Source organism: Anoplopoma fimbria, chromosome 9 (assembly GCF_027596085.1).
Source record: "Anoplopoma fimbria isolate UVic2021 breed Golden Eagle Sablefish chromosome 9, Afim_UVic_2022, whole genome shotgun sequence".
In the NCBI taxonomy this organism is placed as follows: domain Eukaryota; kingdom Metazoa; phylum Chordata; class Actinopteri; order Perciformes; family Anoplopomatidae; genus Anoplopoma; species Anoplopoma fimbria.
In genome coordinates, this window is record NC_072457.1 from 14,720,552 (window position 1) to 14,790,994 (window position 70,443).

At 40.2% G+C, this 70,443-nt stretch overlaps 6 protein-coding genes across 16 annotated transcripts in view; 3 read left to right on the forward strand and 3 right to left on the reverse strand.

Annotated features, from left to right (window-relative positions):
* The first annotated feature begins 1,869 nt into the window (after positions 1 to 1,869).
* Positions 1,870 to 9,695, forward strand: slc43a3a (solute carrier family 43 member 3a). Of its 2 annotated transcripts, none has more exons than XM_054604891.1 (13): positions 1,870 to 1,921; positions 3,204 to 3,571; positions 3,807 to 3,936; positions 5,316 to 5,362; positions 6,557 to 6,633; positions 6,770 to 6,862; positions 7,044 to 7,183; positions 7,266 to 7,414; positions 7,967 to 8,110; positions 8,269 to 8,376; positions 8,469 to 8,655; positions 9,066 to 9,189; positions 9,354 to 9,695. In XM_054604891.1, the coding sequence occupies exons 2-13, from the start codon at positions 3,379 to 3,381 to the stop codon at positions 9,501 to 9,503; spliced, it is 1,542 nt and encodes a 513-aa protein (XP_054460866.1). In that variant the 5' UTR covers positions 1,870 to 1,921; positions 3,204 to 3,378; the 3' UTR covers positions 9,504 to 9,695. The 2 variants fall into 2 exon arrangements, with proteins under 2 accessions (XP_054460866.1, XP_054460867.1); XM_054604892.1 differs by having other exon boundaries at positions 7,970 to 8,110.
* Positions 9,696 to 9,871: 176 nt separating this feature from the next.
* LOC129095465 (uncharacterized) lies at positions 9,872 to 22,951 on the reverse strand. 4 transcript variants are annotated; one of them, XM_054603913.1, is made up of 8 exons: positions 22,863 to 22,951; positions 21,571 to 21,850; positions 16,037 to 16,350; positions 15,792 to 15,856; positions 15,467 to 15,624; positions 14,823 to 15,338; positions 12,473 to 13,968; positions 9,872 to 11,797 (listed from the first exon to the last, which is right to left on the reverse strand). In XM_054603913.1, exons 1-8 carry the CDS (start codon positions 22,899 to 22,901, stop codon positions 11,132 to 11,134), a joined length of 3,534 nt encoding a protein of 1,177 aa, XP_054459888.1. In that variant the 5' UTR covers positions 22,902 to 22,951; the 3' UTR covers positions 9,872 to 11,131. The 4 variants fall into 4 exon arrangements, with proteins under 4 accessions (XP_054459888.1, XP_054459889.1, XP_054459890.1 ...); XM_054603914.1 differs by having other exon boundaries at positions 21,571 to 21,860; positions 22,863 to 22,934; XM_054603915.1 differs by having other exon boundaries at positions 21,571 to 21,846; positions 22,863 to 22,928.
* noctb (nocturnin b) lies at positions 20,855 to 35,158 on the forward strand. 3 transcript variants are annotated; one of them, XM_054603919.1, is made up of 6 exons: positions 20,855 to 20,942; positions 26,905 to 27,097; positions 33,167 to 33,294; positions 33,412 to 33,574; positions 33,889 to 34,220; positions 34,307 to 35,158. In XM_054603919.1, the coding sequence occupies exons 3-6, from the start codon at positions 33,175 to 33,177 to the stop codon at positions 34,826 to 34,828; spliced, it is 1,137 nt and encodes a 378-aa protein (XP_054459894.1). In that variant the 5' UTR covers positions 20,855 to 20,942; positions 26,905 to 27,097; positions 33,167 to 33,174; the 3' UTR covers positions 34,829 to 35,158. The 3 variants fall into 3 exon arrangements, with proteins under 3 accessions (XP_054459894.1, XP_054459893.1, XP_054459892.1); XM_054603918.1 differs by lacking the exon at positions 20,855 to 20,942 and adding an exon at positions 22,855 to 22,944; XM_054603917.1 differs by lacking the exons at positions 20,855 to 20,942; positions 26,905 to 27,097 and adding an exon at positions 30,761 to 30,921.
* Positions 23,305 to 25,547, forward strand: ccdc175 (coiled-coil domain containing 175). Its single transcript, XM_054603916.1, has one exon. It carries the CDS (start codon positions 23,305 to 23,307, stop codon positions 25,519 to 25,521), a length of 2,217 nt encoding a protein of 738 aa, XP_054459891.1. The 3' UTR covers positions 25,522 to 25,547.
* Positions 35,159 to 41,369: 6,211 nt separating the features above from the next.
* On the reverse strand, positions 41,370 to 58,616 carry LOC129095523 (ETS-related transcription factor Elf-2-like). Of its 4 annotated transcripts, none has more exons than XM_054604000.1 (10): positions 58,251 to 58,616; positions 51,732 to 51,902; positions 51,336 to 51,594; positions 46,060 to 46,173; positions 45,637 to 45,819; positions 45,074 to 45,160; positions 44,743 to 44,935; positions 44,226 to 44,630; positions 43,919 to 44,084; positions 41,370 to 43,459 (listed from the first exon to the last, which is right to left on the reverse strand). In XM_054604000.1, exons 2-10 carry the CDS (start codon positions 51,807 to 51,809, stop codon positions 42,848 to 42,850), a joined length of 2,097 nt encoding a protein of 698 aa, XP_054459975.1. In that variant the 5' UTR covers positions 51,810 to 51,902; positions 58,251 to 58,616; the 3' UTR covers positions 41,370 to 42,847. The 4 variants fall into 4 exon arrangements, with proteins under 4 accessions (XP_054459975.1, XP_054459974.1, XP_054459977.1 ...); XM_054603999.1 differs by having other exon boundaries at positions 44,743 to 44,938; positions 58,251 to 58,615; XM_054604002.1 differs by lacking the exons at positions 51,336 to 51,594; positions 51,732 to 51,902; positions 58,251 to 58,616 and adding an exon at positions 48,462 to 48,543.
* A 5,331-nt stretch (positions 58,617 to 63,947) lies between these two features.
* LOC129096184 (fibrous sheath CABYR-binding protein-like) overlaps positions 63,948 to 70,443 on the reverse strand; it is a 6,804-nt gene continuing 308 nt past the window's right edge. The window contains exons 2-4 of one of the 2 annotated variants that reach the window (XM_054604877.1): positions 68,101 to 68,198; positions 66,454 to 66,526; positions 63,948 to 65,327 (exon numbers count right to left, since the gene is read on the reverse strand). In XM_054604877.1, the coding sequence (XP_054460852.1) occupies positions 64,795 to 65,327; positions 66,454 to 66,526; positions 68,101 to 68,198 (704 nt within the window). In that variant the 3' untranslated portion in view covers positions 63,948 to 64,794. Of the gene's footprint in view, positions 65,328 to 66,453; positions 66,527 to 68,100; positions 68,202 to 70,443 lie in introns of both variants that reach the window. The other variant, XM_054604876.1, reaches the window with a different exon arrangement.

A 70,443-nucleotide genomic window follows, 5' to 3' on the forward strand; every position in this document is an offset into this window, starting at 1 on the left:
GTAGGCTAAACCAGTGTCACATGGCCTACTGGTGTCTGCCAAGTATTGCATTTTTTACTCAGTCACCAGTAATAATGCACTCTTACATGTCCTGATACAGATAATAATGCACTTGGCAGAGAAATTATTACATTGCATTTGTGTAAGGCAGGTGCCAGGTTCTGCTTAATTTATTAAGATTAACCCCTTAAACAAGGATGACTTATCAAAATTGAAATAGCCTAGCACTTCTTTAAAACGTCACTAGTCAGTAACAACATATGAGTTATAGCTGAGGGTCTAAAAGGCATACTAGCATTAGTCTTTATGTACTTTTGCTCACTTCAAACACATTATTTGACATTTCTTTCTCTGCTATTTTTATTGTTTACCACAGTTTTTCCTCCTCTAAACTAAGCTGTTATTTCCTACCAACATTTCAGTGAGTCACTTCACCAATGCATTTGCCTTCACCCAGCTGTGCGGAGTGCTGTGTGCTCCCATGACAGCCTCATAATGGACAGACACAAGCGAAGGCCTCTGGTTCCCGATTAGTTACATTTACCTTCAAACTACTGTCACCGTTCTGTGAGGCTAGTAAGTAGGCTGAAGTGTGTTTTAATGATCCATCGATAAGGAGTCCAAGTTCAAAATGTAGCGCAGTTTTATTTTCTGTATATGTCTGTGCGTGTGGTTTATGCTCAGTGATCAGTGTTTTAAGTGTGTGATCATATGACCTTTTCTGACACCTAACTAAGGAAAATCCTTAAATGCTTTTGATCAGGGGTATTTCATGGAATCTAAACTCCATATCATCCCTGTTTACAGTTGTTTCAAAAAAAAGAAAAAATGACAAACTATATATGTTTTTATATTAGACTGCATTGACCTTGAGTCGTCTTTGTTTTGGTAGTTCCTACAAAGTTTTCATAGTTTTTCATAACCTATAAAATTAAAAAGATTCTAAAAAGTGATTAAGATATTTGTATATATAATACATCTAACTATTACTGCTTAGAGTTTACACTGTAATCCTGTAAATTTCCCCGCTGCGGGACTAATAAAGGATTATCTTATTTTATCGTATCTGGAAAAAACACAACATTAGGTGAAGAATGCATTGTTAAATGTTTAGGACTTGAGACTTGAACGTCAATTTGCAAAACAAGTTGGTTGAGATCACTTTCATCACAATAGACATCACGTCTACTTTAATAATTGGTTTGTAAACCATCTATAAACAATTATTTTGATGGTTATCACAAAACTGCGACTCATGATGTTAATAGATGTTTTACAACCAATTTCTTTAGAGTTTGAGAAATCATTTGATAATCATTAACAACATAAACTAGAATTTAGTTTGGCTGTAAAGTGTGCAACACTAAACTGTCAACAAATAGTTTACTAAAATTTTGCCAAATTGTTATCATCTCTTATCAGCTTTGAACTCATTATTTCCTATCATTATTGATAAAATAACATTACTAATAATAACATTACTGATAAAATTACTACTACTTTTACTAATAATACTAATAATTAACTAATAACTTAACCACAGTTTAATTAACTGTCACTTAACTGTTTTTTTTAATGATGGTTATTAGAAAAAGAGTTACCAGATTATCCTATAGTCCTCGGCAACAACAACAACAACAACAACAACAACAACAACAACTGCTAATGAGAATTACTGCCTTTACAATAGAGACCCATATGTTTCAAACCTAGTGTCCACCTGTTGCGATCACAACGTTCCCTCAGACAAACAGACGGACAGACAAACAGACAGACAGACAAACAGACAGACAGACAAACAGACAGACAAACAGAGATCTCCACATCAGATACTGCGGCTCGGTGCGAAGTGCATCACTAACCCGCAGAGTCCCTGCACAAACGGACTGTAACGTTTGTTGGCTGCGTGTTTTGGACTGGGGTGAGTTTATGTCTCTACATGATGAAATGATGTGTTTTAAATTCGTGCTCCCCACTGAGGAATTTGTTTTTGAAAACAGATTTAATTGATGCATATTTATATATATATATATTTTTTGTAAACGTTTAGTTTACATTTAAATGATTCAAGGTTAAAAACTAAAAGTTCTACAGCCTTTGTCACGATAAAAGTAAACAGAATCTGTGTTTATGACAAAATGAATCGCTTTACTTTAAACGCCTGTGCGTGAATGTTGAATATTTACAGGTTTTATGCATTATTTATATATGTTATGATGTTTCTTAATTCAGGGTATAGCCAACTAACCCTGGTTAATAACAGAGCTAAAGTGGGATGGTCAATGTTAAATGTACTTTTTGTGCGTCACGATATCAGCGGTCCACTCTTGTTGTGTTTAAATGCTAAACAATCCTCTAACAGTGCCATTTCAAGGGTCTCATATCAGGCGGTTTTGTGTCCACATTGCACCATGTGTGTCATGGATTAAGTTAACTAATCTGGATTATAGTCAGCCCCGCCTAGCGACAACTGCCGCTCTGTCCTCATGTTGAAAGGTGAGTTGGAGACACAAAAGAAAGATAGGCTGAGGGACATCTGATTTTACAGTGCAGGCCAAGGTTAAGTTTAAAGAGGGAATTTACCTTATCATTTGTACAATATCAACAAATAGTGTTTGGAGAAGTATTGGAGTCCTTCGTTCAAGTAGCAAAATGTATAAGTAAAAGCAAAACACTTAATGCAGCCCTTAAATAACATTGTCATTCCCCACAATGTACAATTTAATTTTGTCATATGACATCATGGTAGGCCTATAGAAAATACTTAAGTTACTACATGGGACTTTTAACTGGTTATGAAAATGTACTACAGATGCCTCTGAATGATCTACATATGCAAACAAGACCATCAGCTAAATTACAGTTATTCTTAACGCCTGTCATTGGGTAGGATTCCCAGAGAAATCAAACAAAATAATTTACAGCATGTAGGTTCACCAGAAACTCCTTCTGCGAAAAAAAAACCCATATCTGGCTTTGCCTCAGCCTTCCACCTGCATTCGAAAACTCTGGCCAAAATCAACACAAAATGACAGTTTCTCGTTGTAGCTTTAAATGTAGGTACAGTAGAATAAACCCAGACTACAGGATACAAAGGAGAAACAGTTGTGAAGTTTAAAGGAAAGAAGAAATAAATTATACCGTAAGTAGTTATGTAAATACTGGTAACCAACAGTTTGTTTTGTTTGTGTTCTGTATCTTAGAAACTTTAAACCAGCAGAGAACTTCACTGCCCTGGACGTGCTGAAGGTACTCTAAAAGTCTGCTTTAATCGGAGGAACAGCAAGCAAAAGAAAAAAAGGAGAAGACAACTTTCTCTGAGTACTAAATTCACACTGGAAGTAAACCTGTTGGCGACCTGGAGAAAGGGAGTGAAGCATGCAGAGGTACGACTCGCTTGGTACCCGGCTGCGCTACAGGCTGACTCTGGCCTCGGGGGTGCTGGAGTGTCTGGGCTTTGCCGGCGTGGTGTTTGGTTACGCTTCTCTGGTGTTTGTTCTGAAGGAGGAAGGCTACTTCAGTCATCTGTGCGTCAGTGTCCCAGTTACCAACCGCACCCTAACAAGTTTAGGTGAGCAAATATTTTGTTTGTTTACAAAATAAAGGCACACACATATTTAACCTGGAGCAATAAAGTGTGTCAAATTAAGATACCGGAATAGATTTTTGGCCACTTAGGGGGCAGAAAAACTCCAAAACACAATGACCTTAGTGATTATGGCTTAAACATAACTTTGGTGTCCACCTTTAATTTGCTCAATATAACATTATACCCCAAGTTGTTACTCTGTTTCTCTTTTTCACAGACTGTAGTAGACAGGATGAGCAGTTCTCTCTGGTCTTCACAATCGCCTCGTTCCTCAACAACTTCCTCAACCTGGTCAATGGCTACCTGTTTGATCGATTTGGCACCATGGTAACAAGGCTGCTGGGAATGTGAGTCTTATTTTTCTCTCTTTAGCCACAAAGAAAAAGAGAAAATGTCTAGGCTGCAGTTGAAAACTCAAACAATATCAGTTTTTGTAATGGCACAATCTCTTAACCCATTGGCTATCGGTCTCATAATGGTATATCCCTTCTGAAGACAACGGACAATAAGTCTCGGGTACCAATGAAACCAGCGGACATCCGGGCCAAGACTGCTTCTCTGTGTATCGATGACACTTTACACTCCGATTAGCAAACTGAGATGAGAGACTAGAATTGGAGTTGAGATATAATGTGTACGACCAGATTGTTTCACATGTAGCTAGTTCACAAGCTAATTTTAAGCTCATGGAAAGCTAGGTCGTCGTCATAAGAGGTGTTCACAGATTCAGACATTTCGGCCAAAGCATTCCACCTCTCTTGCTCTCCACACGGACTATTTACCAGCATGAAAACAAATCTTGCTCAAACATGATTATGGTCAACAAAGGGACTAAAAATGTAAACCAATTCTTTTCAATTCAATTCAATTCAATTTTATTTTTATAGCCCTATATCACAAATCACTAACTCGCCCCAGAGGGCTTTACAATCGGTACAGCATATGACATCCTTTGTCCTTGGACCCATCAAAAAAAGGAGGGACCCCAGATAGAGCAACAGAGGAGGGATCCCTCTCCCAGGATGGCCATAAGTGCAATAGATATCATGTGTACAGAGTGAACAACATAATAAAAATAAAACATAGTCTACCCATTTGCCAGAAATTATGATAATTCAAAAATGATTACTACTATTTGTGACAGCAGAATGATTTATAATAGAATGAAAATAAGAGCAGTAATAGTAGCAGTAGCAGAGCGCTTCTGATACGAAAATCCCTGTGAAAATAGTTGGACCTCAGATTGCCAAAAAAAGCCTCAGACGTTCAGTATGCACAACAGTTTGAAATAAGTCAGTATCCTCACTTCATTATAGTTACAACTAATCTGTTGGAAAGAACCCTTTGACCCCAGACTTTCTGTCCAATGAATGGTACATTTAACTAAAAACGTGTCTTTATCTAGTTAACTATTAATGGTAAAACTAATAATACACCACAGTAAAAGTCTTGCATTCAAATGTTTACTTCAAAGAAAGGCATTATCAGCTCAATATACTTAAATGTACTTAACATCTGTTCAAGGCATGTTTTGAAGATGCACTGCACTGGTTTAAGGAAGCTAAATGTAATATGAGTTCATCATTTTGTATACTTTCAGTATTTACAACCATATTTATGTGTGAAGTTTAAAAATAGCTGTCAGCTCTCTAGTGTGTCTAAGTGTGTGTATGCGTTAGAGACTCTGATGTCGCTGCACTAAATTCAGTCATATTTCTCTCTCCAGATCTTTGTACACCAGTGGAACCCTTCTTCTGGCCTTCTCCAGTGCAGGTAGATGCACACACATTAGCATTCACATACTTCAAATAATCAAGTGGGAAGTGTTTCCAAAGAGCCGGCTGATGTGTTTTTATTTTTATTTTTATTATTACTGGTCCAGTTCCTCGGCTTTGTATTCTTTTATATAGAGTGCTGCAGGAATGAGTCCTAAAACCCAGAAATGAGTTAACATTTTTGCATTAATGGTTCCTGTTTCTCAAAGTCAATGTTTTTTTTAATGGATTTTTGGTTAGATGCTGAAATAAGGCTTACTTTCTGCATTCCAAAATGCTGAAGCTAGAATTATCACTGGTTAAAGAAAAACAAGATCATGTAACTCCGATTCTTGCCTCACTGCATTGGCTTCTTCACTTTCTCATTGAATTTAAGATTTTATTGTTGACCTTCGAGACATTTAATAACCAGACCCCTAGTTATATGACAGACCTACCAACACCATCTTAGATCAGCTGACAGTTGTCTTTCCAGTTCAAAAAGGTGGATCCAAATGCAAGACACTAGAAAGCCGGGTAAATAAATAAAAAGTGAGCTTTAATAATAAAAAGCTTGTAGCAAAAATGTAACTTTCAGAAAACAAAGTCCGAGCAGACTGAGGTACAAAGGACAAACTGCAAAAAACAAACTGATGACAAACCTGACACCACGAACACCAGTAACTTATGCTGACCACCTGACAACTGAAATAGGGAAAGCACATAGACTAAATACACAATGAGAGCAGGGTGATAAGACACAAGTGGAACATATCAGGACGAGGCAGATACAAAGGCGGAAAGATAAGACAAGAAAATACCCAGGAGGAGAGGACTTTCAAACTAAAACAGGAAACAAACTTTTACAAAAAAAACCTTGGAACATGACGGCTACAGCACAGTCCATCCTTTAATCAATCAGTCATCTTTAGATTGCTGCTTATTTTATCTAACTGTCTGAACCAGTTAATTTAGTTAGTTAGTTAATTATTAATACCATAGGAACAAGTTTAGCTTTCTTGCCTGTGGTTCAGCTGTTCATTAGTGCTTAAATACCAAACTTGTCAGCTGTTCTGGCTACTCTGTGACTGGAATCTAGCACTAATTAAGTAAAGGGGTGGTGTATGAGTTTACACACATCTCATTAGCCCATAATCAAGGGATTCATTATTTCCTAACTTGTCAGTAAAGTTTGTCTTCCCCTGTCATGCAGCATTTTCAGAGCTGCTTTTCCCTGCCTTGTCCTGCATCGCTGTGGGAGGAATTCTGCTCCTTATGACCAACATGCAGGTGAATTCTGACTTAATATATCATAAAAACACACTCTTTGTCCAAAATAAATGATATACCAAACACCTTTGGACAGCCAAGTAACTCATAACTGTAATTTTTGTATCGCTGAACTGTGTCTCTGTGTTTTTGGAAGGTGGGAAACTTGTTCGCTGCTCATCGCTCCACCATCATCACCCTCTACAATGGTGCCTTTGACTCCTCTTCTAGTGTGTTTCTAATCATCAAGGTAAAAGTGGAGCCATTATGATCATTGAACCACACCATTTGAGGTCATGGTGCTCTGTGTTTCTTTAACTCACAACATGTTCTTTTTTTATTCGAGCAGAAAGCAACACATACCATAACTTCTATGGAATTGCTTTTACATTTTCTTGAATTTTAGCCAGATTTTTCTCTCTGCTGTCCAGGTTCTGCATGAACAGGGAATCTCTCTTCGCTCCTCCCTCCTTGTTTTGTCCTTCTGCAGCATCATACATCTGGCGAGGACCTTCCTGCTGATGCCGAGAGACGTCATCCCCTACCCTCTACCACAACGCTACACCTACGGGTGAGAACATTACGTTACTGTATTAGGTCATGCACATCATCTTCACAGATGAGACGTGACATTCACTTTCCCTGATTTACAGATTGAATTGTGGAAAAGCCAACACTTACAACGTGGAGCAGTTTGAGAAGATGAGGGATGGTGCCATGACAGTTTCACAGGAGTCGAGTGGGAGTGAAGACATGCAACCAGCGCTTGAGGACGGGACAGATGCCCAAGACTCAGGAAAAGGTACTAAGTCTCTTTGTTGCCATCACCTCCAGATTCACATTGTCATGTGTGGATAACATGGTTGATCAATAAAGTTGCACACACATCATTACATATTTGAAGTGGAACTTAAAAAATTACACAACAATTGTTTTGCAACAAATTAATTGACATTATGGCCCCATTTAACCATTATTTCTGAATAAATTAATCTCTTAGTCTATTTTCTAAAAAGTCTCTCAAAATTTCGCAGAACCCACAGTGATGCCTTCAATTAGTTTGTTTCTTCTGGCCGGGAGTCCAAAAACTAAAGAGTTTTAATTTACTGTCACATGACAAAGAAAGTGAGTAAATCTTCACATTTGAGATGCTAAAAAGCAGAGAATATCTGGTCTTTCACGTGGCATGGAGTTGAAGGAGTTGATGGCTGATTTTGAATTTAAAGGTATACTATTCCTTTAACCAAGGAAAAAAATAAAATCGCAAGCAGATATATGCAAATGTATTCAATTTCAAAGAACTTTTCTGTGTGTGGACTTGCTTAAATTTTTCTGTAAACTTCCACATGTTTAGCAGCGAGTTTCCGGAGCTGTGTGCTGTCATGGTTCTTCCTGTGGCACCTGTTGTGGTTGTCCATAATGCAGCTGAGGCACTACCTCTTCATTGGCACACTCAACCCCATGCTCAACCGGCTGGCCAACAATGACCCCGACCTGGGTAACTCATTATAAGGACATATATATGAAATATAATAGAAAAGTCACTGGCTTGTGATTGTCTTAGACATGAATCAACTGACTAATTTAACTCCCTATTCCCTGTTGTTTCTTTGCTCCTCTCTGTGGCTGTTTCCTCCACACCATTTCCTCCCTCAGTGAGTCAGTACACCAATGCTTTTGCTATGATCCAGCTGTGTGGAGTACTGTGTGCTCCCTTGAACGGACTCATCATGGACAGACACAAGAGAAAGCCTTTAGCTCCAGGTAAATAAATGTGTGGTGTTATAACTGCATGTGTGTGTGTGTGTGTGTGTGTGTGTATGTCACTCTTTTCTAACCAATTTTTGCTCCTGTAGGAGAAACCGAGCAGGAGGCTGACCTGCACTCCTCCTCTCTGTCTCTCTTCCTGACCTCCCTGCAGTGCCTGCTGTTCTCTGGGTGCGCCTCCATCCCTCTCCTCCCTCTGCAGTACCTCACCTTTGTTCTACAAGTCCTCAATCGCTCCTTCCTATACGGCGGAAACGCAGCGTTCATTAGCATTGCGTGAGTAGTGATCACACACAAACCCCACACACACACACACACACACACACACACACACACACACACACACACACACACACACACACACACACACACACACACACACACACACACACACACACACACACACACACACAGGCCAACATAAATAAAATGTGCTGTGATTGGACGGTGGTTTGTGAATCATTTCTTCTGCATCATCTAATTGATAAACTCATTAATGCATCACTAATTATAATCTGGTAATATGATAGATAATTATGAAATGGGTCGTTCTGCATAATGAATCCTTTTACTTTTGGTCCTATTAGTATATTTTAATGCTAATAATGAGTTTCTTTTGGTTTAGCGTGACGAATGGAAGCTAAATTGTAGACATACCTGTGGAATCGTTTCTCTCCTTCACTCAGTTTTCCAGCCTGTCACTTCGGGAAGCTGTACGGCCTGGTGATGTCCATGTCTGCTTTGATCTCTCTGCTGCAGTATCCCTGCTTCACCCTGGTCAAAGGAGCTCTGGGTGGAGACCCCTTCTTTGTAAGTGCTCAAGAAAGTTAGAAAAAAACACTTGGTGAATATCAAATCTTCTTGGGGAACACATTTAGGTAGAGGACCCACTGCTATGGTCAGTACTGTACGTCAACATGTAACACTAAATAAACAAACTGACTTCTGACAATCGGATAACTTATCTGTTACAGGTGGACATTGCTCTGATTGTCCTCAGTCTCCTGGTGTTTATCCATCCTGCCTACATCTTTATACACTGCAGGACAGTAGCCCGCCACAGAGAGGACAACGACCAGACGGATGTTGATAATGGCTCCAAAACGGCTGAAGTCAAGTTATAAAGTGTATAAGGTTTACTTTTCAGGATTTCTTAGAGGAAACACAATATTTTTTACTTGCCTGTCTGTTCCTATTCAGATGGTTTAACTTGAACTACAACATTTTGTATAACCTTTTTTTATCCAAGTGCACTGAAATGTTTTTAATGCTTGCTAGAACAGATACATGTATACGTTTTTTAAATGTTCTGCATAATCCAATTGTATTAATCATTTAATAATAAAAGTGTGTTACTATATAACTTTTTTATTGACTGGGCAATAATGACATTTTTTAGCTTTATTATGCCGTTTACTGCACATATGGCCACATATTTGTATTAACCACAGTACACAAAGTACAGTACAAATAATACTACTAAACTGTGCGCTGTGTTTTTTATTCTTTTATTCATGATTCATATGATAATATATTGTATTTTTTAAGTATGGGACACAGTGAGACACCTAAAACAAAAAAGGTTTTCTGCACGTAGATGAAATATCCAAAGACTTCAAGAACATCACAGTCTACAGCAGTACAGACATTGTGTTTACAGTGTATTGCTGATAAATATATCATACTATGTTTAAGCTAAGTTTTTTCACCGTCCTCTTGGGCACCGCTAAGCACAGGATGCAGTGACGTTGCCCTTAAAACAAAAAGATAGCTTAGGGGGAGGAGAATGATTACTAATAAAAGGATGGTGATTAAGAAGGGGTTACACTCAAATACATTATTTCCGATAAAAAAGCTCATGTAGAATGTAACATTCATGCTGTAGCCATGTTTCACTCTCAATTCATGTTATTCTGAATAACTTTTGATTAAAGGTTTCACAGTAATCAGTGTTGAGTACTGTTGTGAGGTTCCCATTGCCTGGTTTAAGTTTATGTTTTAGGACTTTTTTAGGTTCATTTCCCACTTTAAAACATTCGTTAGAAAATAAATCAAACATAATAATGATCCTGTCTTTCATGAAGTAATTAAAATAGTGACATTACTTATTACATTTTCAGCAGGGTAATTAGTAATCTGTAACCTATTACTTTTCAGAAGTAACCTTCCCAACACTGCCCAAAGTCCACATTTGGTGAGTCAGACTACATTAAACATAAAACAGATTACATTCCGAATTACAGCAGTAACACAAAGTAACCAATGTCTCTCTAAAATTGTAAAAGTGTAAAAGAAACTCATGTTTGAAACAAGAAGCATTAAGTAAGCTTATATTCATTCTTTGGAGTCTTCTTTCATAATATACTGATTCATAAAACAAAAAACAAGCCTAAAGCAATGACACATGGTAGCAGTTTTGCACAATGCTACCTTGGAGGTCTTATTTTATGTTTTGACAAACAATCTACACACTCCAAATCACAGCTTTATGTTAGAAATTAGCATTTGGTCATAATTGTTTCCAAAAGAGGTAAGGCACTAGGCACTACAAGGTACTTCATACATTATATAAAAAAAGTTAAGAAGGCGATCAGAAGATCAGTCAAAAAATGTCTTTCTTTCTTCTCTTTAGTTAAATGTTAAAACCTTTGCTGGACAAAGAGGATAAATGTTATACACGTAGTCGAGAGGGTTAAATTCAAAGCTTATTAAAAAAAAGGAATGAATGTGGTTTGTGTGTTAAAGGGACCTTTTATATCCCACCGTTTTTGTCGTCATTCCTAACTGCTTTTTGCCCGCTCTCAGTGGTGGGCATGTGGTTGTAGTGCAGAAACAAGATAGAGTCCAAACTTTCTGGGGGAATGTTGGCTCTCTTCCTGTACGCGGCTACCGCTCCTTCCTGCACAAAGTCCTGTGCAGCGCTTCCTGCCATTGCCGGGGCGGCCAGGTAGGCCCGTGCCACTGTGGCCAACAGTGGAAACTGCACTGCCTTGGTCCTCCACCACTGCAGGGGCTCCACTCCCAGCGAAGCCCCCATTCCGGCTCTGAAGACAGATATCTCCATGTCCACAGACTCCTCCACGGAGCTCTGCCTGCTCTTGGGGGCAGAGCAGAAGAGGTCTCCCAGGAGGAACTCCATACCAGAGAGTCCTCCCTGAGGGCCTGGATCTGCCAACTCGCTTTCATCAGCCTCCCCTGCATCACTCTCTTCATCTGCATCATCTAGCTCTCTGAAGTTTATTGGGCGGGATACTCTTAGTCGCTTGCTCCTACGTAGGAAGTCACTCTCTGACTCTGGTGACCCAGGTGAGGGGCTTCTCTTGCGCTGGCTTTGCTTCTGACATTGACTTCTCCTCCCGTCCTCCTTCACAATCCTGACGGCCTCTTTCTTCAGCCATTCAAAAGTGGCTTTCTGTTCCTGAAACCCAAGCGCAACAAAAGACTTAATCAGCAGCATCCTTCGATATACACATTATTATAACGGAGATTGGGGATTACTGAGGGGATAAATCATGTTACATATAAGGATTTCGAACAACACATCAAGTAGGAACCTTTAAAAGTGAAAGTGATAAGTATTTCCAGCCAAAGACGTTCAAGCACATAAGCACCACAAATGGACATAAAACATCAGTATGTATGAATCATTAATATGTATTTTTTAAAAAAATGGAAATCACAAAAGAAACTGACAAATACATCGTGGGGCAGCAAGCCCAATAACACATTGGCTTTAATGAAATGAGCAGTATCAAACTTGCATTTGTGACTATGCTTTAAAGTTTTTAAAGTATTGAAAACTGTAAAGGACCAAAAGCTGGAATCAAATACCTGCACAGATTCATAGTTGCACTTACTTCTTAGATCAGATTGTTCTTGACTAAAATCAAAATCTGCCGATTTTAGACTGTACATTTCATAGGAAAAGTTATTTTATGACTGCTTGTGTTGAGACATCCAACAGTATCCAACATCCAACAGTAGCCAACTTACTTTAAATTATGTTAAACAAACTGTATATATTTATAGCCACAGTAACTTAGAAGGCCGGGGTTAAGAAAAAAAGTCAATGCATTATAACTTTACGGCTCACCTTGTTCTCCATGAAGCCCAGCCCATGGAACTGGGGGTCGAGGGAACATGCGACACACAGAACTCTGTTGACGACAGGGTTTTCGTAACAGCTCGCTAAGTTCCGCCTCATCATCCTCTTCACTTCCTTCAAGATGGATGACGAATCACCCATCCGCAGCACGAGGTGGCGGGAGAGCAGGCCTGTGAGAATGGGTTTGACTAGGGACAGACGGGGAAACGGCTCCTTGGCAAGAGTTCGACAGGCCACGTCCAGAGGCTTGAGGACTAAACACAGCTCCTCCACAACTTTCCATTCAGATCGCAAAGTCGTGAAGCTTGTTGAGGATGTGTTGGAGGTGGAGTTAGCGTGGCAGCTGCCTGATGAACTGGACTCTGAACAAGTGTCTTCTTTAGACAAGCCATCACTTTTAATCTCTTTTAGCATTTCACAGAAAAGGCTTTTATGTTTGATGAGTATGCTCAGTAGAGGGTACAGCTTATTCCACGTCGGCCAGCTGTGAGCCCACAACGTCAGCTCTGCCTGCTCTTGTTTCTTCAGGGTCTGCAACAGACTCTGGGCGTGGTGCTGATACAAGCCTTTGTTTTGAGCAGGTGGCAGGAACAGGGTTGCGAGAACACCCTGGAATTGGCCGAGGGTCTTGGAGATGACAGAGTGTGACATCACTTCTTCAATGCAGCCTTGCACAGCGCTGAAGAAACATGGCACAAATGGTAGTCCATCACTAGAATGGCCATGCTCCAAGCCATGTGGTTCCTCAGATGAGACGGCGTCCTCCTTCTCAAGAAACGTTGTTGAGTTAGGATGAGGAACGCTTCCTGCAGCCTCTCCACCTTTGCCACTCTTAATTGGCCCCGGCCTCATCTTGTTCTTTACCTCACCTCCCAGCAAAATCAGATTAGGCATTGAGAGTCCCCAGTCCTGGGCCATCACTTTTACTTGAGCCTCCAATGCTTGAAGGCTGTAGTGTTTCGCACCACCCTCTGACAGTCTTTGGGTTGCCAGTTCCAGGTTCTGAAAACTAAAATTGCAGTCAATGTAATGTGCCCAGAGGGTGAGGTACCTTTCAGTGTTGCCCTGCCAGTTGTGAAACCAAACATCCACACTCAAAGTGACAAAGTGAGGTACTTCCTTCTGATGGCTGGGAGGTCGCCCACGTCTCCTGGACTCAAACTCCATGGGAGCAGTGTAGTCAGATATATCCTCGTTACTGCTGCTTGCTATTTCCTTCCTCAGCAGCTGAGCCAGGCTTGACTTGCCTTGGGTGTGATGTTCTTTCAGGAGGTTCTCGAGCTGCCAAGGTGAAGGCAGCTCCTTGAAGGAGGGCAGGAGGGTGTGGATTAGCTGTTTGAAGCCGTCCCCTTCTACTAGAGCTGGCGGCTGGAGATCCATGATGAGAAAGTTGGTGATGGCATCGGTCACATGAGCGGAGTATACCAGGGGGAGTGTGCTGATCAAACCGCTGTTACCCATCACTGGCTGTGAGCGTTGGTGACCTTTTAGAGAAAAAGGACAAATAAACAGTTTGACACATTTTTACAAAAGCCTGTTCAAGATAAGTCTTGAACTAGACTAGAAACCAGTTTACAGGTTCAATCTGTACATTTGTTTATTGGAGAGATAGTTTTTAATCATATTTTGACCATTTTAAAACAGCAAAAGAGCTTCAGGTTAGCTAAAAGGAAAATTCTGGTTCCTCAACTTGGGTCTTAATTTTAGCCATGCTAGCGGCCAGTTGATTGGTCCACCACTTTGGTCCAGAATTAAATATTTTATAACATTCATGGTCCCCAGAGGATGAACTCTGGCGCCACCTGCACCTCAAATATTTCACTTATATGGTTAAATATCCCTGTATCTACAAAATGGATTGACAATACATTTTGTAAAAACATTTGTGGTTTGAATACAGTTTACCCAAATAATTTTGTTGATCTTCTGACTTTTCCCATAGCTACACCTGCAGGTGGACTATTTCTTTTTTAGTGACATGTCCTTCAGGTCTTGCCACAAGGATATGGAGGAGCCAGCAAGTAGGAAAAAGTAACTAGATAGGGGGTTTTGGAAAAAGTTTGGCTGTGAAAGCTCAAATTTGGTGGCCTTTGACACATTTTAATGCTGCTAATCTGTCATACAAACTGATCTTAACTATTGCATATTTTAATGAGTTTGCCTACCAAATTAGGATGTGGAAAAGCATATAAACTTGATCTTACATTACTGCAGGAAGTTCAATTTTAAACTGTAAAAACAGTATGGGGCTGAGGCATGGCTTACATTTCTGCATATGACATGGACCTGTTACTTTGACAACATTGCCTGTTTTAGTGTGTGTTAGAGTCCTAGTTACCTATTGTCAGACAACTCCTATCCTTGTGAATGTCACGTGGTGGTTTGATGTGGTGCCTGCCGGTCAGATGGTTCTGGAGATCCGCTGCTCCTCCTCCACAGCCAACATGTTCCCCACACAGCCTACACACTGCAGTGCAACGGTCCAGAGGCCGACCAGTGGGGTCCGGCTCCAACCCAAAGAAGTACCACGGACTGTTCTGTGTGGCGTTTGGGTTAGTCAGCAGTCGCTCAGTTCCAGGCAAAAAATCATATTTTTCAAATGGATGAAAGCTCGGGGACGGCAAAGAGATCAGGGAGGAGGGGAAAGCAGAGCCGGAAATCATGCCTGAATCACTTGCTGTGTCTGGGTTTGACATTGTCGTCACGTCACTGATGACAAGCATGGGGCTCTGTGATTGGCTGTGGTCGGACCAGAGGGAAGAGCTGCTGGGCTCGGGTAGGGTGACCAATTGGATGTCTTGCAAAAGGCGCAGGACTGTCTCTTTGTCTCCAACTTCACATTTCATATTGTCACCTGTATACCACCCATCAAAAACAAAAGTCTAGTGTCAGTTGAAATTCAAGGAGGAAATAAAAAACTAATACAAATTTGAAAGTCTGCTACTACCACATGTCAAACCATGCTTGAGTTAGTGAACTTACCCATACCGAGGCCCAGCAAGGTGGCATAGTCCCTGCCGATCCAGACCCTTAGCTCTGCCCCCTCTGTAATGGGCTGTGAAACCTTGTAGTAGATGTGTCGGTAGAACTGGAAGATGACCAGGTTGTGGTCTTCCTCGCTGCTCGTGTATGTTACATACCTGAAACATAGAGCAAACATGTATAGTATGTAACTGTGCCTGAGACTTTCTCTGTCAGGCAAGTGCTCTGAAATACTGCAAAAAATAATAAAAATAAAAAAACAGAAGTGAGAAAGGAAACTACTTTAAGAGAGAAAAAAAGACTTTAATCAATAAGAAATGCTCACCTCATCCAGTTGGATTTGCTTTCATCAGAAGCATCAACGTAGATAAAAGCAGCATCATCCCTGATCTGGAGATGGGAGCAATGTGTATGTGTTACGACCAATTCTACATAGAATTCCTGCTGGTTATCAACACAAGTAACAAATTACATCATAGACTTAAGTGAATTATAAATATGATGGTAGAACCAAACCCATCAATTGACCCCTATTTTTCCCTTTACATGCACTCAAAACCGTCTACTTACAGCCCAGGCGTATTTGAGGTTGGTTGGCATTTGTCCTCTGCACATTTCTCCTACATATGGCCCAAACATGACACCCTGCTGAAGGTGACACTTGGCGTACACTTTCGTCTCTCCCATCTGTTCTTCGCCAGAAAATCCAGTACCAGACATCCCAGACCCAACGTCCCCGCACAGGAACAGGCAGGAGGGCAGGGAAAGCACTGCCCGGGAGGGGCCGCCGTGTAGCCATGGCTCTCCAGGCGGCAAAACAGCATCTGGGACGTAGTTTGTGTTTGGAGCATCCTCGAAGAATTCTTCATTGTTTAAATCCAAACCTGCAGGGGCAAAAAAAAAAAGAAAAACTTATTAAATATAGAATAGAGTTGAGATATTTCTATTGACAATCCAGACGGAGCATGGAGGCTGTTTACTGTTCTTTTGTTGTTTAAGGTTAAAAAATGGAGATAAGGGAATTAAGCAACACAGGAAATAAAGACAAGACCTTTGGAGAGTGTTATAACATTAGAATGTGATTGTTTCTATACTACATTGGACAGATTAAAGTATAGTAAGTACATAACATTATAAACTTTCGGTATTTATAGCAAAGACAGAAGCTTCGAGTTTGTTTTTATTACTTTTATTTTGTTCCCCCACCAAGCAAAACGTAGCCTTTTATAGCTTCTAGTGTCCAGGATCGTGTTCAATCATTCAGACTTCCTGTAGACATCCATCTGACATTTCACTCAGACTGTAATTAATAAAACAATGACTCCATTGCGAGATTGTGTGCTTGACTGAACTTCTGTTAAGGGTGCCCACTCTTTTGGTGGCAGACCTGTTGTGCCAGCTGTATTGCTTTTTTGCAATATCTTGCTCTGTGGCTTGCGGCTCTCGGCGGACGGCATCTGGTGACTTTGAAGGGAGGTTTCAGACCTGTTGTAAAATTATATGAAAAAATGTCAGCATGTGTTATGGGATACATTTTTAAATAAAATGGCAAATGGTGAATAAACGCATCTCACCTGTGCAAGCTGACATGAATAAATTCTCTTCCATCCAGTCCTGCTCCACATAGTTGGTCAAATGGTGTGCTTCTGATGCAGTGGTTGGTATAGATGACTGACGTGCCGGCTTCTTCAGACATGCGAGACAACATGGAGCCCAGATAATTGACTCCTAAGGGGGTGGGGCTGTACCAAATTTCATCTACAAGTTCCTTCTTAGGCTGCAAGTAAAGGGCTGTTGCGTTGGGTGGGAGCTTGCTGAGGTACTTTAAAAGAGCATTAATAGGACAGAATTCACTGCCTGGTGCCTCAAACATCGAGCATCTGTCCTTCTTGGTATGATTCTTTGTCTCATCGCCAAAGAATGAAGTGCAGTATCTCAGTCCTCTCTTGTCTTTTCTGATTACAAATGAATCTGGCTTCAGATTCCTGTTGGCCTGCTTCCCTCTGCGCCCGAAATATACCTGGATATCAAACCAGACTTTGTTCAGAAGACCCCTCGGAGTGCCAGTGTCCATCGCACGGGAGTGTCTAAGGATGCAGATATCATCAGAAGACAGTGCCTGATGGTGTGATGTTATGTCTCGACCAGACTTCCTAATTTTCTTGAGCACTCCCAAGAATACCTTGTTGGCCGAGATGAACTCTGCATCTTTCATTAAGCTCACAGGGCGGTTGACGGGAGGCTCTTTGAAGAAACGGTTGAGTCCAGCTCTCAGTGCAATGTAACTAGCAATCCCATACAGTTCTCCTTTGCTGTTTCGTACGGATCCATAAAATTGTCTCAGCAGTCCGTTCAGCTCAGTCTTCTCCACTGTAGCCAGCTCCACCTGGAGCCCCTGGGACTCCAACCAGCCAGTGAAGCAATTCACTGCCCATAATGTCTGCTTCTTTGTAAGCTTACTCTCGGTCCTGCTGTCCTCAAATTCATCCAGTTCCAAGTCAGATACCATTGCATGTCTGGAAATGTCAGTGGCATTTACCTCACACTCTTCCCCATCTTGGGACTTATCCTCTTCTTTCAGAATGATCTCCTCATTAGGTTTCATGTCAGGCTCAAACAAATCCAGTTTTTCTCGAGCATGCATAGTGTTAGCTGTTAGCCTGATCAGCTGTAAAGGAAGCTGCTTTACAACCAAGAGGAGGCGAGCACAGGTGTTAGTATGAGGCCATGTCAACAAAGCGGAGTGATACCGCTCAAGTAGTGAGGTTCCGGTGCTATATTGTCATTATACCACAGTCATGATCAGCTGGTATTGAAGAGACTGTCTGTTGGTTTAAAGAAGGGATTAACGCCAAAAGATGGCGATCTGTCTGCACACACCGCAGTCAGTCTGCACCGCAGAGCCTCACAGCAGCCATGTACATAACGGCCCCTCGTGGCGTATTGCTTTGTTTAAAACGCTAAAGATGGCGGCTCTGACTGCACCAACCAGTGTTATTTATTACACTTTATCATAACAGCGGGACCGTGGAAACATATTCCTTTCCAAATGATGTATTGTGTTTTATACACACGCCTAAATGTTACCTTCAGTTCCTTACAATGAGCTAACGTAACGTGAATGGCTGTTTAGGTGATACCGTGGTAACAACACTGCCGTAAAACAGACGTCTAGCGCTGTGGTCTCTTTCGCGCATGCGCACAATGATGTTTAGGTGGGAATAGAACTACACGGTTACATAGTAACGTCAATGCCCGACATACAGCACCAGGGAAAAGTCTGGACACACCTTCTCATTCAACTACTCTGAAGAATCTAAAATATAAAACATATTCTGGTTTGTTGAGCATTTGTTTGTTTACCACATAATTCCATATGTGTTCCTTCATAGTTTGGATGTCTTCAATATTAATCTACAATGTAGAAAAAAATAAAAATAAAAATATAGAAAAACCATTGAATGAGAAGGTGTGTTCAAACTTTTGACTGGTACTGTAGTTGTTGTTATGTTTATTCAGTGGGTTTTATTTTTTGCCTACTGTTATGCATTTCCTGTATTCTATTTCTTCTTTTTCTACATCTTATTTTATCATGTGTGTTTTATTTTCCACCTTAATTCCCTGTTTTTATGTTCAATGTAGGTGTATTTTTAAAAAATAAAAATAAAGAAAAACCATTGAATGAGAAGGTGTGTCCAAACTTTTGACTGGTACTGTATGTTTGGAAATTGGTATGAAAGAACCTGACATGAGATAACTCCCACAGTGTATTTGCAATACAAATACACTGTACAATACAATAGTTATAATAGTTTCTGTCTGTATATACAGTACCAGTCAAGTTGGGACACACCTTCTCATTCAATGGTTTTTCTATATTTTTACATTTTTTTCTACATTGTAGAATAATATTGAAGACATCCAAACTATATGGAATTATGTGGTAAACAAACAAATGCTCAACAAACCAGAATATGTTTTATATTTTACATTCTTCAGAGTAGTTGAATGAGAAGATAGGTACTATATATATATATATATATATATATATATATATATATATATATATATATATATATATATATAGTATCAGTCAAAAGTTTGGACACACCTTCTCCAATGGTTTTTCTATATTTTTATTTTTTTCTACATTGTAGATTAATATTGAAGACATCCAAACTATGAAGGAACACATATGGAATTATGTGGTAAACAAACAAATGCTCAACAAACCAGAATATGTTTTTATATTTTAGATTCTTCAAAGTAGTTGAATGAGAAGGTGTGTCCAAACTTTTGACTGGTACTGTATAATATTTCAGTTACTGTGGATTCTTTACTGTTTTTTACTGGGGGTTTTTATTGCTCATTTGCTTATTTATAATACTTATATTTGATCTTGTTTTTTAACTACCGAATTAGTTTGCATCACTTTGTTTTTGACAGCATCGGTGAGATCAATAGGGACGGAGATTTGTGGAAAAAGCCATCCGGTCTCTTGACGTACATTTCTCTCAGCCACTCACTCATCTGTTCCTCGTCCATCCAGCCCTTCGGGTTAGCTTTGATGATGACGCCGGCTGGAAACTTTTCTTTTGGCAAAGTCTCCCTCTTGAAAATGACCATGGGTGAAAGTTTCTGGCCATTAGCCTGGCAACCGAGAACTACAGTGAAGGATGCCTTCTCGTCCCCTGTGGTGCGTAGAGACACCGTCCTGGTCCCCGGTTCCTCCACGGTGCGGTTCACGGGGATGTCAGAGGTGAGGGGAACCTCGTCCATGTCGGTGATGTGCTGCTTTTCAGTGATCTTGTTTTTGCAGTATGCGCGGAAAGTGGCCAGCTTTTCTTGGTAATCTTTTGGCAGCTGCTGCGAGACGGTAGTTCGTGTGCGGATGGAGAGATTACGTCTTCTCATAAAACGAAAGCACCAAGAAGGAACGCCTCGAAAGTCATTGATATTCATGTCCCGTGCTAAGGCTGCTGCCTTCAGCCGGATAGAGACTGTAGAGACGCTTCTACCTGCTGCTCTCTGCTCAGTAACCCACTGCTCAATGTTGTCCTCCAACTGTGGCCATCTCGCTTTGTTCCCTCGGAAGCTCCGTCTGGTCTTCTTTGCTCGGCGCTGGTCATCTTCTTGCTTCCTCCACTTCCGTACCATTGATTCATTAACGTTGAATTCTCTCGCAGCTGCTCTATTCCCATGTTCTCCTGCGTGACTGATCGCCTTGAGTTTGAAGTCCGCGTCGTAAGCGTGTCTCTTGAGAGGAGCCATGTTGGGTCCTTATACACACACACTGTAATATGATGGTGAACCTTATACACACACACTGTAATGTTATGGTGAAGCACAGTATGTATTACTCCGCGACGCTCCTGACTACGGTGGCCGTGATGCTGCTGCGGTGCGGCTTTGTAGTTTACTAAATCTACTAAAACATGTTGACAGAGCGCCGTGTACCACACAAAACCGCTTCGAGGTCAGTAAACACAACCAGAATTAATCCATATATAAGGCGATCCGGATTATAAGGCGCACTGTCGTTTTTTGAGAAAATGAAAGGCTTTTAAGTGCGCCTTATAGTGCGGAAAATACGGTATGTCTCTTGTTTGCACTATCCTCTATGCTGCTCTAATCCTGTACATTTCCCCGCTGCGGGACTAATAAAGGATTATCTTATTTTATCTTATTTTTAAAGACAGTGACTCTGTTTTACTTAAGAACTCGCTGGTCGGTGTTACTTCCATGATCACCGACCATCTTGATAACATAGACTCTTTGAATGAGCCTCATACACTCTCAATGCATGGTCGGGAAAGCATGTTGCATTCATAGTGACACACTTGATACACTGACATCATCCTGGCTCAGATCCTCCTATAAATAAAAGGACCATGAGTTATAATGTTACCATTTGGTCTCGTATTGCTCCCATTTAAATGTAAACTTTATAAACCCCATACCAGTGCCCCGGTGCAATGTTATTATGTCAGTAAAGTAGGGGGGTGAATGTAGTAGTGGCAAAGGCGGCCAAAGCAACAAGACTCAATTTTTGATGCACCCCTTTGATTCACAATGCATGCATTGGAAAACGATGATATATGTACCTTGAGCCTCGATCAAAGCTCCTGAGGTGGTGGAAGAAATGTTCTCGAAGAAATCAGCTCGATGTCGACGTCTCAGATGACTTCTTAAATTCGTGGTATTTCCACCTTTAGCCAGTACTATTTTTCGGCACAAACGACAAATAGCCTCCCCAGAGTTCAAAGGTTGTCCCTTGTCGTCTGCTTTCAAGCCGAAATAAAGCCACACGATTGACTTGCTTCTCGGTTTACTGATCAGATCCATGTTTCTGGGGTCGTTCTCTGCAAGCTGTCCGCTGGCTGGCTGCAACATGCTGCAAGAGTTAGGTAAAATAGAAAACAAAGCAGCTACACAGATAATGAGGCAGTATTTAAAAATGTACTCTTAATGCATGCTAATGATGATGAGAATTTCCGGTTGTGAAAAGAAACAGGAGACTCAAATGCATGTCATCATGACCAGCTCATGATTGTAAACAAATGAAATCAACTCTGCTATTGCAATGGAAAAATAGTCCATATTCGTATTGTATTTTGTGAAAACCTAAAGTCTAACCTCTTGTAGGGGCTTTCATATAAATACAAATAAAAACACATAGGATGGCAGCCATTGCATGGTGTTGCATCTTCTAGCTGCTCTATTTCTGTGCTTGCTACGTCTTTTTTTGTGAACCAACGACAGCATAGTGCGACGGTTCAGGGTTGCCAGGTCCTGATGTTTATAGACCTGCACAAACTTCAAATCCAAAACTTAAATTCGCTGTGTGGCAGTTCGTATCTGGTTATCAAATTGATGGTGCACCTGTTTGGGAATATGGACTATGAATTATAATACTGCACTGTATCTGTTGGGTCAGCTACTTAAAGACAACATTTTACATACAAATAGCAAAGAGAGTGTGAGGAACCAGGGGGCCAATATATGACCCCAAAGCAACATTTTCCTCAGGAACCTCCTAGGAGGTTAATCCGGACCTGTGTAGGTCTTTCTGTCAGGTGAGAAAGGTATATCAAAACAGACAACCAGAGGAATAAATGTGTCCCAAAGGGCAGCTAAGGAGGGAATGAAAATTGTTTTGAAATCATATGGGAAAAATGTAATGGAGTGAAAAATAAGTACACTATTTGCCTCTGAAATGTGGTAAAGTAGAAGTATTAAGTAGGAGAAAATGGAAATGCTCAAGCAAAGTACAAGTACCTCTAGGTTTCACTTAAGTACAGTGAAGTAAATGTACTTATTACGACTGTAGGGTTTGTAGCAGCACACATCATACGCGCGCCCACTTTTTAAACTGATTTGCGTGAAATGTTCAAACCTGGCAACACGTGGGCTCACGCTCCCACAGTTTGTCCATCACAGCTCGTACACACGTCTCTGGAGGGCGAATGATACTTCAGGTAAGAACCGAACCATTTATGAACAGGCTCTCACACCTTGTTTTCATGATTCAGATGCAAAGGTCACCCGACGTACTTTAGACTAACAATAGCGGCATTAATACAGTTATTATCTGCTCATTTTGTGGTAACGAGCAGCGTTGGTTTCACGTGACGTTAGCCTGCTGAAGGTTAGCTTCCGGGTACCCGTAGCTTACATCAGCATGGCCTCTCCGGCTTGCCGTAGCACGCTGTCTCCTTCGCGGTGGGTCAGATGTCGTCATGGCAACCCCACTCACAAGGTACCCACCGTTGAGTCCGGCTGATCTCACCGGAGACACACCTGCAGAGACACGCGGAACAAACAAACACGGGTAAAAAATGGCTTCGTGCCTCGTCCCGGAGTTCCCGGCCGTCCTGGTGGCTCTGGAGCATCTGAAGGAGCTGGACAAGCAGCTGAAGGAGGACGGGGTACCCTTCTCCCCTGAAGCCAGCCTCCACCTGATGGAGATCACTGCAGCCATCACTGGACTGGAGGCGGACCGGCGTGCTGCTCATGAGCATTTAGAAGTGGAAACCATAGAAAACAGCAAGTTGAGACATCAAATTAACAATATAAGAGAAAGAATGAGCCAGGAAATGATGGAAGACGTGGCGGCAGCCCGGGCGTCCAATGCTGAGGAGATAGAGCAGCTGCACAAAGACCTCGACTCAGTGTCTCAGCTGCAAGAAGCCACTGTGAAGAGGCAGGAGACACTCCTGAGCCACAACGAAGCGCTGTACCCGGAGCGAGAGCGGGCGAAGGCTGAGCATGAAGAGATCATTGCTGCTCAGAACGAGCAGATCACCTTGAAGTATGGCTTGCAGAGGGAGCTGGATGAGACGCAGGACCGGATAGAGGAGCTGAAGTCCTGCATCGCGGCTGTCGAACAGGACAAAACGGCACTGCAGCAAAGGATGGTGCTGAAGAGAGAGGCTTTCTCTGTGAAAAAAGACAACCTGTCCAGAGAGGTCGACCAGGCTGAGGGTAAAATTAAGCACCACAAGCAATCGATCAGGAGTAGCAGGAGGGAATTGGACAGACTTGATGACAAGAAACGGGAAATCCACGACCATCTGGGCGACCTCATGATGGACATGGCCAAGGTGGAGAGCAATTTACGAAGAATGGCAGCATCTCGGTGCCAGTGCGAGAAACATTTGCAGGGGGAAACGCAAAAGCATCACGAATTGAGGCAACAGAGAGAAACGATGAAGAAGGAGTTGCGCGAGTTAGGGGAAGCCTTCTGCGTTGCCGTCCAGCGTCTCAAAGAGGAAATTGCCGAGGTTGAAGGTAAAATAGAGGAGGGTCGAGCTTCAAGATTACTCTCTCAGGACTCCCTGGCTCAAATCTATAAGATATTCAAGCATCAGCGTGATGAAGAGAACGAAGTAAGGGCGGAGCATTTCCATGTCTCGCAGCAGCTGGAGCGATCCAAGCTGCAGCTGGAGGAGCGCATCTCCTCCGTAGTCAAACACAGCAAAGATATCAAAGAGATGGAGAAGCAGATCAGAGATCTCCTGGAAGCTGACACAATCACCAAGCGTGTGTTTGAGAGGAACCAGGAAGAGCTGTGCGATACCGTTGATACGGAGAAGAAGAACATCAGTCATTTTGAGGAGGAGAAGAGGCGGCTAACGTTGCTGTTGGAGGAGACGAAGAGGAAACAGGAGGAGCACGTGGTGAAGATGACCTCAGATATCAGCAACACCAGGAAGAGATACCAGGAGCTTCGACAAGAGGAGACCGCACTCCAAAAGCGTCAGCCCAAGAGCGCAAGTGCTGACTTGCTGACGAGCCATGTGACCCAGTGTGAGGTGGAGTACAGAAAAAAAGAGACCCAACACCATGAGGAAATAGAGCAGTGCACCACAGAGACCATGAGCATCACGAGGAGCCACGAGGAGAAGCAGAGGGAGTTGGAGGAGCAAGAGGAGATGCTGAAGGAGGTGGTTGCAAAGTGGAATGAAGAGCAGTCCAGGCATCAGAGACTGAAAACGCTGACCTCCGAGCTCAGGAGGAAGAGAAACGATCTGGAGCTGTCAATTCACGGGCTGAAGGAGAGAACGGGCTCTCTGCTTCAGCCCAAAGAGGAAATGAAGACCAAGCTGGAGGAGCTGCGAGAGAGTTACATGGACGTGCTGGATAAACAGGCCTCAGAGCTGAGAGCTGTAGAGATGAGCATCTATGACAATAGTGTGAAACTGGAGCAGGTCAGCGTGGAGAACAGCAGGCTGCAACTCTGTATCAGACAGATGACAGAGGATGTCAACGGAGCCAGAGAGGACAAAGACCGATACCGGCAGGAGGTTCACTGGTTCAAGCGGAACATAAAGACCTTGTTTGAGAGCTTACAGGATGCATGGAAAGAGGATTTGTTGGTAACTGGGGACTGTCAGAACAGCGATGGTGTGCTGTTGGTGTCGATGAGTGCCATGTTGAACCACCTGAAGACCAGGAGACAACAGTTGGGGAATGTCAGCACACTTCTACACCACCAAATGTTAGACTTCAGCAAACGACTGGGGGATAAAACTGTTATAGGACAGCAGAGTTAAGATGACCTGTAGTGTCTATGTGGATGGAATATAATGCATATAATACAACGTTGATATTCATTTGAAATCTAAAAATTGAATAAAGCTCAAAGCAACAAAAGATGAAATGAAGTCATGGCATGTTTATTTTTAATGCATACGTGTATGTTATACATACAATTACATTACATTACAGTCATTTAGCAGACGCTTTTATCCAAAGCGACTTACAATCAGTAGTATATTACATATCATTCACACACTGATGACAGGCTACCATGCAAGGTGCCACCATCAGACTCTAACTAACATTCATGCAACATCCAGTCCACACCGATGGCAAGCCTTCGGGAGCAACTTGGGGTTAAGTGTCTTGGCCAAGGACACATCGACGGGTATCGAACCACCGACCCTCTGATTGGAGAACTACCTTGCTCTCCACTACGCCACAGCCGCCCAATTACAATGCTCCTGAGTAGATTTCAGGGAAAAACCCCTCAACTGGGAGACATGCTTCACTCTTTTCATTTCTGTTCATGTTTACATGATTTAATTAATGGTGTATAGTAGATGCTGAAACAGAGCTATTGTTAATGCTATTAGTTCTTCATGTGCTGCTTTTCCTGAAACGACAAATCAAAATGTCTGCTTTGGAACTACTGCAATTTTATGGCTAAAATAAAGCCAATTTACAGCCCTTTGAATATCTTCTGTGTTTGAAATGGGCTCTATAAATATAAGTAGCCTTGCCTTGTTAACATGTTTTTTGGGGGACAAAACATGTTCAAGTGGGGTTTTTGGAGTATTTACGTCATTATGTCTCTCTGAGTCTCTGTCGTATACACCAGAGTTTTCTTCTTCCTTGCACTGAAATAAAAAAAAAAACAACAACTAACTTCTCTCCTCTCGACTGTTTCCTTTTATTAAGGCATCACCATTTGTCCCAAATCTGTAAATGCAATCACAAGGTTAACAGGTTGTTTTTTTCTGTCATTGTGATGCTCAAATAGTCAAAGGAAATATTGACTGTTATTATTTTATGTGCGTATATATTTTTTACCAACTCACTTGGTTGTTTGAGAAGGCACAATAACTCACAATAACTGTGAGAGACAGCCGTCACCCACTGCAGGTTTCCCCCTTGCTGCTTCTAATTTAAAATAAAGACTATTTGTTTTTTAAGTTTTAGTGTAATAATACAAACTGGATGAACGTGCTAAAATAAAAAAGATAAATGAAAAGTACCTGATTGATTGACGATTGAAGTTTGAAGACTTAAAATTCAAAGTGTGACGTCACTTTATTTTACCTTCTGCCTGTTGCATCTATCTGCTGCAATATTCATTTTCACTGTGTAAATATATTTAACACATTTATTTTACATCAACTTTTCTTTCTTTTCAGGCTGTATGAAGTTTGACACTTGGTCCCTGTGTACCAGCAGATGGCAGAGGAGACCTGGTTTCTCCTCACTGTGACCTTGCCCTGCAGCTATTGGGTCAATCAACCACCAACTTCCAAATATACAAAAGCTTGACAGGACGGCAGCTGCACAAGAAGATCTGAAGGGAAGTGAGCAGTTAATTCCAGTAAAAAGGTAAGTGGTCAGATAAATACTAAGTAAACTTTGCTCTGAACTACTTTGTGCCGTGTGATCTGGCAGCCACAGTCTCTGTATCTCTACGTTATGGTTGGATTGTGTCATATAAAATATTTGGAACAGTTTTTTGCTTCTAAGTGACTTTGAATTATCTAAAGTCTGTTCTCTCTGTCAGACTGTATTTGTCTGTGACTGCTCCACATTATCAGTTTTGTGTTTGCATGTGAGAAATGCCTCAACACGACTCTTCTTCCAGGGAGATTTAGTAACAAAAACACATTTGTTCATCTGTACTTTTGGTGTGTTGCTGTGTCATGTGGGAACTTTCTTTATGGTTTCCACTTGTTTTCTTCAGTAGAATGACACATGCAGATGTAAAGTTGAAAAACCTCCCTCAGAGACATTATGTGACAAAGTAGTTTGAGTGCTTTTTCCTAAAGTGATTCTGTCATTGTATCTTATGTTTTCTCATACTGTACTAGGAGACAAGGGCTTCATGTTTGTTTGTTCACAACTGAAACAAGCTGGTGCCATCTTAACTAATGCAAAATGCATATGTATGGAGTGAGTGGCCCCACTATGTTTTAGTGTAGTTGTAGTACGTGTTGTGTACACTTGGCTCTGCAGTGGAGGAGGCTGCCTTCCTAAAGGTCAGAGAGCAAAGTAGCAATTGAATACCACAAACTAGATAACATACACGATGCTGACTTTGGGGTCTGAAACACATCACACACATGCATCTGCACGTGCCGTAGTGCAAGACTTAAGAAAATATTGAAATTAAATTTCTTGATTTTGGATAACTTTGATTTTATTAAGGGTTCCTTCCAGTTAAAATGGGCTTAATTGGATTTCTAGGTGCACTATTAATATATGATTCAGGATATGATATGAATGTAATGTAATATAATGTATGCCATATAATTTGGTTCAGATATTAATGTTCCCCTCAGGATGAATCACAATATTATTGGTGGTCCTGACTCTTCATCTAGTGCCATCACCAGGTACTTTTTATTTTGCCCAATACTTTGGTTTTTGACCAAATACCATGGCATTTCCATCAGCCTCAGCTGTACTTTTTCTTCAGTGCTAATTAGCAAATATTAGCATGCTAACATGCTTAACTAAGATGATGAACATCAGCATTTTGACATTCTAATTACAAGCATGTTAGCATGCTGATGCTAGTATTTAGCTCAAAGCACTGCTGGGCCTTAGTACAGCCTCACAGTCTTGTTTTAATCTTTTATCAAACTGATCATTCCATAGAGAATAATATATCATTTCTAATCAAATCAATTTATTTATATATAATCATAACAGAAGTTTTCAAGAAAGACCTAAGGACATATATATATAATTAAACATTTACAATACAACAAGATCCCACAAGACAATGTTACATGTATTAGCACCGCAACGAATGCCTTGTTGGATACAAAGATCTGTCAAAAGGGAAAAAGCAGTTTGTTTTGTTTATACGCAATAGTGGTATAAGACCACAAAGCTTTTAAAGCCATGTCGAAGATATCACATAAAAAAACAAACACATGTATTGGAATGGAGCAGCTGTTCTTCAATGTGGAAATGTCAATATGCCACTAAAGTATAGAGTGACATGCTCTCCCTCACACGCAGACAGACACCACTACAGTAAATGATTCTGCCTGGAGCCACAAGAGGTTGACCACAGGATATGAATCACACAGCCCTCACTGCGCACACACACCGACACACACTGACATATAATATCAATTAATGCACATTCACCGTGTTTGGACATCAGCTGCTTTTGGAGGACAGTTCTTTTTCCAGCTGCTTATAAAAAAAGAAATCTGTAGAAATCATCATGTTTGTCAATCTTTCCTGGGCACCGACCACAATTGTGTCGTGACTTGTGGTGATGTTAAGAGACAAGGAAAAGTCAGAGTGTTGCATCTGCAGACGTGAGTCACCACTCACAACTCTAAAGAGCTTTTAGTTCTTTATCACGGCATGTGTGCTCATCTGTGCGCTGACACACTGACGTCAAAGCAACACAGTGGAAAATGAAAACATTCACTCCATTCTGTTGGATTAAGGGATCCAGAAAGAGAGGAATAATATGACTTGCTTATACACATCTAAGTTATTTTGATCACAGAGTACACACACAAGTGCAGGAATTGGCTTTGTTTATATTCAAGAGGTGGATGCTTCACTGTGGTCTCTGCAGAATGCTGATTAAGACTGAAACACGGTGTGATGCAACTTTCCGTTTTGTTCAACATGTTGAGGGAATCTTGGGATGAATACTGGAAATAAATCTAATTTAAGTAACAAAAAGATTTACTGGATTTTACCTCCTCAGGTCTCTGCCAATTGCCATCCATCCATCAATACACCAACCATGTGTGAAGCAGATCAAATGAACAATTCTTGAGATATGCAAAGGAAATATTCACTGACAGAGATTCATTGCTTTAGTTTGATATAAAAATGATTGAATTATGTAACTATTGTAAGTCGTTGTACCCCAATATAACGTACAAAAGCACTTAAAAATATGCAATATTGTAGTACTAAATTTACCAGTCAAAGAATTGTTACTGGTTACGTTGAAGATTCAGATTTTACTCACAATATATGGTAATTCAATTTTATGCATTATTATTTTTTAAACTATCCAGCAATGTATGAGAACTGAAAGCTCCACCCATACTGTTGATATAATCTATGGCTCCACCTTTCACTCTTCACTTCAAATTTGAATGAAGGACTTTTACTGTGCGGTATTAATAGTTTCACCATTAATACGGTACCGTTTAGATTCCTTATATGTGGTCAGTTAATCCACATAACGCCTGTTTGGAAATTTCATGCCAGATATGTGAGTAATACATGGACAGACAGTTTCCTTGATTTATAGTGAGATAAAAAAAAAAGAGCAAAAAAGCAACAACAAAAAAACCAACCTTAGTACCTTAAGTATAATTATGTGTTGCATAATTGTGTTTTCTTAAATCCCATGACTGGTCACATTTATGTTATGATCCTTAAGGGGAACCAGAAATCACAGTTGGGGATGTTCATATTAGTTTATACCATCTACATTTTGATTCCAGCCAAAACATTTATCAAATTTTAGCTCTATCAGTTTGGAAAAGTACAAAGTACTGAAAATAACTGATGTAACATTGGTAACTGTAAATTGTGATGTTTACAGTTACATTGTGCCCTGGGTGCTGTTACAACATGCAAACTGAGGAAGTTGTTATTGCAAACACACACACACACACACTTAATTCCTTTAGTCATGCATTGTCTTGCAGCTGAAGAGCAGTTCAACTGTCAACCATTGAAATGTACCTATTCTCCATTTTGACAATGACTTGTATGTTTGGATATTTGTGAGGGTTGGTCTCCATATATATATATATATATATATATATATATATATATATATATGCCACACACTCAGGCTTGTGTGTGCGAGAGAGCAGCGGTTTGGATTGCGCAGTATATTCTTCTCTCCCTCACCAGCACATGATGCCCTGGTGACGTCTATACTTCCTAATATCTCTCTCTCTCTCTCTCTCTCCCTCACCCTCCCCGAGTCTTTATAGGCGGGAGTGGGAAGTGAGACATCAGATTTTCTGCATTCACGTTGACAAATATTCATTGTCACTTACTCCTGTTGCAGTGAAAACACACGATTAAATCAGCTGACAGTAACATACAGTGTCGTTTAGAGTGACGGTAGCGTTAAAAGGAGGCGTTAAGGACAATTTACTCAAGCGCAGAGTGGACATAGCTGACGACAGTGATGGAGACTATGGGTAAGAGGCAGCTATTCTCTAATTTTACTGTAGATAAGGCGATTTTTGGATGTATAATATCTACTGTACATACATGGCCCGGGGTGAAAGATCAGAGTGACAGTGGGGTTCTGTCTCTATCTGGTGGTGCTGTGGAACAGATTGTGTGGATTTAATGACCATATTCAGTCAGGCTGGTGCTGGCATATGTATATGTATAAACATGGACTCGCATAATTATTAACATTAATGTCAAAGAGAGTTCAAAGGTCTTTTTATGTTTACCTGTGGGAAGGAGTGCCAGCTGACTCCTGTTATCGCTCAGTAACACCTTACTGAATGGATCCTAAACATCAGCATCTGATCTCTCCTTTTATAGTCATATAGTTCTGGACCAAAGGAGATGAGAAGAGAGTTAGTCACCAGTATTTTTTTGACAGAGCAAATGTCAGTCTCGGTTATGTGCATATTTTGCTTTTTTTCCCCACAAATTGTTTAAACTTTGTGACATACAATTAAAGAGAAGTGTTCCTTACTCTGTTTAAAATACTTCTTGTGTTTGTGTATCTGCTTTTAGAAAATTGAAGTACAAACCTTTCCACAAATATTTGTGGGTTGTTTTTGTAATATTGGAGACCTAGTGCTGTTTTAGATTAGATTAGATTAGATTCAACTTTATTGTCATTGCACAGAGTACAAGTACTAGGACAACGGAATTCAGTTTTAGCATCTAACCAGAAGTGCAAAAAGAAGCAGTAAAGGTGCAGTGCAATGTGCTAGATAAATAACAGTATAAATAACAGATAAATAATTAAAAGAAATAACAGTATGAGTAGTATAACAATATAGACAGTATGAACAGCGGATATGAAATGCAAGATATATATATATATATATAGTCTAAACAGTAAGATGTAAGTATATAACATTTAGTTTAAATGAAACTTAAGTTTAGCTTTAGTATTTTCAATATAACTGTCTGCAACACTTGGACGTGTACAAGCCTGATGCCTCTTGACAAACTACCAGTCAACTTTGACCCACTTTGGTTTGACCTGCTGCAGTTCAAAACAAAAACACTATTGAATAGCATTGACAGTATTCATGCCATTTAAAGCTGCTATAATCAATATGTAAAAGTTGAGACAAACCCAGCTCTGCAGTTCCTTTCTGCAGCTTTATTGCCACTTTAATCTTGATGTTTTTTTGTAAATTTTAATATTTAATTCTCTCACTGCTCTCATTAACCTCGTTTCCAAGCACAGCATGCATAGACCCAAAGAATGCTACCAACCAAGCATCAAACAGCATACAGACGCAGTTTAACACTAGCTAGTGACCAAAGTGGAATTGCCACTTTAATCTTGATGTTTTTTTGTAAATTTTAATATTTAATTCTCTCACTGCTCTCATTAACCTCGTTTCCAAGCACAGCATGCATAGACCCAAAGAATGCTACCAACCAAGCATCAAACATCTAGCTAGTGACCAAAGTGGAACATCTAGCGATTAAAGAGACAGGTTTTTCTCTCAGGAGTAAGACCTCACCAGAGATAGACGAGAGTAAATATTGGACTTGCATTCTTCTGGTGGCCAGAAACATGACTCCAAATTGATTTCAATGTTGCATCGTTTTTGCTAGATCTGTAAATAAGCAACTGTTATGCAAAATATGCCATAACAAACAATATATTGTGATAATGAGTCAGCTTGTTTGCTCTGTCCCCGGGTGTCCAAATAATTAGTTATTGTATGTTTAAATTGTTTCACCACAGATCCACAGTTATGGAGATGCTTTAAAGATCATAGTTGATTGTGTGATTTACATTTATTTTCAACTCATTTGGTAAAACTATTACTACTCAATGGCAGTTTGTAGGAAGCATCAGTCTTATTTTTAGGTTGCTTTTATGATTCAGTTACCATGTGAGTGGACAGATGTTGAGGGTGGACAAAAAGTGAGCTGAGCTGCACTCATTAAGCAGAAATACTTAAGCCACTATGTGAACTAAAAAAGCAGGGATTTGTCGCAATTAGGCAGTGCCAGACTACTTTTGAGCAGAGACAGTAGAGCCTATAAGAGGTGCTCATTCCCTGTCTCATAATCTGAGTTGAATGTCAACAGCCACATTAAATAAAAAACAGCACCACCTGCTTGTCAGAGGTATACTTGTTAATACAGATGTGTCTGAAATTTTAACAATCCCTCACCCCCAGTTTGACATTAGAATTAAAAATATTCTGAATGTTTTATTTTCTCCACCAGTGTGTCCGATGGGTGGAGGGGCCACCAGGCTGTACAGCGCCCTGACTCAGACCAGCAGCGGCTCTCCTCTCCCCCTCCCTCCGTCCCAGCAGCCTGCAGACACAAACGTGGATCCATCTTTCTGCCAGGTGACTCCTTCTCTTCTGTTAACAGTACAGATTTCAGAAACTGACACAGCAGCGGATACGTGAAGTAATCTGCCTCCTCCGGTTTAATAAATGGTTAGTGTCATGTCTGTTTTGCAGGGGGAGGTATGTCCCCCCGATCCAGTGGAGCTGCTCAGACAGTGTGAAGAGGCCCTCAGGGACCAACCACCTCGCCTCCACAGGAAGTTCACTCACCTCAATGATGGAGACAGCGTCCCCAGCGGCTCCGTCAGGGTGATGCAGTGGAACATACTAGCCCAAGGTAGATTTGCTTTTAGCCTGTGTAATATTACATCTCACCGGCTTGTGGACTCTAATATATTTAGTGACACATCAGCTTCAAAAACTGTTTTGATTCCCTCTGCTGTTCTCATCAACCCGTCACTAGCTTATTTCACAGTCAACCCTCTGTACACTACCCGCCCAGCACTAAACTGCAGACATAGTTAGTTAAGCTTGCTGGTGGAGGACATTGAAAAAGTAGCAAGATAAAAACCCTACCTTGCCAACATAAACTATGGACCCTTGTTAAGCTCTATTCTAAAGTCAGATCTCCATTGTTCTTGTGTCCTTCAGCTCTGGGCGAGGGACTAGACAGTTTTGTCCGGTGTCCCCCCGAGGCCCTCAGCTGGCCCCGCAGGAAGTACCTCATCTTAGAGGAGATCCTCACCTACAGACCTCATATCCTGTGTCTGCAGGAAGTCGACCACTACTATGACACCCTCCAGCCGGTTCTGGCAGGCCTCGGTTACAGCGGCAACTTTTGCCCCAAACCCTGGTCGCCATGCCTAGATGTGGAGGGCAACAACGGTCCGGACGGCTGTGCTCTGTTCTTCGATCAGTCGCGGTACGAGCTCCTAGATAGCGTGAACATAAGGCTCTCTGCCATGAGGATTCCAACCAATCAGGTGAGTGGAATCTGTGAAAAGCCAATCTTGGACACATAATAAAAGCTTCTCATAAGCACCTCTAACAAGCATCTCTCTTGTCACAGATTGCTGTGGTGACGATGCTGCGTTGTCGGAACACAGGGAGGTGTGTGTGTGTGGCCGTGACGCATCTGAAGGCTCGTTCTGGCTGGGAGTGGCTCCGCAGCGCCCAGGGCTCCGTCCTCCTGCAACACCTCCAGAATCTGGTCCAGAAGCATGCTGGCGATCCTGCGGGTGCCCCCAAGTCAGACATCCCTTTGCTCATATGTGGAGATTTCAACGCAGTCCCAAATGAAGAGGTTTACCGACGTTTCATCACGTCGCCTTTGTGTTTGGACTCGGCCTATAAGAAACTCAGTAAAGACGGTTTAACTGAGCCAGAGTACACAACGTGGAAGATTCGGCAAACGGGGGAATGCTGTACCACTCTGGACTACATCTGGTACAGTCAGGACACACTGAGAGTGGACACAGTTCTGGACATGCCCACTGAGGAACAGATTGGGCCAAACAGGCTTCCGTCCTTTAGCTATCCATCAGACCATATCTCTCTGGTTTGTGACTTCAGCTTTAAGGAGAAGGAGTGAACCACCTGCACACAGGAAGGGACGATACTGAGAAGAGACATTTGAGATTGGCTACTGGTTGGCTTCACTTAACAGGAAGATGGGCATATGAGAGGCCTTTTGGTTGTGACAGGCGGAGGATGACAACAGGTTAAAGAGAAACGAGGGTTGGTTATTTTTGCCTTGATGGAACAGTCGGATAACTTATGACGCACAAGTCATAGAGATACATGCTGCAACGACAACATAGTCTACCTGCACAGTGAAAGGGATTGGAAACATTATATATATCTAATCCTGAAATCAAAATGTTTTAAATGTTGTGTTTCACACTGACATTGTACAACAGAGTGACTGAGAATAAAGTGTTTTTGCTGCTCATGTATGGTTTACCTTCAATGACTGTTGTTTTTGCAGTAAAGTGTTATGTAGATTTACTATTTAGAGGATAGTTTACCCAAATAACCAAATTTTCCAGTGGTTTCTAGTGATGCAGATTATAGTGCAGATTTTATTTGTCCGGGTTTGGTGAGTCTCACAATCTAATATCTAAAATCCACAGACTTCACAGTGATCATTGAACCGCTTTCTACATAATAAGTAGCCTCTATTAAAAGTGCTGAAAGTGTGCTCTGCGTTTTATCCAGATTAACAGAGGCATTGTTTCAGAACACACCTTGCTGTTAAATTTTACTTTTTGAGCTAAACAAACTAAATCCATTCACCAAGGAAATGTGTTTGGTTACCTGGGTTAACTGACACTTTAAAGCTGACTTAGTCTACTAATACTGGATAACAGGGTCTTCTAAATGCCAAATAAGTAAAAATCTAACTATGTTAACGCCATGCCTTTTTGAAAACATTTCCAACATTGAATACCAAAGAGTATATTCTTCAGGATTGTGCTATTAGCACCATTTTAAAATAACTTTATTTGATCATCTGTATTTATGAGCTTCTTTTCAGTTACAGCACACCTTGATTTATCTTTGTCTACCTTATCATAAGGCTGAACAAAAGGTAGTTATTATCACACGGATGTAAGTTTAAATGTTAATTTTTCTGATGAGTTTTGTTTTAATTAGTTACTTGATGCTATCCAAAAGGGTGATGATTGATTGATTGCTGGGATTAAGAGCTGCCCTTAGTGAAGTAGTCGCGCAGCGGGGGATTTGTACAAGGAGATCCAACTTAAGCTTTCCACTCGTCACCCTGTAATCGAACGTGTGTCAATTTAATCAAAAATAGATTCATAGAGATGCAATGGTCAGGTGTTTCTTACAAGCCAAATAACCACCACGGTGCTAACAAAGCCGCTGTTGGGAAGTTTGCAGATGACACTGCCATCATTGTCCGGATGACAAACAACAATGAGACTTTATAAAGAAAGGAAATCAACAATCTTGCAGAGTGGTGCTCAGAGAACGACCTACTTCACCACGTCAGGAAAACCAAGGAGCGGATTGGAGATTTTAGAACAAAAGGATGTGAAGTCACACACCCCTTTATACATCAATAAAGCTGAGTTGGAGCAAGTGAACAGTTATAAGATCCTGGGAATCAACATTACATAAAACCTGACCTGGCCATCATACATCTCCTGGTGAAAAAAGCTCAAACGGCTGTATTTCGTGAGGAAACTTGATGCCAAATTCTTATTAGCTTTTACGGAAGAGCATAAGAAAGCATCCTGGAAACATTACAAACTGACATGGAATGTGCACAAATCAGGAATAGAGGCCTCTTTGTCGAAGTATAAATGGTACCCATCCACTGAGCATCAATGATATTGGTGACAAGAGGTGCCTGCAAAGAACCCAAAGGGGGAAAAAAGACCCACCCCAGCCTGTTCACCCTACTGCCAGTTTGGCAAGCATTACAGAAGTGTCAGCTGCTGTAGGATTTTTTTTATTGTGTCTGTAACTCAGCAGGGACAGCTCCCCATGTCCTTTATGAAACTGCTTCATCAGTATATATGGAGAACACGCTTTAAAAAGGAGGGAGGCCGGAGGAAAACAACAGGAAGAACTGGAGTTTCTCGTGAAAAACAGTGAGCTTTTTAATCTTTGCTGCGATGTTGAATGAAACACTTCCGGACATATGGGGCATGACGCATGGTATAATTGTGACATTAATTATGTTAATTTACAATTATCATGAATCTGAAAAATAAACAAAAATACAACCGTACTAGGACTAAGAATCATCATAAAACAAATATCATTCATAATCATAAAATGTTTTATACAATTGTATACAACAACAAAAAAGAAATAAGTGATTAAAATTGTATAATATAGATTGGCATAAAAATCTAATTGTATAAAATTACATTAGAAAATCATAAAGAATGGCATACTAACATGTCATGAAAAAGTAAAAAAATATAGTATCTCATTAAAAAAGTGATAAATAAGTATGCCATTAAAGATAAGGATATAGTTTCTCATAAAATGTCATAAATAACTCATAGTATACAATGCCATGAAATATTTCATAGTATAGTATGCCGTAAATATGCAATAAAAAATGTCAAAATCAAAATGATAAAAAGTCATAGTGTAGTCATAAAAAGGTCAAAACACAAGTCATATTACAGTGTGCCAAAAAATGTCACAAAAGATATAGTACAGTATGAAATAAAACTGTTACGCCATTGTATGCTAAATAAATGTCATTGTGTAGTATGTCATGAAGAAATTCATAATATTGGGGCGACTGTGGCTCAGTGCTAGAGCGGTGGTTCAATCCCCGGCTCCACTAGTCCATGTCGATGTGTCCTTGGCCAAGATACCCAAATTGCTCCAGTAGGCTGTATGAATGTCAGTTAGTCCTGATGGGCAACACCTTGCATGGTAGCCCCTGGGTGTAAATGAGCAAATTACATTAGTGTAAAAGCGCTTTGAGTGGTTGGAAGACTAGAAAAGCCCTAAACAAGTACAAGTCCATTAACCACAAAGTATGCCATAAATATGTCATAAAAATATCATAGTATAGTGTTGTAACGGTTTTGACCTTTTATTATTAAAGAGGGGTGCCAGTCAGAGTCAAGTCTGACAAATAATAATTATAAATGGAAAGAAAATAGGTCAGTCAAACCATACAAAACAATACAGTAAATATCCAGTAATAACGAAATATGTCACCAAAAAAAACATTACTGCATGAACAAATATACAACGAAATGTATTCAAACCAGGGAGGAACACAATTAATATAGATAGGATTGAGGGTGTAACCCACAATCTCTAAATTTACACCGTTTCGGGTTTTTCCACAACGCCAAGAGTTCAGTCCAATCCTAGTATCGCTCAAAAACTCCAATCAAAAACACGCTCCGGGTTTTACCGCGGATCCCCAAAAATGAACAAAACAAGGAAACGATAAACAGCGTCTATCTGCCGTTAACAAAAAAGGAAAAAATACAAAATAAACTAACTATCGGGTACTCACAGTACCGTGGACCATTTAGGGAGCCGAGAGTCCAGTCCGAGCCCTGGTCTCCACTCAGGAGAGACGCCGGAGACTCGACAGTCACGTCATCCAACAGAGTCCTCCTCCCGACGCCTCCAGAGACAGCTGCTGCAGAGTCCTCCTGGCACTGCTATGATGCGGATTATAACCAGGGATATCAGGGAGTTTGTTTAAGGGCTGTGATTGGATGATTGGATGATTGTGGGCGTTGACTGTTGCGAATATGAATGGACTCTTGTTAGGTGGTGATGATGTATTATTATTATCATGCCATAAAATGTCATAGTATAGTTTAACATAAGAAGTCTCATAAAATATATCATAGTATAGTGTGCCATAAAATGTCATAATATAGTGTGCCATGAAAATGTCATGGTAGAGTGTGTCATTTACAGTGTCATAGCATTGTATGGAAGAAAAAAGTCATGAAAATAATCGTAGTATAGGATTTCGAAAAAAGTTTTTAAAAAAAAAAGTAATAATATAGCATATCTAAAAAGGTTAAAAAAAAGTAATAGTTTAGCATGTCTAAAAAAGAAAAAAATATAGCATGCCAATATAGTCATAATATAGCATGCCGAAAAAAGTCATGAAAAAATTCATAGTTTAGCATGTCGAAAAAAGTTTTTTAAAAAGTCATAATATAGCATGTTGTAAAAATTCATAAAAAAATCAGTATAGCATGTAAAAAAAAGTCATGAAAGAAATCATAGTATAGCATGTTTAAAAAGTCATAAAAATTCATAGTATAGTATGTCGAAAAAAGTTTAAAAAAGTCATAATATAGCATGCCGAAAAAAGTCATTAAAGAAATCATAATATAGCATGCCGAAAAAAGTCATAAAAAAAGTCATAGTTTAGCATGGCGAAAAAAGTCATGAAAAAAAGTCATACTTTAGCATGTTGAAAAAAGTCATAAAAAAGTCATAATATAGCATGCCGAAAAAAGTCATAAAAAAAGTCATAGTTTAGCATGCCGAAAAAAAAAAAAAGTCATAGTATAGCATGTTGTAAAAATTCATAACAAAATCAGTATAGCATGTAAAAAAAAGTCAAAAAAAAATCATAGTATAGCATGAAAATCAGTATAGCATGTAAAAAAAGTCATGAAAAAAAAAAAATTCATAGTATAGCATGTCGCATGTCTAAAAAAAAAAGAAAAAAAAAAAAGTCATAATATAGCATGCGAAAACATTCATAAAAAAAGTCATAGTTTAGCATGTCGAAAAAAGTTTAAAAAAGTCATAATATAGCATGTCGAAAAAAGTTAAAAAAAAGTCATAGTTTAGCATGTCGAAAAAAGAAAAAAAAAGTCATAATATAGCATGCCGAAAAAAGTCATAAAAAAAGTCATAGTTTAGCATGTCGAAAAAAGTTTAAAAAAGTCATGTTAAAAAAAAAGTCATACTATAGCATGTTGAAAAAAGTCATAAAAAATCATAGTTTAGCATGTCGAAAAAAGTTAAAAAAAAAAAAGTCATAATCTAGCATGCCTAAAAAAAGTCATAAAAAAAGTCATAGTTTAGCATGTCGAAAAAAGTTTAAAAAAGTCATAAATAGCATGTCTAAAAAAGAAAAAAAAAAGTCATAATATAGCATGTCATAAAAAAAAAGTTTAGCATGTCGAAAAAAAAAAAAGTCATAATATAGCATGTCGAAAAAAGTCATAAAAAAAGTCATAGTTTAGCATGTCGAAAAAAGAAAAGAAAAAGTCATAATAAAAAAAGTCATAAAAAATCATAATATAGCATGCCGAAAAAAGTCATAAAAAATCAGTTTAGGAGAGCATTTAGCATGCCGAAAAAAAGTTTAAAAAAAAAAGTCATATAATCTAAAAAAGTCATAGCCGAAAAAAGTCATAGCAAAAAAAGTCATAGTTTAGCATGTCGAAAAAAGTTTAAAAAAGTCATAATATAGCATGTCGAAAAAAGAAAAAAAAAAGTCATAATATAGCATGCCGAAAAAAGTCATAAAAAAGTCATAGTTTAGCATTTCGGAAAAAGTTTAAAAAAGTCATAATATAGCATGTTGTAAAAATTCATAAAAAAAATCAGTATAGCATGTAAAGAAAAGTCATGAAAAAAAATCAGTATAGCATGTTTAAAAAGTCATAAAAATTCATAGTATAGCATGTCTAAAAAGTCATAATATAGCATGCGAAAAAGTCGAAAAAAAGTTCATAATATAGCATGTCATAAAAAAAGTGTCATAAAAAGTCATAGTTTAGCATGCCGAAAAAAGACATGAAAAACAAATCATAGTATAGCATGTTGAAAAAGTCATAAAAAAATCATAGTATAGCATGTCGAAAAAGTCATGAAAAAGTCCTAGTATATTATGTTTAATTTTTTTTTTTATAAAAGTCATTGTGTAGCATTTCGAAAAAAGTAAAAAAATAAAGTCATAGTACAGCATTTGAAAAAAAGTCATAGTTTAGCATGTCGAAAAAAGTCATGAAAAAAAATCATAGTATAGTATGTTGAAAAAAGTCATAGAAAAGTCATTTTCATGTCCAAGTAATTAATTATATTATAATATTAATAAAACGATTGAATAATTTGTTTGTTAATATTCAGAATGAAGAGCATATTAGGCCTTTATTTGATTTTCTTGCTATGAAGAGTATTAGGTAATCAATGTTATTATGTATGTATAATAACTATTCACATTCTCAAGACATCACTGTAGCATACATATTGCCCAGTTTGTCTTGAAGAAAGAAATTAAACATGATAATGTATTTCAGTGTACAGGAAGAGACTGGGTGGACCAAAAATAGGAAAAATGGCTTAGACCTCAGAGGGTTTGAAAACTATCATGAAGGGAGTCTGTCTTGTCTGAGATATAATTAAAGGTATGGAAGTTGCAACGTTTGTATCTTATTAAATATGTATTTCTTATACTTATATTTTAGGTATTTGCAATAGAAATGAGATTAACTAGAAAACATTTTTAAGAATATGCAACTGTAATAACTGTGAACCCCCTCCTACTTCCCCCCAAAATCCAATTTTGCACCTGCAAACATCAATGTAAATACTTTAAGAATGAATCCATAAAACCATGATGAAAAGACTCAAGATCGAAATTTCTTTTTATATTTCAGTAAAATCTACTTTAATACACTTTGAAACAAGAGTACAACAAAATAGAATATACTTCAAATGTTGAATATAGAAAAAGTCCAGTCTGAACACAAAACATCTTTCTCTCTTCAGATAAAAAATAAAATAATGAAATGTTGGGGCAGGGCCAAAAAGGCAGTAATAAAATGTATGCTGGCTAATTGGCCTCTGTTTTAAGTAAAGTGACCTGGTATCCACAGTGGTTTTATATTTTTTGCAACATTTTTGCATAAACTTGTGATTTCAATGCTCTTTTCAATAATTAAAATAATTGATTCAATTAAGTATTGATCTCTGTGTTTACATACATTCCTATATGAATTGAATCCAAGACATGGCAGCAAGCACCAGCTCTGAGTTGCATTCATTGCATTTCTGTGCAGCCAGACTGTGTAGAGTTGTGAAAAGAGCAAACTTAAAAAAGAAAAATAATGGAGAAATAGCCAAGATCCTTTTGTGAAATAAGTCTGAAATTCATGCCTTGAGATTTTTTCAGACACTGGAAGAGACACTGCAAAACAATCTGGCCACTGATCTATGACATTTTGCCGTTTCAATCTAAATGAGAGTTTAACAGCCCGATAGTTACAGTGGAACTAATAATAATAATACAAATATTAGTTCACCTAGTTTCAGTAATACTGTGCTTGGTACAAGGTATCAAAACACAAAAACAAAGTTCAGCTTAATGTTCGGACAATACATGAAAAAGAAAGTCAAAATTAAAATCTAGGGCTGTTAACTTTAGCTCCGTAAACTGTAAATAGTAGAGATATATATATAAATATGTACATACATGACCATTCTCTCTCTGATATTGTTCCTTCTTTGAGCGTCCTACGGCTCCACTTTCTCTGTCTTTCTCTCACTCTTAGCACTCTCGTAGCACCACCCACACTTGATCTGCACAGTGATATAAGTAAAAAAAGAAGAAAGAAGTTGCTGGTTTAAACATCTGAAGTGGCAAAATTATAAACGAATGGTCTCTACAAATGCTTAATTACACCTCCATTGTGTATTTCTCCTTTTCATTTTGTTTGGTTGTAACTATTTGCCTCATTTTGTAGTGTTTCAGCTTTTTTTTTTGTATTTTCAAGGTTTTCTCCTTTCCCCCCCCAAAATTTGACAGCGACAGCGATCCATTCAGAAGGCATCATTGTAGTGATCAAGGTTGGTCCCTTTACCTTTCACAACAAGTCCCTTTAAAGTCTGTGTGTATTTCTGTGAACTCCATACACGACACTCAGAGGTTTCAGTGTGGTTCTGAGGACCGGCTTGGATCAGTAAAGTTCTAAGTAGCGACAAAGACGATGTGAAAACAAAGTTCAGGACTAAAAACAGGCCTTCAGGAGTCTTTTAAAGTCTCACAGACTGCTGCTGGTTATAACAAGAGTAAATGACGTCAGACAAATACAAACTACCACTCTGAAATGTGTTCATTTCAACACTCAGGCTCTTCAGTCTTTATCGTCACGTCCGGTGTTTCCAGTTTGATAACCACCTCAGCATCCACAGCCTCTGATTGGACGTTCGGGACAGTTTTGGGGTTCACCTGGTTCTGCTGGACCGCCATCGGCATCTGCACAGTTTGGAACTGGACTCCTGCTGCCTTCAACTTCTCCATTGAGACTCCTCCCGTTCCCTGTGATCCTATCACCAGCTCTGAACCATTAAAGATGCCGCTTATGATCCGAGGGTGTGCCGTCATCGTCTGATTGGCTGTCGATACGGTTACTACGCCCGCCCCGCTACCCGCCTGGGTCACCACCAGAGTCTGTTGTTGCGCCTGCGTCGGCACAGTGAGTCTCATCACTTGCGTTCCTGGTGCGACGTTGACAGGTCCCAGAGCCCGGACCGTCAGGGGGTTCCCGATGAGGCTGATCCCCGCTGAGGAGCCCCGGATGCTGGACTTGTTTGAGCCTGTGGAAGTTTGGAGGTGACACTGAGCTAACTGGTGGGCTGGGATTGTGATGATCTTGGCCAGCTGGACAGTGATCTTGTCTCCGTTCTCTGCTGTGGCTGGGACCATGGTGGGGATGGTCTGGATCATAACCTACCCAAAAAACACATTCATTTAAAAAAAACTATTTGTGAAGGTCACCAAGAAAGACTACAAACCAAGAATGTTACATGTTAACAATTTCCTTCATTGGTCTATAAGCCTGTACAGGACCATATAGAACGCAGCTTATTACCAACCTCAGTTATGAAAGTATGATGGATAAGAAGGAGAGATGATATGGCCAACACTTTTTCAGCATTTCCCAGCAGTATAAAACAATAATTCCTAATAATATAATCAATTAAAATGGCCTGGATAAGCAGCAAAAGATGGATGGATGGATGAATTAACTTAAAATGATTCATTCAAAAGTTCCCTTCCTTAGTTTTTGCTAAAATTGACACTTGGCACATTCTATACTTCTTAGCTTCCATATATGGTAGTGGAACAGATACCATGTTGTGAGATGCAAAAGTACTTGTAATTGAATGAGTTTCCTCTTATACACACCTTCTGTTGTGAGTTGGTGTTACCAGCAGCAGAAGTGTTGGTGAGGAGGGTGGTGTGGCCGGTTCCCCCTGTTGTCCTTGTCGGCTGCTGCACAGCAACAGTGGAAATCTTCTGACCCAGTGATGTTGTCATGACTACAGGCACCTGCATTGCCACACGCACTGTCCTGTAGACAAGAGGTAAGACAGCAAAAAGGAGTAAAAAGTCAATACTTAAAAGTTGGGAAAATATGAAACGATTTGCCTCGGCACTGCTAATATGAGAAACCCTTTAACTGGAGGTCCTCATCTCTCTGCGGGAGTCTAACCTGGGCCCAGTGGCGGTTGGGATGATAGCCGTATGAGACTGCTGACTCCCATCATATGCTCCTGAAGTAGATATTATCCTCGGTATCCCTGCCATCATTGCTGCGCCACCTCCTGCCACTGTTTTGCTGCCCGTGGCGATGGTAGCATGGACCACGTTTGCCCTGTTCCCGCCCCGCAAGATGTTTGGCTTCTTGGACGATGACAGCTCCGTCGCCTGCAGCAGCATGTCGGATGGAGGCGGCACGCGCTCGTAGGATAGGGTCTCTGAGCCCATCAGATCTTCGGGGGAGGGCATTTCTGCCTTATCATCGTCGATGATGACTATGTTTTTGGGCATGTCTTTGAACTGGTAAACCAGCCGCTGGCCCTCTACCTTGGCGAGGATGCCGCGCTGGTAGTAATATCTGAGTGAAAAACAATATTCAGGAATTACAATGCTGGTTTCCAAAAAACACAATTGTGAAAAAAAAACACAATCCGAATCCCCTCCCCCAAAACAAATCCCAGACTGCTCACCTGAGTGCCCGTCCCATGGTCTCATAGTTCATGTCTGGTTTGTTCTTGTGTTTCCCCCACAGCTTGGACACGGCCTTTGAGTCGACCAGTTTGAAGATGCCCTTCTCCCTCTGAGTCCACTTGATGTACCTGGGACAGGTGTTTTTGTCCTGGAGGAGGTCCAACAGGAACTCCCATAGGTAGGTGGTGCTCCCTGCTGGAAATCAAGATAATTGAATGCACTGGTTAATAGAAACCTAGATTCATCCAGTGCTTTATACGTTATCATAGCAACAGATTTATCTCTTCATAAATGTTTAGCATGGGACGTAGCATTAGCACTGTTGGGTACCTTTCCCTTCTCTCGGTTTCTTCTTGATGCCGAGGTCCAGTGAACCGTTGGAAATAGATGACTGATGCGTCTTTGGCCTCCGTCCAGCTATAACAAGGGAATATTTAAAATAAGACTTAATCAATCAATCAATCAATCAATCAATCAATCAATCAATCAATCAATCAATCAATCAATCAATCAATCTGCCTTGTGAGCTAAAGTTTAGACCCTACTGTAAGACTCTACCACTAGGTGGTGCTCTTAGATAAACTCAATAACTGTACTTAACAGCGGAAGTCTGGATTTTGGTTTGAGGTTTGTGGCTTGGCTTGTGAGGTAAGGTTAATGACAGAGCAGCCAGATGTTTTCCATTTAAAACTTTGCCTTTTTCCAAAACTTATCTCCCCACACTCCACAATATGGTGCAGATAGTGGGTCTACAACTGCATGAAATAGAATTTTAACATTTCTGTGTGCTCTTTTTCCCCACAGCTTTTGACTACTGGGGGTTCACTTTCCTCAGTTTATAGATGAATTCTGTGTTGGCACAAACAAAAACTTTAAAGATCTCTCTGTCTTACCTCTCCTCTTCCTGACAGGCTCGTGGCCTGGCTCTGGTTCCTCAAGCAGGGTGACCATCTCCTCATCTTCCTCCTCGCAACACTCCTCTGTCGATATCTCCACCTCTGTCTCTGTAATCATGTCGGGACGCATGGCTGCGTGAAGGAAGTCGGGTGTCACTATGCATGGCGGGATAAAAGCTTCTGGATGGAGGAATTAAAGAGGGAAGAGTTAAACTTTAAAAAATATTCAAGCTGGAATACATTACTTTCTTCATGTCCAAACTACAGCAAAGATAACAGACAAACCACATTTAGTATTTAGCCACCCCTCACTAAACTATTGTATATAATCATTTGGAGTTTATTATTGAACATTACAAAGTTTGAAGTCAAACCATTTGTAAATCGTGTTTTGGGGTACTATTAGTTAGTGTGTTTTACCTGGGCTACGGTCTCCTCTGAGGCTGGAAGGTGAATCCATGCGTAGCAGAGCCTCTGCAGCCTCAATGGTCTTATCGGAGCAGTGAATACTGGTGCCATGGACAGAAGCCTCCACTGAAACACACACATAATCAATTAGTAAATGTTCTTACATGAGTTACAATTTGATTTCCCATGTCAAAGCTAAGAAAACAATTTAAATATATATCTATATATTTATTTATATATTAATGGTTAACTTCATTTCCCCACAGCAATAATAATAAGAACTACTACTACCAACAGCTTGTCACCTGTTACACAGTTAACACAGTGCTGCATATGCAACACACCAAATGCAACTATATGGCGCCCCCTAGTGAAAAGACAAATTGCCAAGATTATTTGGCAATTCCAACAACAACACATTTAGTCTGATCCAGGTATAGTGCAACCTTCACAGTAGGACGTTTCTTATATTGCCTCTTTATATTTGTTGACTGTTATCATGACATCATTAAACTGCACCTTTGGGTTATGTTTGAAGTTGCAAGATGCCAGGATTGGTTCAAGATACTCAAAGTGTGACATGAGGAATGTCGTCCCTATTTAGGCTATCACAAATATGGCAAGACTTGGTACAAAAACAGACACAATGCTGTTTAAATAGAATACGGGATTAGACCTGAAGGAAATGTTACGTTGGCCCATTTGAGACCCCGAGAAGGAACCCAGGGCACCTGCTGTCGGTGTCAATCACTGGAGACACGAGATCCCGTTACACACTGCTCTGTCCATGTTTGGCTATCTCACTGAGGCAACAGCCACAGCATAGGGGAGACATGGACTATCTTTAGATTGTCCCACTCATTCAATTCCCTCTCTCAAACAAACAGGACATGCTGTTGGCCGTCACAGCTGAGACTCTATAGCTTACCGGGCTGCTCTTAAAACCAGGCAGCCATACTGTGATAACGCCACCAAAATATGAGGTCAGAAAGCTGCGGCTTGACACCCATAACCGCATATGGACACTATAGTCATTTCTAGTCTGTCCAAAATGTTAGGATTTTAATTTATCCTTAATTATTGAATATTAAAACAAATACAAACATATAGAACTGGCAAAAAAAAGACACAATATGTATTGGTAGAGTATATAAAAGTATTATAATCAAAACAAAGTTAGAAAAATGAATATTATCAACCTATACTACAATGTAACGGCGCCAAGAATAGCAGCAAGTCCGACAAAAAGTAGTGCTGCCTCTGATGACTTCCGTGTTTACAGTCCTCATCCTTTCCCTCCAGTTCTCTTCGAAGAAGCTCACAAATCCTCCTGTCACTCAACAACCGCCTCACCTCCTATTGGCTCATAGCGGAGCGAACGGCCCGCCCCCGGTTGAATGTGATTGGACGCTCGGTGACGTCATAGACCAGCGCTCACGCCATTGGTATAACGGGCAAGTCACTCAACAACACAGCACGCCCTCTACATACACAATGCTTCCGCCATCGAAACGGGACTAATATAGTTTGTAATTTGCGGAAAAAAACGTGTGAAAACGACGCAGTGTTTTTCACAACACGTAGCACATTAACATAAACTGTTAAAAGGCGAGTGAAATCACACTTTAGTGTCTTTTTTTTAACAGGTCAGTGTGGTCGGAGGCTGAAGCTGCATAGAAAACAACTACAGGGGAGAAACCAGTGAGCCAGGCCACCCCACGCTTCAACCAGTGGCTGCACAAAACATAAACCAGAATGCAAAAAAGATCAAAACCTCCCACATTTCATCTGTGATAAGTCTGCCCACCACTCCGACAATACACAGCACACATACAGTGGCCATCACTTTTCTTGTCTAATGGACTGTTATTCATGTACAATGTGAGGACTTACTGCACACAAGTACCACAAAAGGAGAAACATAAAGCCAGACACAGGTAATAATAATATTAATATTAATACCGGAGGGGATATGTGGCTGTGTGCACCAAATTAATGATAGTAAAAAATAACACCCACATGTCCTTCCGACTCAGACAGCGTGGCAAAGACGTAGGAAAGACAACATCTTCCACTTCCTGGTTGTGCAGCGCCGACCACAGATCTGTAGTCCTAACTCTCATCGCGGAGGAATTCAAATGCTGCAACATGCAAAACACTCTCCGTGCAGATAACGACCCGCTGGTGCAGACTGGCGAGCCGAGCCAAAGTCTTTCCCCTCTTAAACCGGGTCCGGTAAACCGTGTAGCAACGCCATGCAGGTTGCTACCAAGGTGATCACTTCCTGATTGCCCTCCACCATTACTCCACCACACTGCTCAGCGGGCGGAGGCGCCGCGGACGAGCTTCAAACGCAACCCGCACCTGAAAGCGAGCTCCCGGGTCGCGGTTGTAAGAAGGTGGAGATACGTTACCGGCTCGGATGAGTAGATCGAGCTGGTTTGCGTGCCCCTCATGCTGCGAAGTCGCCATGTTTTCCCCTTGCTGCAGATTCACATTGACTTCTCACTGAATAGTATAGGAAGCTGCTAGCTCAGATCATTCCGCCGCGAATGGGAAATCTCCTCGAATTCAACGAGACGCACTATGACGGCAGCGAGGTATCCCTCCGCAGCCGACACAGGAAATCCTTCCTTCGCCCTCCCTCACTGTCGGAGCGGCGACGTCAAATAAAGCTGTACTGTGATAACCGTATTCATAATAAACTCACTGAACAAAAAATATACAAACAAATTTGCAGTTTGCACAACGAATTGACAAAAAAAATATCACACTTCACCAAGACAATACTGTACATCTAATTAAATTAAGTTTAAACAAAGAATACCATGTTTTGTATGAGTCACTTTATGTGTGTGGCTCCATTTAAACTTTCTATTAAAATTACAGCATTAACACTAATTAACACAGCATGTGTTTTGCTGTTTTTAACTAATTTAACTTGGATTTTTGTACAAGTCAAATACACTACAACAAATAAATTAATTAACAGGTATTATATTACAGCATAGCTCATTATCAATTCGGTAATTTAAATGGCTTCTTTTGCAAAAACCTAATTGCCTGTGAAGATATCAGTAATTAAATAACTACTAAAGTGCAAATAATCATCAACCACATTTACAAGTTATTCTTTAGGCTTGCTATATCTTTATATGAAATATAATTTAATGTCTAAGGCATTTTTTTTATCTGTTCACACCAGTTCTTTTGTCAGGTGTTATTGTCTTTTTGTCTCCATGAAATTAAACAGGCACAACATCATTAATTACACAAAAAGGCAACAATCATGTATTTATAGTGGGCCATTAAGTAAACTTTAGTTTCTTCAGTAAGTAGAATGAGTTAATAAATCACTTCATCCTTCTGCTTGAGACAGCACATTTGATCTTTGGAACCAGGCTTAAAAATTCAACATGTATATATGTGAATGAATGTATCTTTCTTTAGTTGAAAATACTGTTGTGTCAGTCTTTTAGTCTGTTTCATACTTATGAACACTGAACTGGATTAGACACTAGTACCAATTAATAAGGGATCAATGGATGATTAGAGAGTTCATACTGGATACCTTCACTGTTCATGAAAAGTTACTGTCAAAAACACCCAGAAGGTGGCAGTGTGTGAACACAGAGGCCTGTGACCCTCACAGCCTACTTTACTGGACCTTTTCACACAGATGCAGACAGGAGAATCATATGAGAAAAATGCAACATTTCCGCCCAACCACAACAATGCGTAAGCTTGAATTTATGAAACCAATGTGTTGACCTTCAATCTAGATTCAGATGAACGTACAACATTTCAATTACATGCTCTAACCTCTCTAATGTACCAAAAAAACATTTGAAAGATTTACTACAGGCATCCCACCCAAAAAATACCTTAAAAACATTTTAGAAGATACTTTGAGATATGTTGGCGTCTAGACTTAACTGTTTCTTTTACCAAAAAAGTATCCAACCAGACCAAGTGCGTTCCATTAATAATCTTACAATCTACGAAAGGTTGCGTCATTACATGTGGCAAGCTGGAAATGATTCTGACCCAACAGTAGTTTTCTCACTTGATGCTTAGGAAGCATTTAGCATGGTAGAGTGGACATGCCATTTCCAGACACTGGACCTTTTTCTGACTTTAATTGAATGGGTCAAATTATTGTAACACAATCCTAAACACCTGTGTTAACAGTTGGCAGGACATCTTCCCCTTTTGAGCAGACAAAGCAGTGCTGCCCTTTAACTCCCTTCAATTGGCATTGATGCTTGACTCATTAGCAATTGCCATTAAGCAAAATGATGGCAACAACATTGGCTGGATGACATAATGATAAACAATTTTCTCCCCTTAACTCAGAAGATAGTGGACCAAATTGAAGTTGTCCCTTTTGGGGGAAATTTATATTCTAAAGATGGTCTCTAAAGTTAACTTTCCAAGTTATATGATACCATTATCATACTGCACAATTTATGACCAAAATGTAATGAAGCTGTACACAACTTTTTATGGGCAGGAAAAAAATATATAAAATCAGTCATGTGGGCATAGAGAACGTAGGCCTAGGCCTTCCTCTTATACACAGGTGTCATGATGTCGTTTTATCTGAACACTTAGCAAAACTTTATGCGGCACTGAACAAGCTCCAATGTGTGTGTCTATAGAGAAAGGCCTCACATACTGCACCCTATCCATACTTTTATTATGCAAACCCATGTTGTTATCTCTTATAATAATACATTCCTCTCCTTTTCACAGGAATCTTTTGTCCTGTTTTAGGTGTAGTTTTGACTTGGGGGAATCGAGACTAGGATTGTGTCAGAAAAATCAACTGTCTGTCTAACTATCTCTGAATGAGAGTTCTGGCCACAAGCTAAAATTATATAAATGCATAAGTCTTAACTGTATGTATGTGAGCCATGTCATGGCTCTTCATGGTAAGCTTAACCTATCTCCAAAATTGAGTCATAAATGTCTCACAAGTCCAGAAACAATGTCTTCTAGGTGAAACATGCAGCCCAATAAACCTATGTAACCCAGGGAAATGGGAACTTTACTCCAGCAACAATAACAGGATATATAAAAAAAAAAACCTTGTTAAATTTCTCAGTACTCCAAGTAAGAGGGTAAAACAGGTTGCATGAGGACTGAGGTTTGGTAGTGGGGTGTGTTATGTTTTGCAAAAGAGAGTGTATGGTAGTCATCTGATGCACTGACCCAGAGCACCAAAATAAACATTATGACATTAAGTGATATTCTTTTTTATGAATACAGGAATATTAATGTCTCACCTGCCTCCTCTTCTGTCTCCACCTCCTGCTCATCGCCTACTTCCTGCATCAGATAGGCCTCGTCATTATATACGAACACCTGGGCGGAGTAACCCCGCTCATCGGACAGGCTGGCACCGGGTACCTCCTCTACTATGACTGCTGGGTAGTTATCAGCCTCCTCTCTGTCCTGCACTTCTTCAAAGGCCTCCTCAGCTTCACACTCGCCTTCTACCTCTCCCTCAAACTCCAGGTCCACCTCACACTCTCCCTCTCCCTCCTGCAGATTGGGGGACGAAAGAGAGCAGGACAGTCAAAAACTGCTTTTAACAAGAGAACATGACAGATATGAGAAAAGGAGAAAGATTCTGTTGTGAACGGCAGATGCCATCTTATTCTTGCTTGTGTGTGACCCACCTGCTGGGAGTCATCCTCTTCAGCTGTGACATACTCCACCACCGTCCCACCAGTGTCGACAAGCACCACTGAGGTCATGACTCATGCTCCTCAGGGATCAGTGATCACAGCCAGTGATTATCCGCAGCACCTCTGTCTGGTGGACTCCACCGGTTCGTTGAATAAAGGCCCCTGGAGAGAGAAGACACACTTGATAAACAAAACTTTGTTTAACACAATGAAGTCTCTGATGCAGATTCAAAGAGTCAAAAGATACTTTTATGGTTTGTTTGATGATGACAGAAGTCAACCTATTTTCCTATGAAAGCCCTGTGTTGTGTCCTTGATGGAAACAATGAATGCCTACCACCTAAATAGTTGTTCTCTAGCTAGTTTGAGATCAAAACTGACACACAGTCAAGGACACAGCCTTTGATTGGTCGACAGATGTTCATAGCAAAGCAAATTGGTCCGTTTGGACAGGGGACGGGGCAGCAGCAGTAAATATGGTAAATCAATGTGCAATATAAAAAATGGGACATTGAAAAGGTTGCAGATTCTTCTCTATGATCTGTGATATGTTATCTATTTCCCTTCATCTCTAGTAACGTCATCAAACAAATGCCTTATTGATGTGCTTGTGAACACAAATAATGTAATTACATATGTCTGCTATCCACTATCCTAGCGCTCTTATTGTTAATCCTTTACTATAGTACATGTTGTTGTAGGGATCCTTAAAAAACTGTTTGACCTTTTGAAAAATAAGCGTATTCACTTTTTTGCCAATGTTTAGTGAGCTTTGGAGTTGCTGGTGAATGGATTTGTTAACTTTAGACACAGCCAGGGTTGCTATCTTATGATAGGCAAAACTAAATGGCTGTTGGGTGCTGCTTTGTTTTTGCCAAATGTGAGAAAGGTATTTATCTCCACATCTAACTTCCTGCAGGAAAGCAAAGAGGCGTTTTTCCTACAATGTCAAACATTTCGTTACAGTTTAAATTATCATCAAGTCCAGTTGCTTTATTTAAAACAGTTTTGCTCACACTAAACAACCAGAACAATTCTTAACAATATAAAAATCACCTGGCTTAAGACAACCACACCTTCCTCGATCTATCCTAACTGTAAACCCAGACCTCATCAAAGCCAGGGATCTCTATTATCTCTTCCATCTCTTTCCTTTTAGCTTTGGTTCGCAGGAAGTGCCTGTCTGCTATTACGGGAAGAATTGCACTGACAGGAAGCCAAGCCAGTCCCTTAAACATGCACACAGTGGGCAATGGAAGATGTGGGCAGGGCAGACTGGAGCCATGGTAACAGTTGCTAAGAACCACAGGACCCTCTGTCCCTGTTTTTTTGCTGCTCTGTAGGATGACAACAGGATATAAGACCAAGGGAATGCAGGAGCATGGAGAATCAGACAGATACACACAAACTGCATGACGCCATTTAAATTGATGCCCCACATACTCTGACTTTACTACGTTTTAAAGGGTTGACTTATTGGGATTTGATATGTTGTTACACTGGTGAGTCTTTACAACTTCACCCCTCATTGTCACAGCAGCGTATGTGGGACTGTTTTTCCAGAGTATGGAGGGAGGTGTCAGCATGGCAAAAGTGTGTTTGTCTGCTCATTTGTAGGGTGAAAAACAAACACTAGCATATCCAGTTAACTATCTTACTACAGATTATATTAAAAAGAAAAGGCCCGCTCATTAACTAGTTCATCCACTGCTTGAGCTGATCCTTGATGCTACTATATCAGAGTTTAAAGTAAAATCTGTCCTGCTATTTTTTGGGATTTGAGGAAGTTTACACCCCCACAACCCGATCCAAACTCATCATCCAAAATAGTGTTAAAAGTGAAACATATACTGATTGAAAATACAAACTATAAAGCATGAATCTAACCGTTCTCATTTGTCATAGTATGTCCAGCCTTATGTTAGAATAAAATAAAAGTATTTTATTTTAGATTTAATGATAACTACCTATACCCTACATTACATGAATACACTGCTTCTTTAATCCCATGTTTTCTACATGGATCATCAACTGCTGACCATCAACTGGTGCGTGGGACATGCAGCTTGAGCTTAAGTCTTTTAGCACACTACCAAGTATGTAGCCATCACTTCCATAATTAAGATCAAACTTAAGTATTCTCGTTTGCAAGCAAGACAGCTGCAGACATTAAAAAATCAACTTATGGAGCTAACATTCCCTTAATTGGCTTACTAGCTGCAGGTGATAAAATCAACTAGCAAGCAACAGGTCAGCCAGCGAAATCAACATGAGACAGCTAAAAATATAAAAGACTGCTTTTTCTCTACCCGTCTGAAATCAAGAGCCCTTGTTTTGAAAATTACTACTTAACTTAAAATTCTCAATGCAAGCTCTCTACTTCAACACCTTTAATGAGGACAACATGTCTGAAAGTGTGCATCATTCCTATTGTCCATCTCTGCCCTCTCTATAACAGCATGCATTACATCCTGGCTTTAAGGGTGGCCATTCAAGACAGCTAGATACAGTTTTGCCTTTAGATGTGTTGATGACAAACTTTGTTTGTTACGTTATGTATTACATTAACAATTTCCCCAACAGAACAAACTCTTTTCTCCACATAAACCACAGCACATCTCCTCACAGACAAGGGAGCCCACCCTCTACTTAAAGATAATCCTACACTAAATTCTTCAAATTCTTCTTAAGACACAAAGACAAGGTTTAGAAGTAACTCCTTCTCCTTGACATTCACATTTTTTTCCACATTATGCAGTGAAAAAGTAATGACGCATTTCAAAATAGCCAAAACACAATGTAAAATCCATGCATGATTCAAGGCATTTCTAGTTTTGTACAAACCCACTGATCATAAAACATCCTCTAACACGGTGTATATGAGGACATGCTCGATTACTCTAACTGCTGCATAATGGATGAGGCATGCTGTGCTGGTGTGCCCTCCGCTACTGAAACCAACATGCTATCAGCTCGGATGGAAATCCTCTGTTAAATTATTCACCAACATAGAGCACACATTCATTAGCAGATATGTATATGTTATGTTTTAGAGGTGCTAGGATAATTCAGTTTTGCAGTATGCAAGCAATGGTATATTCTTTAAATAACCATGTGACACATCCACAGAAGTGCATCTAACTAGTGTGTGCTGCTCCAAAATTCCCAGGAAATCAGAACAGGGAACTTTATATGTTATACTATATAACAGTGTAATAGTCTGATGTTAAAGTAAACTGACTCCCTCCAATCTCCATTTCTTCTTATCCTTTCATTCTTTGTTTGAACCTTACATACTTCACCTGCTGTTTCATTGCCAGGAATCTGGCACAGAAACGGCGAATCAAAGAAAGGTGTGTACACATGAGCTGCACTATATGCTGTTATTAAGCTGTAAAACTGGGAGAAGTTATTATCTAAGCTCATGGAAGAGTTGGACATTGTAATCTATCCAGCCCATATAAGTCATTTCATTAAAAAGTCAGAGAGAGATTGAGTGAAAGGGAGGGTCATTGTGCAGAGTCATGGATGTGGTGCTTGTATGTTTTCACTTGGTCAACAGAATGATCTGGAACTAAAATGACAGCATATACACCAGTATGTAAATAACTTTTCATTGCAGCTCAAATTCTGCAACTACCCCACCTCTTTCCTTTCTATGACTTCTTTATGTTCACGTTCTAAAATATTGAGATCATCAATCTAAGTGGACAAAAGACCCTCAAACAACTGAATAAATACAATTTGCAGGGTCACATGGAATATGAAACATGAAAGACTGCAAGCAGAGATCCAAAACTAGTTAATCATGGGCACATGCGTGCACACACTTACACCCTTTCACGTGCACGTGCACGCACACACACACGAGATCTGTTGAGTCTCAAGCAGGACTTGCAGGTTCAATTGATTCAAACAAGTAATACAGGAACTGCAGGACGACTATGAAACACGTGGCTGCCTTGTGGCTTCTAAGCAAAAACATAAAAGAGTCAAGACGCTGCATTATTAACATTGCAACAAACTATTCATATCAGAAATTACCAGCATACACTTGTCATGTTACAAGGAAATAAATGAATTGTTTTAAAAGGTCAGAAGAAAAAGTGTAATGTTGGTATTTCAGGAATTGAAAATATTTCTGCTACAATGAAAGTCCTTCTGAACAAGAGCTAAAGATACATTTCTCCCTGTAAATAGGTCAAATTCAGTTCACTTTTTACCTTTAATTACAAGGGAGAAACACATGAGTAGCTCAATTATTAAAAAAATCCCAACAAACACATAAAGAAAGAGGAAAACAGTCAAAACTTGCCTTGCCATAGAATAGTTGATGCGAGTCAAAATGCAGGCTTGCATCTTTACTTGGCTGCTGTTTAAAAATCCACAAAGAGACGAGCAGAACGAAAGAATGAGAGCGGGGCTTTCTTGGTATTGTAAGAGAAAACAACAGGACTTTTCCTGCACATTTCTCTCTCTCTGCCTGTCTCTGACTCTCTCCCACATGTCCTCTCTGTCTGACATCCAACCATCCATCCATCTGGCCGTCCATCTCTTCTCTCTGCATGCATGCTCGCTGTCTGCCTGTTCTCTTGGAGGAAGGAACCTCTGAGAGCGAGTCAGCACTTCTCAGACCCTGCCCTGAGCTCAGATCACATGACAAGGGTGGAACACACACACACACACACACACACACACACACACACACACACACACACACACACACACACACACACACACACACACACACACACACACAGTCACATGATCTTTCAACAACAGAGCTTTTGTTCCAAGTATCTGGGTCTGCTGGTAAAGATACAACGCCCTGCCTTGTGCCCTGCCCTCTACCAATACACACAGACACATTGATGACACAACGTGCAAATACATTACAAGCATGACCTCAGGATTTGCTTGACATCCACCCTACCAATACAGATACACACACAGGCAAGTTTGCTATAATTTAGTAGCTACAATGTTCTGGTCATGGAGCAGCAGAGTATAAATCCTCTACTGCGTTATAGTGTCTGATGTTGAAATAAGCCTCAAACTGTCACAGTTGGTTCTGCAATACACATTAGTCTTGACTCGCGGTGGGGGAAAACGCAACAAATGATGTTATCTATACTCTCACATAACCAACACATTAAATGAACTGAATAACACCTTTAGCCTTGAGATGTCAAGAGTCATTCAGGAAGCTACAATTGAATCAAAGAAGGTGCGAGTTTGTTTAGTTCTGAGACATTTAGTCTATAAATCATTTACATGATCGACCAAAACTTATTTGCCAACTACTTTGTGAATGATTCATCTTTTAAGTCCTTTATCAAGGAAAAATACCAAATATTTGCTGGGAAAAGCATCTCAAAGTGTGTATTTTTCTTCTTCTCTCTTTTATGTCATTGTTAATTACAGAGCTGATCTATCATCACTCCCCTCGGCAGACAGTTCAATAGAAATCTGCAGGAGGCAGCCCTGGATGTCCAAATAAAGATATTATGACCAAAATTTGCCATAAGTATTTAGAGAAAGTGACAATAAAATAATAATGTGTAGTCTAGAATAGACCATCAGTTTCCCAATAATTGCATTCCCTTCTACTCAACTGGTTCTCTGCATTACTGATATAAAGTCATACCCTGTTGACAGGCTTTGGGATGTAACAGTATGAGAACTGTAGGATAACTGTCTCAGAAAATATCAGAGTTTCACGATATAAGGAACTATCATTATTATTATTATATGTATCAGTTACAATGACCCATAAAGCAATGTGAACAGAATTATAATAAAACATGTCATGTTACTATGACATGTCACATGATTGAAGCATGTTAGTTTACAGCCAGACTGGTCCCGTCTGTGCCTTAAAGTCAATACCTCAGATAATTACATTTACATATGTCAATCTTAATACTGAATACTGTGATACCGGTACACCTTAAAACCACTTTAGACAGCATGTCACCAGCATCAATGGCCTACTTATCACTACCTGATCCTACACCACAGGGTTACAATAACATATGCACTCACTTGACATCCTGCAAAGTCAATGTAGTTTCAATATTGACACAAAGCTTGTTTGCTTTTGGCAATACCTCTGACACATAAAAAAGCAGTAAGGTTAGATCAAAGATCAAAGTTAATCAAGCTCACACAGTTGTCTTACCTACTTTTTGTAATGACTACATGTGAAAGACATTATGTCTGAGTATGCGTGTGCAGGGGGTCAAAGGGGGATTCACTGTTGCTATTCGCTCACCTTATAAATGCATTATTAGCCAGCTCTTGCATCATTTACATGTAGTTTTTTAACATTAGTAAGCCGAGTTGCTCATTAAAGCGTGTGCGTTAAGATGCATTTCAACAATAGGTGGTTTTCTACAACGTGTCGCACAATCTAACCATGCTAACGTCAGCTAGCTCCGTTAGCATGGTGAGAAACAGACAAGCTGTCAGAGCAGAAACACAACACACCAGGTGGTCGGTCCAGCTCACCTGCGGTCAGACGCTTCTTCTGTCCCCCTGAAGGAAACCCACTCTGGCCTGAAGCCGTAACTTGGAGCAGGCTGGTGACAGGTCGCTGCCGTGCCTCGGTGTGACGTCCAGCGACCTCTCCGCGTCTCCGCTCCCGACTGTCGGGCTGAGGAGTCCCGCTGCTAACGGGGAGCTAACGTTAGCTTCGTGTATCCCCGACCGACGAGGAGCCCCGGAGCCTCCGGACGGACGAGCACAGACGCCTCGGTGCCCTCGGTGTTTCTCGCGGACTCGGGTCGTCAGCTCGTCTCCGCTCGTTCCAGGCGAACTACAGCTGTGACGTCACGCGGCGCAATAAACAATCGGAGCTCCCGGAATAAACTCCTCCGTTTCACTTTCATTTGTTTGTCATCGAGTTTTCTTAGTTTGAAAAACATGAATACTAAACCCTGTCCTCTTCCATCTGGTTATAAAGGGTCATCAATGTGTCCTTTTTTTTATTAGGAATTTAATTGTCGTTTCTTTTCTTTTTTTTTTACTTAAGACAACCAAAACGATGGTCACGAGTTATTACAAAAGCCGTCTGAAGAGCTAACATTCATAAACTTAGACAAACTGTCCAATAACAGTTATCTGTCTCCACCCAGTGGTGCACCGACATTCACTAGAGCACAGAGCAAAAGCATGTTGATTAATAACACAGGTTAACACAAATAACTTCATTCACACAGCCAAACTGATTTGAATTGTTTATACATCATTTTATTTAAAGTGTTAATGTGAGCACATTATCAGGACAGCAAATACATTGTAATTAACTAAATAAATAGGTAAATTAACTATTTAATATGTCGATAGGATATATGGTTAATATATAATGACGATAAATGATGATACTATTTGGAGAGAATTGAAGGAATGTTACTGTTGAACCTTTAAATAATGTATCCATCTTTTGTTGTAGGTTAAATTGCCTACAAAAAGAAAAGAACAGAAAAGAAAATATATATATATATCAATATATGGATATACAAATAATAATAGTTAAAGTCAGCTTTAAAAAGGTAAATATCAGCCTCTGTGCAATACATTTTACTGGTATTTATGTCATGTTTTCTTCAAGGAAAGCATCCCTTTCAAATTAGCAACAGAATAAAAATGTAATGATCCTAAACCACCTAACATAGTCATGTCTGCACCTATTTGTAATAATCGCCCACTAAAGAAAAAAAATCTGCAATCTTAGTTTGTAGATATTGTTATGCTGATTAGGCAATATCTATGAAAATAAGTCTATCACAACATTACATGAACAACAAACCCTTCCACTGCCACTACATCAGAAACAACTACGAAGAAAACTGGTGTTTAGTTCAACTTGTTATGAAAGTTAAAGCTGCAGTGACACCTAGAGGACAAGAGACATAATGGGAGTCATTTCATAAATGCTAATAAAGATAGGAAACATAAAAAACACCTTTGAAAACTTTTTACAAAGGACACAATAGCTAGTAAGACCAGTTGCTAGTTTTCCTCGTGTGGTTTCCATGGGTCCTCCTGGGTTAGTTGACAGATAAGCGAGGGTTGTGGAAGGCACACTGTCCGTTACGTCATGACCGGGTTGTCACCACCACCATCGTCTCTGTGGCTGAAACAAACAAGCACAACACTAGTTTGTAGGGTAGAAATGCATACATTTAGTGTACGTGACTATGTCATTTTGCAACATGCTTAACCTAGAGTTTAAGTAGAATGGACATGGGCGGCAGTATTTAAATGCTGTGTAAAGAAAAGTATAGTAATTGTGTCTATGAGTCACACTGGTCTTATAAACTGAACATCTAAAATCTGTCTATCTGAGAACAATATCTATCCTGAAGATGTCCATTCTACTGCCTCTAGCGCTACACAGACAGCTGTGCTTATAGCTGTGCTGCATTTGGCCATTTACCTTCTTAACTGTACTATTACATCACTGAGCAGCTTTTTACTGTCCAGATAGACACCTTTGGCTCTGTGGATATAGGCAGAAATACATGTGGTCAGAGCCAAATGCAAAGAATATATATCATTCTTTAAATGGTCAAATTTAAGAGCCGTCAATTTTGCCACATTGTGTCTTTTATCGTTAACGTGATGTTCAACAGTTTGGATTTATTTGAATCTAGAAATCTAGCAGGACTCACATAGAAAATGCACTTCTGTGTACTGACAATGTTTTTAGTTTTTTTTTTAACATATAGGTTAACTAACTACATCCCTATTCTTACTAAGACTCAAAAAAGCTAACCCACTTGTAGAAGTGTTTTACAATTTTTAACATATGATGCAGGCTCAGTCTTTATATTTGAGGTGGTCTGCACAAACAACTAATTGAGAGTCCATAGGAAATGATAGCTTTACAATTAAAAATCTTTAATATCAAGATTTCCGTCTTTGCTGCAGCTGTCATCATTAAAAATCAAAGTCAGCTTACTCTAAAACCTTTATTAGATATGTATAATTACTTTTAAATGCCTTTTTTTTAAGTTGATAATGTTTGTTTTATACTCAAACACAATAATCCACATCTGCATTAACTTCAGTTACAGTTTCTGACAGCAGGAAAAGCACAGGTGGAACAGTAATGGCTCAGATCCAGTCGTAATTCCAGGAGTAATTATTGTTATAAATTACATCTGTCAGGATGTCTGCTATTTCTAATATTTATTGTGCTGCCGTTTAGCATCTGGAATTGTCACTGTGCCCTAAAAATGATTTGTGATGTCAGACTATTTTGTCTATTGGCAAATAAAAGCTTTTCCTTACCCTTCTCTACTTACCTTATTTAGATATACAAGTATAGTATATGTGTTATCTAACAGGTGGATACAAGCTTAAACTTTGGGTGTAATTTATCTTATGCCTTGTGGTAAGTGGAGAAGGTCTTATTCTATACTATTACTTCACAATTAACAAAAAACAAAGCAATACGTCTTACTATTATGCAGCATTAAATATGAAACTAAAGTAGCCATTTGACTTGCATGTCACTTAGTGTGTTCTTACTTTGTTCTTCCACCAGGGACACTGCCTCCTTGACCTCCTGTGTTACGTCCACCACTTCCTCACTGGTCAGCAGCTCTCCCAAAGCAGCAGGTGGCGCCACCTCCTCTGCTGCCGATGGAGCAGAGTGGCAAGAGTGGCAGTGCTTGGCCTCGTTAACTGGAGCCTCTGATGTAGCTTCTGGTTCAGCAGGTGAAAGGACCTCCAGGTGTGACCCAATGGAGGCTGCTGCCAGCTGAGTTGTGTCCACAACTGCTGCAGCTTCACCGTGTGTTGTTACCAAAGCTTCAACTGCGTCCTCTGTTGACACCTCAGCTCCTGTGTCCTCCACCGACGTCTCAGCAGCAGGTGTCGTCTCATCCACTGGAGCAGCTTCAGCAGCGGTGGTGGCCTCCTCAGCTGATGTAGCCTCCTCAACAGGGGCAGCATCTTCAGGTGAGATATCTGATGAGGAGACAGCCTCCTCTGGGGCAGCTGCAGGGACCGCATCCTGATCTTCAAACTCAACCTCGCCCTCCTCCTCCTCTGTCAGGGCTGATGTTGTAGGTTCCTCAGGCAGAGATGCAGACACCTCCACCTCTTCTTTTACCAGCTCTTCAGCAGCTGGTGCTTCTGCGTCCGCCTCTGCAGACTTCAATTCCTCCTCGTTCGCTACAATTGCCTCTTCAGCTTCTTCATTAGCTGCCACCTCTGTGGTTGCTTCCAGAACTTCTGGCTCCACCACCGCCATTGTGAAGTCCAAACTTTTTCCATCATTCTCTATTTTCTGGACAGCTTTCACCAGACTTGTCTCAACAACGGAAGCTGCTGCCATCTCAACTGAAGAGCCGGCCAAGATCTTCACAGCTGTGAGCAGATCTGGCATAGTCTCTGAAGGACAGAAATAAGACAGGAAGTGGTGGCTGAGGGAGATTTTAAAAACAATGTAGACTAGTTCACACATTACAACAGCTCTTATCATTTGACTTAAATGAGCTTCATGTGCAGTAAATTTGCTTTAATATAAATGTCTTAAACTCTTTCTTAGAGGTACCATACAAACCACGGCTGTTTAAACTTTAATTAGATTGCACATTTTTCTATGCACCATGTACTATGTTTTATCTAGAAGTGACTCACAAGGACCTAGACCATGTATTTTACGTTAATAGATTTATCTTAAGACAGAAAAATGTATCTGCAATAGCTTTGATCATCAAACAAAAAAAAAAGTTAAAATTTGTTTCAGCTTTGCTGCTTTTCTGTGTTTTGAATAATTGTAAATTGAATATCCATGTTGTGGACTGTTTGGTCTAAAAAGCAATTGCCAGATTAACCATTAATGAAAATAATCATCAGTTCCCTCATCAAAACTGTGATTACACCACATGTAAACTTTGAACATAAGGCAGGTGCAGCAGTTATCCTGGTATATACACAGTAGTTTGCCGTGTTTTTTGTGTGAATTTCACTTACCTTGAGCGGTTGTCTATTATTGCATGATCTACAGTCACAACAGGTTCAGGAAATACTCTACAGGAGACTACCTGCCCAGTTCATGCTCCCTCTGCTGGTGTAAAAAAAAAATGTGAAGTATTGGAGAGAAATTCTTTGAAAGCACATTTAAATTCATTATAAAAGCCTTAAGTCATTTAGACTTAAACCATAAATGGAATTTTTTTAGAACCAAGTTCCCTACACAAGGTTTAAATAATGACATTTGTGTTGGTAAATAAACATCTCTGGATTGCCGCCAACAAAGATCCCATCTGTCAACCTGGTGAGCCATTAGGACACCCTAAAACAAGCATTGTAATCTAGGATTAGTTCTCAACGGCCTGTGACCGATTTGAACTGCACTTTGCGCAATTAAGACTCAATACAGATCTAAAGTAGGTTTTATAAATGGGGAAAAAACAAAACTGTCAAGCTGCATGCATTTGGTGTTGCATGTGGATTTTTTTTTTTTCCCCACCCCTTCTCAGCCAGACCCATCTGACAGTTTCTTACAGAGTACTGCCTGCAGCTCCTTTCTGCCCATTATGGCATATTATAATTATATATATATATATATATATATTATTATATTTTTTTTTTTTAAAACATACTATGACTATGTAGATGAATAAGCTATAGATTTACAGATGGGGTAGGTAGATTTGTCTTTATATTGTTGCACACAGATAACATTGAGACTGCATCTGAATTACTTAGATTTCAGACTTTCACTGAAAAATACTTTGAGAAATGCTTGGGATAAAAGGCTTTATCAATATCCTGAGGAAGACAGGAATTCTTTAGATAGTTGTCCTTCAGTTTCAGCCTGAAGGCACAGGAACATGAACATGGCAGAGGGATTCTTCAGGAAATGAAAGCTTTCAGGAAATTAAAGATCTCTACAGGAAATCTGTGTTTCTACACCTACAATGGTTACGATATTTACTGCATGTCACATTCTACAATCAAAGCAACAAGCACAAGCAGCCAAGAGTCGCAGAATAGATTCTACAAATTAGTTAACCAGTAATTTTACAAGCTACATAATGTTTTTGATACAAATAACTAAATCATAGTTTCAATAACACGTTCACCATGTGACCATATACATAGAATACAAATGCAATATAGAGACACTGCCTTCTCATCCAGTGATGTTTTATTCGGTTAAAACTGTATTAATCATATTGACAACTTGCTCAATGACAGAATGAGATTTTCTTAGTGTTTTGTAGAGAAACGGAAGTAGTAAGTTTAACAAAAAATTAAAAAAAAAAAACACACATCTTGTACATGGCTGGTAAATTCCAAAGTTTTTGAATGTGTGAGAAAAAAAAAAAAAAAAGAAAAAAGATATGGTCAAGACAATTAGACAAGAGCTGCAGGCAGGAAAAGAGCAAACTGGTTTTTGGTCGTACAACTTTGTGTACCATCTCTACTGTTTAAATGCTAAATCTAACCTAAGCAATGATTCATAGCATATAGCTGGAAGTAAGCATTTGCTGAGCAGAAAATGACCAAGTGCAAATGATGTTGACACAAGACAACTTGAACAACTTATCAAAACGGGCTACATTCATTCACCGTGCTGACATGTCGATAACAAAAAGACGCTGTCCTGTTTTAAGGGCACTTAGAACCACATTAGCCACCAACTAAGGTCATCCCTTTAATCACCTAGTTCAACACTCCTCTTAACTGTACAGCAGCCAAACCATAATTTGGATTTGCTCTGGTTATAAAAAAAATTCCTATAGAAACTGAATTTTCCAAACTGAATCTTAACAGACGACCTAATGCCAAATGTTGTGGTTTGGGTCGGAAGGTTGGGCTGAGGTGAGGTAAGGGAAGGGAAGGGAAGGAAGGTGCCCAAAAACTGGACTGATGAACCCCTAGCTGGTATTCATTAACAACCAGAAGTGAAATACCCACTTTAATCATAATAGGGTTTCATGAGTCCTTTTTTCCTGGGCCTAGAGAGGTGGGACACAGCACAACTAACTCCAAGCCCTACTTCCAGGGAATCTATGGCACCATCACAGCTTTATGCAGCCACCTCTGCAGCAGGGGCGGCCTCAGCCTCGGGGGCTGCAGAGCCAGTCTCTGCTTCAGCAGCGGGAGCAGGAGCGACTTCATCTACTGCTGCCGTACCAGCACTCTCTGCTGCAGGGGCCTCTGCTGGCGTTTCCTCTGTGGCAGTGACCTCCACGACGACAGGAGCAGCCTCTACCACTGCAGGTGGAGCAGCTTCTTCTGTGGCTGCTGGCTCGGCAACGACCACAGCGGCTACTTCTTCAGACACGGCCTCGACGACAGGTTCAGCAGCAACCTCGGCTACTGGTTCTGCGGGAGCAGGGACCGACTCTGCAACGACAACGGGTTCAGCAGCAACCTCGGCTACTGGTTCTGCGGGAGCAGGGACCGACTCTGCAACGACAACGGGTTCAGCAGCAACCTCGGCTACTGGTTCTGCAGGAGCAGGGACAGACTCGACGACAACCTCGGCCACGACCTCAGGGGCCGGCGCCGCCTCCTCCACTGGGGCAGGTTCAGCTGCAGGAGCTGCTACTTCTGGTGCTGCAGATTAAGAGGTTGGGAGCAGAGATTACCAAAGAGCAACATTCCTTTGATGGCTTCTCTTCATTCATTGTTATGTGCGTCAGGCTACATTAAACCATACTAATTTTAAAAACCGCTAGTGCAATGTATAATACTTTTGCTGTTAAGACATCTAAATATGCCTTATGGATAGGTGGCAAAAGATTTGGTCTTAAGGGTAAATATTCTTTTAAAAGTTTAAAAGCAGCCAAACAAACGACCCACCCTTTTGTGCAGCTCAGCTAAATTGCACAGCAATTATACTCGGTGAGGTGTACTCAGATTAAATGCGTCAGGACAACATGATCCTCAATCACAATCGATTAAATCACGTGAATAAAGAAGTTTCTGTGACTTTATTTCCAGGACATTTGTTTGATTACATAATGTGATCACTGGCCAGTTTAAAGCCTGAGCAGTTCACTCTCCAGCTCTTTAGGGAGCAGAGCTCTATCCTCCTGTCACCAAAAACAACTCTTCCAGGCTGCATGCACACAAGTGAACCAGATGCAGACGCTGCTTATCCCCATTACAGGCTAGTTAGCTGCTCTGGGCGTGGAGCCATGGTCTCACGTACTGGCTGAATAGACAAATAATTTGCAGACAGAAATCCAAACAGACAGGCAAGATAAAGCTATTGAGAGTGATCATTCTACCGTGATGGATATGTGGGTGGTGCAGCCAGATCCAGCTAGCAAATACAGCAAGTTCTTCTGTTTTCTTTGCCTTCCATTTCTCAGAACAGTCCAGCTAATGTCTGTGCTTAGTGCTAATTAGCAAATTTTAAAAACACCAACATACTAAACATTGTGGATGCTCATCAGAAAGTTGGTATTGTCATTGTGAGCATGCAGACGTTTACAATTAGCTCAAAACACTGCGATGCCCATTTACAAACTCACAAAACACACCAGCATGGCTGTGGACTATGCTGGTGTATACTAATGTATAATTCTATAAATGCTGTGTGTAATTAATGCATTTGCTGTAGACGTGAATGTAGACTAATGTAATTTATAAGAAATGTGTCTTTTCGCCCCTCTGTAGTATTATTTAACCTCAGGAGTTCGAGTGCGTGTTTTGTGAGTGCGTGTCAGCAGCTGACCCTTTTCTGTGGAGGCCATGTTGGCGATTTTGTCCGCAGAGGGCTCACTATCACCGCTGACTGACTTGTAGGCCTGAGAGAAAGAGCAGATACACATTTAGTACATTCAAGCATACATTAAATGATAACAGTACAAAAATGGTTACAGTATTACAAGATGCCAGCTTACATTTTAACAAACAGCTGATATACACAAGAGCCTCACAGCTATTGTGTAGACTTGATTCTGTTTACTGTATTTAGAAAGCACAAAGAGCCTTCTATGTCCATTCAGTGTCTGGACTGAGGTGATGTCTGCTACACACACAGTCTAGTCTGTACAGCTGCCAATACAGCATTGTATGTCTATTCACATAAATTTCACATTTTGAGTAAATCTATTTATTTCCTTAAGATTACATTCTCACTTTTTGATGCATTTACTGTAGAATAGAGAGGACAAGGTGGTTTCTCTTTTAAAGAGCCAAAGTAGTATTCTGCCACAAAATCTTTAAGTTACTCATTGGTCTGTGGACTGCCATTTTGAAGCCTCTAGTCCAGACCTGGGCATTGTACGGCCCGCGGGATGATTATGACCGGCCCGCGAAAGATTACATGATAATTAGAAAATAAAACATATTTTCTAATTATCTTATGGGTGGACTAAAACCGCATTGCTTTTATTTTGAAGCCCATTTATTCTCACAGTGCACGCAATCGTGCACGTGAAATGCGTGTGATTGACAACCTGTCTTCCTTCCTTGTCACCCCTGAAAAATGCGAAAATGTCGGCTCATGCCAAAAAGAGGAAAGTGGATGCCGAAAGCAGAACTTTCAAACAAATGTGGACTACTAATTTTTTCTTTACTGAAGTCAAGGGTAAACCTGTGTGTTTGGTTTGTGGGGAGCATGTCGCCGTGTTTAAAGAGGACAGTTTGAAACGGCATTACGAGACGAAACATGCCGAGAAATACAAAAACTTGACTGATGCCGAACGAGCGGACATCAACGGATTTACTAGCAAAGCATAACAAGTGAAATGGGACACTTGATCCTTTTCTTTTTTTTGCACAGTTCTGAAAACATTAAATGTTTAATATCTTTTTCTTTTTTTTTTTTTAGGAAAACATGTTTAAAGTGTAAAAAAAGGCTACAAAACTGGGACACTTTTCTTTACACAGTAAAAAAACAAGATGGTGACAGTCAAAGTGCTGGACTTGTTGATCTTGTTTTTTGCAAACAGAAGTGACACGAGGGGGTGACGCGACATATAACCAAACACTACATGGAACATTTCAGTCGCCTGAAAATATCCAATACACTCTGAAAAAACTAAAGTTGTAAGATGATTACCGTTTATTTTACTATAAATGGGACCATCATTTACTAAAAGAACATCATTTGGTTTTATAGGAGACTTGAAACAAACTCATGTTCACAATGTTTACAGAGGGAATGAATCAAGTGAGAAGTAGAGTCCTTTTCTCATAGACTACATTGCACTTCATTTTTTGCAACCAGAGGAGTTGCCCCCTGATGGCCATTAGCAAGAATGCCAGTTTAAGGAACTTCCGCATTAGCTTCCCTTTTCAGACCTGGAGGTTGCCACCTTGTCATAATGCAGACTTGCAAGTCAGATGAGCCTGTACTGGAGCAACAGATACTCACGTAGACGACTGCAGCAGTGAGGCCTCCTCCACACAAAACAAAGTACGCCATGTTGGAGGAGCTACCAGGGATCCCGAACGCCATGTGTCGCACTGGAGCTGCTGAGAAACACAGAGGGGCAGAACAACAAGGTTATGTGGGAAACCGGATTGGAAGCTGAATCTCAGCAAAGAAGTCTAGAGATAATTAAATGTATATAATTAAGATCAACTGCAATTCAGGACTTTAGTCTTGTGGACCTTCAGTCAACCACTGATAAAACATAAAGCATTTGTGTCAATAGAGCCAAAATAAGCATTTTATGAAAATCAAAAAGAAAGTACTACACATGATCATTTGTGGGAATTGTATTCAAGAATTCCCATCAGAATTTAGACTCAGCACAAAGACCAATGCATTCTGGTGTCAACATGTCTTTATCCCTTAATCCAGTTACACAAGAAAGCCCTGGTCAGCTATAGCAAAGTAGATGGAAAGATTTAACAGTGCCAAATTGTTGCTTAAATTAAAGCAAACACTGAAACACTTCATGCATCACGATTTTAGATTTGCCTCTAGAAACAACTAATATCTAGTGGGCTAAATATATATCATAATTAGTCTCTCAACACATCTGTCAAATGCTTCCTAATGAGTTTGTGGTTGTGACCGTGGCAGCGTGCAAAAAGATTTGCTGGTGTTTAAAGGATTGCCAGTGGTTCATGCAGAGGAGGTCATAAATAAAACCAGCCTGCATCCCAAACACGCAGGCTGGTAGCTGGAGCCAGCAGGCAGTTAGCTTAGCATAAAGACTGGAAACTAGGCAGGCAACTAGCTGGCCTAACAAAAATTCACCTACTAGCACCAAAGATCACTGATTAGCTTGTTTTAGCTGGTTCGTTTAATCTGTGCAAACACTGTTACACTTATAACTGATGTACTGATTAAACAATTAAGATATACATTACAGTCATTTAGCAGACGCTTTTAGCCAAAGCAACTTACAATCAGTAGTATATTACATATCATTCACACTGATGACAGGCTACCATGCAAGGTGCCACCATCAGACTCTAACTAACATTCATGCAACATCCAGTCCACACCGATGGCAAGCCTTCGGGAGCAACTTGGGGTTAAGTGTCTTGCCCAAGGACACATCGACTGCCGAAGCCGGGTATCGAACCACCAACCCTCTGATTGGAGAACTACCTTGCTCTCCACTACGCCCATATACACATGTTAGTGAGAGTTACAGGTGTTCTTGGGTAGATTTTAATTAATAAAACAATAAATAAACTTTAAAAAGAGCAAGACACTGTCCTGCTGTGGATGCGGAGCCACTGTAGCAGTAAGTCCTCCTCATTCCTCCTTTAATACCCATGACACAGCATTGCCATGCAGGCACAAGGCCATGTACAGGTTATTTATACAGGTAATCAGTTAATCCCTGCAGTCAGGCTTCAAGCCTGTAAAAATGGACACGCATGTCAGGCAATAACAGACAAAATGGCTGCTATGACAACACATGTGTGTTGGTATGTGCTGACATGTGCTCAGTACATATGTAGGCCTGCAGAACAACCAGGTCAGGACTGGTGCATCCCAGTCACAAGAGCCCTTATATCAGAATATAGATAAAGCCCCATCAAGACAAATGCTTGCAGGTATAGTTAAGTTTGTTCGCTTTAGACAGAGCTTCACCAGAGGTAGTTTTTTGCAAAACATTACACAAAACCAGAAGTTTGACCCCAGGCTTAATTCCACAGGCTCAGATTACAAAGTCAAGAGTTGGTGGGGGAAGGTCATGAAAAAAAAAAAAAAGTTTCAAGATACATCAGCAAAATATATTTATGCTTTCCCCCCCCAGTGTAACAGACACAAATAGTAATGTACTGTAAAATTGAGAGATTATGTAAATGCATGTTTTCATATAGGCTTCTCAGCAGTGCAGACCCTTATGATGGAGAGAACATGGAGAGCAGCTATGTTTTGCATAAGAAGTCCTACTAGGACAACGTGTAACCATGACATAACAAAGAACCGATTCTTAATCGTTTTTTCATACCAAACACTGCAAATGCTCCAAAAATTGAATACTTGCATTAAAATGTGTTCACTTTATGCAACTTGTAAAACAGTTAAATAAAAGAAAGAGCTGGGAGCGTGATGCGCTCTTTCATAATGTGCAAGAACGGTGTGTTCCCAAAGTAGGACACCTCCTTCCGACTGCTGCTCTGCACAATGGAAACCCTGCGAGAGTGGATGCTTTTAGGACACTTTCACACACTATTCCCCCCAAAAGTGCAAACATTTAAAGTAATTTTCCGTGCAAAAAAATAAAATATATATATTTTTTAAAAA

Bases quoted from the DNA above. Each gene is read 5' to 3' on its own strand.
- LOC129095523 (XM_054603999.1), bottom strand. From the start codon at position 51,809: ATGACCTCAGTGGTGCTTGTCGACACTGGTGGGACGGTGGTGGAGTAT. The intron at 44,085-44,225 runs GTTAGACTCCCG...TCTTGTCTACAG, and splicing joins CCAACCGCCACTGGGCCCAG to GACAGTGCGTGTGGCAATGC. The intron at 43,460-43,918 runs GTGTGTATAAGA...TTTTTTGGGTAG, and splicing joins ACACCAACTCACAACAGAAG to GTTATGATCCAGACCATCCC.
- LOC129095465 (XM_054603912.1), bottom strand. From the start codon at position 18,110: ATGCATGCTCGAGAAAAACTGGATTTGTTTGAGCCTGACATGAAACCT. The intron at 15,857-16,036 runs GTAAGTAGACGG...TCCCATCTCCAG, and splicing joins ACCTCAAATACGCCTGGGCT to ATCAGGGATGATGCTGCTTT. The intron at 11,798-12,472 runs GTGAGCCGTAAA...CTTGGGTTTCAG, and splicing joins TGGGCTTCATGGAGAACAAG to GAACAGAAAGCCACTTTTGA.
- slc43a3a (XM_054604891.1), top strand. From the start codon at position 3,379: ATGCAGAGGTACGACTCGCTTGGTACCCGGCTGCGCTACAGGCTGACT. The intron at 7,415-7,966 runs GTACTAAGTCTC...CCACATGTTTAG, and splicing joins TGCCCAAGACTCAGGAAAAG to CAGCGAGTTTCCGGAGCTGT. The intron at 8,111-8,268 runs GTAACTCATTAT...TTCCTCCCTCAG, and splicing joins CAACAATGACCCCGACCTGG to TGAGTCAGTACACCAATGCT.
- ccdc175 (XM_054603916.1), top strand. From the start codon at position 23,305: ATGGCTTCGTGCCTCGTCCCGGAGTTCCCGGCCGTCCTGGTGGCTCTG.
- noctb (XM_054603917.1), top strand. The intron at 33,295-33,411 runs GTGACTCCTTCT...TCTGTTTTGCAG, and splicing joins TGGATCCATCTTTCTGCCAG to GGGGAGGTATGTCCCCCCGA. The intron at 34,221-34,306 runs GTGAGTGGAATC...CTCTTGTCACAG, and splicing joins TGAGGATTCCAACCAATCAG to ATTGCTGTGGTGACGATGCT.